Genomic DNA, 72,089 nt, shown 5'->3' on the forward strand with positions numbered 1-72,089 from the left:
ATCAGCAATATGACTACTATATCCAAGTGATTGACTTACCATTGGAACAACCACCAGCAAGTACTAAATAATCATCAGGATGGCAACATGGGCACCAATTATATCATCAGTATCACCAATCCTCATCACCATCTGTCATTCTCCATCGTCAAGCCAACCAAATGCTTCCAATGTCAGAACTATTCACTAGCTTGGCCAAGGAGGAGCATGTACAAGAATTGGGAAGACATACTATACCATCCATTGAAGACCAATTCCATGGAATTGCCATAGAGGTTAGGGCACTTCGGGCACAAATAGATGAGAAAGAGGATGAAGAAGTGTGCATGAACCAAGTTCTCCAAGCTCAAGAGAAGGCAATGCGGGATGTGACCTCCAACCTCCAATTTGATGAGCAAGCTAAACTTGGAACACTTCCCCTATGCTCCAAAGACAAGCTCAAGATGACTCCACGCAGCATGAGCATTCTCATAGCCATCAATGTGGTGGATAAAAGAATCACTCAATCCAAGAGCAATTATGGCTACTGCCTTTTCGTCCTTAGGGAGCCATAAAGCTTCTCCTTCCCTAGTGGTTGGTTTCTTTTCTTTTCCATTAGCCACATTCCATATCCCCTTCTTCATAAGAATAAATTTAGTTTTAGTCTGCCAAATATAAAAACCTCTCCGTCAAACTTATCTATCTTGGTTTTGGAGGTCATACGGAAGGTCTTACCACTGATATGGCAGTGTCTAGTCCCTTACAAAGATAAATCATTCTCTTGACCAATGGTTACAAATGTCTCAATCATTCAAGACAATCAAAGTCAAGAGAGTTAAACCAATTCTTTCCAAAGTCAAATAGCATGCTGGGAACAAAAGCCCTCAAGAAATTTCTCAGTTTGACTTGGTTAACTCTATCAAACACAGTCAAACATCCCAAAAATAGTCAACCATGAAACAATGAACTTGTAGGCCAAAATTGAAGCGATTAGAAGCAATTTAGAGAGGGCATTTGGAACTGATTCAAAGCTCATAACCCAAGCAAGAAGCCACGAAAAGTAATTGCACCAATTCTTCAAGAATCACATGGCATTGTATGAGGAAGATCAACTGTCTTTTGGTTGATTGCGAGCAGATTACTGGACCAAATGGGACCAAACTTCATCAACATGCTCCTTGTAGCGTCTCCCAATAGTAGCTAGAGCCATTTTGTGAATGGTGGTTCCTCCAGGGAGAATTATGCAAATATTCAGTGGCTGGAAAGTGTGTTGGCATGAGAAAAATACGCAACCATTGTCTGATTCCTCCTAGCCACGCATTTGCCCCAACACAAGGATAGTTCAGCTCAGAGGATAGGGGAAATGGCTTAGATAATGGAGAGAACAAGATAAAGCAAAGTTTGTGGGAAGAAAATGAAGAAAAGCTCCATTTGGGGAAGATGATGACATGGCACTCAAAGAGGGCTCAAGGAGGGCGGATGTGGCTTTGATACCACATGATGGAACAGCAGCAAAGAATCAAAAAATGAAGCAAATAGAGTTGTTTATTCAAGAGTGGAGAGGCCCTGATATGGGCAACTGATACAATGCATGTGCCCCAAAGGAGAGCATCTCCAGATCCACAAATCACTCCACTGATTTCTCAATCAGCCCCATGAATCTCTCAATCACCATTCCCTCACTCCTCTCCCTCTTCACCCTCTCCCTCCTTGCACCCTTTCCCTTACCCCTCTCAATAGAGTTACCCCCTTGCACCTCTCAGCAACTCCTCTATTAGGTTAGCTATCCCACCCCCTACTGGATATGACGAAAGCAAATGAAAGCAACAGTGGCGATGGGGTACATGCAAGCTATAGGCTAGCTATGATGGACACAGTGTCCCTTTTGGCTTGCTCGCAATTAGGTGGTCAATTAGTTTGATTAGGTTGTTAGATTAGGCTTAGTTAGATTGTGTTAGACAAATTGGTTTAGGTGCTAGGCTAAGATAGGCTAATCAAGTATTGTTGTTGCTACCATAAGGGAGGGCAAACCAATGTCATTTAATGTGAATTTTCATATTGTAGATTGAATTGGTTTTTTTACATGTGATTTTTATATGCAAAAACCAAAACCTATTGACTTTGGTAGTATGCTTATCGGAGTTTTAGATCGTATGTTAAAGATTTTAAAGAAACTTGACCCATCATGTCAATATACTCATTAGAGGAAGGGAGAGAGAGAGTGGCAAGGGCAAGCAAGAGCAGAAGGAGAGGACGAGGAAGGCAATGGGCAAGGATAGCTGCGAGCAAAGGGGCACGAGAGGAGAAGGGAATGAGAAGGGGGAGGGCGACAAGGTAGAGGGTGGCAAGGAGCAAGGGAGGGCAGCGAGGCAAGCATAGGCGAGAAGCGAGAGGGGAGTGAGGTGAGGCAAGGGGTAGGCGGCAAGCAAAAGGAAGGGGAGAGATTACTTTTTAAGGGGGCTTAGGTTAAATTTTCAAACTTTTTTGGGGGGATTTTACTTATGTTAATTTTTCAATTCATGGGAAAGGGACATAACATAATTGGAGTTTACAACAAGATGTAACATATAGGCATAAAAATGGATTGGCACAAATTATAATGAAGTCAAAGACCACACTTTCTATAAAACCACACTTTCTATCATGCCCTTGATGACATCTTTAGGAATTTTAACTACAGTTGTGTTGACTTACAATAGCCTTTCAAGGTAATGTACAAACCAGGTGCCAAACTATGCTTCAAGGAGCGCTCTTTTTTACTAATGAAATTGAGTTCAAGCCTTAAGACTAGTTCATCATCAACATTTCAATGTAGGGTAACACTTGATTCTCCCAAAGGGACCCCAATGTCCAAAAGTCTAGTCGCTTGGGCACATGCACAGACAAATTTCAACCAAACGATGAAGAGAAGAAGAATGTACATCAAGAAATCCTTCCCAACACAGTGTTCAAGTCCATCCCACTTCCCCCCAACAAAAATTGAAAATCAAAGTCTGGTTTGAGAAACATCAACAGAAAAAAATGAGCAAAAGGCAAGTAATGAACAAAAGGAGTAGAATTAAGAGATGTTTGGGCAGGTAAAAAGACAGCAGGCCAGCAGGCTCTCAATAACTATATCTAGGTGTAGAAAACATTTTTCTGCTTCGCAGAGCATCCTTTCTGCTCCGCTTCACCATCTCTTTCACAATACGTTTTGACTCTAACCACTCTTGCTCTGAATTTGCTGACCTCATAAATGTACAAACTTTGTCACTGCCATCCACAACAGAGGATGTTAGTTGTAATTCTGTTGTTTGGACCGGTTCCAATTCAGAATCATGCCTCCGTGCATCTCCTCCTTGCTGTTTTTGTCTTATGCTCTCAGGAATCCTATCCTGACCACCATGAACCTTCATAGGATTCCCTTCTGCAGACTCTGTCAACTGGTGACTTTCTGATCTTGGAATTGAGCTTCTAAAATGGACCACTTTATTCTCTCTTTTACTCTCATCTGTATCAGACCATTTTGAGGACGTATTGGCATGTTCATGCTTGGGCTCGCTTACCAGTGAACCAATCTGCTGGAGGAAAGGTGCTGAAGGATACTCGTCCATTGATGACAAATCATCCATTTCTTTTGCACTGGCTGGTGATGAGCCAAGCCTTTGGCCCAGTATGTTGCCCAAACTAAAAGAAAGACGGCCTGTTTCTCCTACCAAAGATTTCCAAGAGGCCTTCTGGACCCAGACTGTGCCAGTTGAAATGTCGAAGTCGTTTTTAACAAGTTTGTCACTAGCAACATTCACTCCGACCTTTCCCTCTCCAGTTTCCTTCATTTCAGGACTTTTTTCTGAGCCTCCCTTTTCTCCAGTGGAAAATTCCATATTATCTTCCAAACTAAACCTCACCTTCTTTTTTGCATCAATACACCCAGTTTCTTGTACCGGCTTACAAGCAGTCCCCTCCATTTCTTTCTCAGTATAATTCTTGTTGGCCAAGACATCAACTGCCTTCATTGCTGCATTTTCTGCGTCTTCCATAGGCACATCTTTCAGTTCTGTAACATCACTTCTTTCTGGATTAAGACAAGCAATACGTTTACTTGACTTCCTTGCTTTTGTCTTCGTTACAGGCCCCTTCAAACTGATTTCCTCTGGTCTCAATTCGCCTGGTGTTTTCATCCTGTTGTATATGTAAGCTGGACACAGAATCCAATATATACATAAGCAAACATTTTAAATGGAATCAGAACCCAAATTTTGCAATAAATGACCTTCATAAATGGCTTACAACATGATTTTTAGAAGCGTTACTGTTAAAAGTTTTGGATTTGTGTGAGACATGAGTGACGTCTAATAGTTTCAAGCTTAGAATTTGGATTTGTGTGAGTCATGTAAGAAAGAACAACATTCAAATTATGATAGAAACTATCCAAAAATATACATTTGTAGGAAACAAAACAAATCTACTTGCACAGAAGGTTGAGGTTTAATGGACGGTATCAGGATTCTGTGGAGCAATCAATGTCCGAACGACAAGAACTGAGCATGAAGTTTGGCAAAGCAGGGGACTGGCTCCACATTAGGACAACGAGGATCCATCCTGCTGATCATGGATGCCCAGATGTTCATGATATTAGGTGGGCTGATTGGGAACATTGCTCACCACTCTTGCCACTCAATCTTCTCTGATCAAGGCTTGAACCCCCCCCCACACACACACACATCTCCCTTCCATGCGATCATGGGCCAACATCCATCCATCAAGCATTAGTAATCGTCAATTGTTTGTATGCATACAATGCACCCCCCCCCCCGCCCCCCCCGCCTCCCACAAACACACACACACACATTCCATGCGATCATGGGCCAACATCCATCCATCAAGCATTAGTAATCATCAACTGGGCATCCCAATGAATTTCCTCTTCGTCCACAAGAGCATTACCACTAGCATCCTAACCTGATGCTCCACAAGAAAAGATGTAGGCCTACGACCTCGCATGCCACAAGTGGGCTGAATGTCAATTTATTGCATACCATGAACATCATGATCAGTAGCACCACTCAGATTAAAAGGAAAATCAGCTCCCTTCGTGGCTCCAGTATCGAGAGCCTCATCCGAATCATGTGTTCTTGCCATCTCATCATGAGAGGCATCCAAGGAATATGTGGCCTAAACCAAATCCTCCTCATCAGAGAGTTCAATGATCATGCTAAGCTTGCTGAACCAGAGTTCCTCATCTTACACACATCCCGATGCTCAGGGGTCCATTTCTCCCCACACTTAAAGCACAAGTTGGCTTTCTTCCTACTATCCATTATGGCCCTGGTATACTGCTGAATTGCTGATTTTTCATTTCCAACAGTAGGCTTGGTTCCTGGCTTGGCATATGATGGCCTGTATGACTTAGCATAGGACATCTTACTCCCTAAAACAGTAGGAAACCATGGAAAGGATGCTTCTGCATATTTCCTATCATTCCAATCACCCAACTTAGGCTTCTTCTCAGAATCATGTGCAGTACTATGCATGCTGCCCATTACATTCTTATACTTGCTGGAATATTTTGGCTCGAATACTTCTGCAAGCTAGGCTGCCTGCTCAATAATTTGAGGGTTATGTGCCTTCACATCTACAACCAGGGAAGGACTCAATCCATGAATGAAACGCAGTAACTTTCCTTTCTCAAATACGTCCTGTACAAATAAGGAAAGCCTCCAGAAGCGCTGCAAATAAGCTTGGACCGTACCAGTTTGCGACAATGCATAGAATTCATCCAAGTACTGATCCAAGATCAGTGGGGATACGAAGGTAGTAACCATCAATTCTTTAAAACCCCTCCATGTGGTTGGTCTTTGAGGTGAATCTGTCACATGCACCCCTGCACTTGGGTGCAGTGTGATACACTCGCTACATCGACAAGTGCGTAATAGTTCCCTAATAGGGGATTTTGTCGCATGATGTGACCCCTTTGTGAGCCCTTGTCCGAGGACAGTCAAGCACAAGCTACGTAAGTCAATCTCTAGGGTTTAGTTAGGTCTAGGTCATAGCCTAGGTTAGAGGCCCAAGAGGGGCCCCCATAGGCTGACCAAGAAGACCCAAGGCAAGCAGGAAAGGCAGCCTGCAAAGGCTGCCCCAGAAAGTCCCCTTGCAAATGAGCCAAGGGGCGGCCATTTATAGGCGGGAACCAAGCCAACCAGCTTGTAAATCAGCCGACTCAGTCGGCTGTTTACAGCCTGCTGGTTGGCCCAGCCAGCCCTATAAAAGGAGCCCTTGGCTGCCCTCTTTCCTCATTCAGAAGCCCTCCAACCTTCAGCACTTCCTCTAGCCTACCTTCAGCCCTCGGAGCAGCCTCTGTGCCTTCCATCTTATGGCCCTCATCAGCCTCAGTTCCTTGGACATCAATCAGCCATCTGTAGTACATGCAGCCCTTCAGCGGGGTGTTGGACCAGCAAATTGAGTAAGGTTTGGGTAACTGTTTCAGCAGCTCTTTACAGTTCTATTTACAGTTTTGCACAGCTCACTTCTCAGCTCTATATTTCAGTCATCTCTCAGCTCTATTTAGAATCTATTATTCCTAGCTTTCACTCTCTCATTCACACAGTAACCCTGCATCCCGGTGGACAGCACATGCCTCTTCCTTGCATTGCAAAAGTGCCCTACATTGTCATTGTGGACAGTATCAAGGTTTCGGTATTGGTCAGCGTTGTCTCTCAGGTCTTTAGGTCTGCAATACATGTGCATAGTGTACTCTTCAAAAGGGTGTTACCGTGCTCTCTTGAGGAGTGTTATTTGTATTTCTCAGTTCTCTGAGTATAAAGCAAATTCTCCCTTGATTGGGGGAAGGGGACCCTCAGTGGGCACAGGGACCCAATCGGTTGACTCTATTCTCTCTCTACCCTTCTCTCTTTTCTCTCTCTATGGTGCATAACACTAATTCCTCGCTAAAGGTTTAAAGAAGTCTTGCTGTAATTACACGATCAGATTCCCGTTGCATGTTACAGAATCCTTCATATAGCACCACCACGTGTGAGCATAGTCTTGCAAAAAGCATACTGGCAAAGTTGATGCGCTCCTCATTAGTCTTGGGGTAGAAGCGGAAATACTCTTTAAGCTTCGTGATCCACTCCTCCAACTCATTGGGAGTACGAGTGTCCCCTTTAAACTTATGGACTGAGAGCTTATCCTTCACGTCCTTGGCTGCATAATTCTTGTTGTACCCACCAGAATATTGGGCAATCCTCACGCTTAAAGCTCACACACTGAGAAAAAGGCATCTCATCACACACATCCTCAAGCAAAGCCCTGTAAGAGCGTAAGGCACTCACTGGTGCAGTACTGAACGGATGCATACCTATAGATCGGCCCAGTATAGATGGCTCAACCTGTGTAGAAGTAAAAAATTGCGAGCCGAAAGGTAGCCTAGCATCCATCAAGGCAGTGCTCTACGGCACAGAAAAGGCATCACCCAAATCAATATAATCCCCATGCTGTGGTGCATGCAAGGGTCCAGGAAACGGGATCTAGATATACTCACCGGTGCAGTACTGAATGGATGCATACCTATAGGTCAGCCCAGTATAGATGGCTCAGCCTGCATAGAAGCAAAAAAATGTGAGCCGAAAGGTAGCCTGGCATCCATCAAGGCAGTGCTCTGCGGGACAAAAAAGGCATCACCCAAATCAATATAATCCCCATGTTGTGGTGCATGCAAGGGTCCAAAAAACGGGTGCTCATATGCACAGCGAGCAGCCGCATCACTATCATGCAATGTGTCATGAGTGTTGGGGTAAAGGCACTGGCCACCCTTGTAACAGTATTAATCTAGTACTACTAAGTACACTAAGTACACATTGTACTTAGGTACTTAGTGACCCTAGTCTTATCCATATATATATACTTGTGTGTACTTGGGGAGGTACCACTCATTCTTTTATCCCCACCCACTGGTGTGTGACTACTGTGAGTGTGTCTCTCTACTCCCTACTCTATCTCTCCCTCACACTCTCCATCAACTGGTATCAGAGCCAACGGGCTCTCTCCCTCTGCTTCCCCTCCCTTTCTCTACCTAGCCTACCCCTACCGTACGGACAAGTCCGTACGGCCGTACATCGTCCGTACAGCCGTACGGACGGATCGCATCAACACAGCCAACGGCTGCAAGGCGGCAGTTCGGGCAGCGATAGCCAGAGCGGCGGCACGCAGCCAAGGGCTGCTGAACGGCGGAGCGCGAGCGTGGAGCGGCGGCGCGCAGCCAAGGGCTGCTGAACGGCGAGGAACGAGGCGGCTCAGCCCACGTGTGGCTGCACGACGCAGCCAAAGGCTTGCAGTAGCGCCTTTGCGCTTGCTTGCAAGCCAAGCTGCGAGCCACAATTAGGGCTTGGCTGCACATCGCAGCCAAGGGCTGCATTTGCGCAGGCCAGAACTTCAGGGATTTGGCATTATTGACAGCCTGTGAGAGCTGTGTGACTGAGTTGGGCTTCCAGTAACAGCTCCGGGTTGTGTGCAGGCCTTTTGTGTCTGGGAATTGATGCTTGGACAGCCCGAAGAGGGTGATTATGCTGTGAAGGTTCCTGTGGATTTGCAGAGCAGCTTGCCAAAGTTTCTGTGCTAGAAGTGTGTATGCTTGACACTTGGGCAGAGGTTTATGCTTTTGTCAGTGTGTACCCGCACATGCCTTGTGAGCAGTAGCAGTTGATGCCATTTACTGTGTTAATGCACGGACTGTGCAGCCAATTCAAGGGGCTTTTGATGCTATTATGCTTGGGACAAATGCTTTAGTTTGTTGCTGCAAGTACATCCACATTTGGTACAGATTTGGTCGATTTTGACCAAGTTTGACTTTAGTCAAATTTGGGGCTTTTGTAGCCTGACCAGAAATCTGTCAAGTGGGAGCACTCTACATGCATCAGGCTATCTCGTACAGCACTACTATGCTTTAAAAGTGCAAATTTGACTTACAGTTTTTTTTTGGTCAAAGATCAATCTTTTAATTGGGGTCAAATCTCTGATTTTCTTCATGCTTTCAAAGGGCTTTTGAGCAATCTCACTTCCAAACTGTGAATTCAGTTGGGGGAGAAGTTTCTGGAGCATATGGAGGTCTAAAATCAGAGATCTTCATCCACAATCTGAGATTCACTGTTTTTTGACAGTCCGGGACTGTCAACCAGCAAGTTTGACCAGATTTTACTGTCAAAAAGGTCAAAAAGTACTGCTATTTTTTCAAAATAGTTCTGGGATTTTTCTGGAGCACTTTGAAAGAGCTGTACCACACTTTCGCCAGCAAAACAGACAGGAACAGATTGCTGTACTGTTTCTGCAGCAAGTGGGAGAAAAACTTTCAGTTGGTTTTATGCCACTGAAACAGTACCAAGTTCATTTTCTGATCGTACTTCCGCTGCGGGGGAATTTTCTTGGAGTAACTAGTGCTTAATTGCACGACTACAGGGAGTCAAACTCTATTTTATTTACCATGAGTTCCAGCAGCGACGTGTCGTCCTTGTTCCAGATAAAGAAGCTCGAAGGAGCTAAAAACTACGACATATGGAGGACACAGTGCTACAATGTGTTGATGCAGAAGGACCAGTACAAACCTATAAAGGAGAAGGGTGTTAAGCCTTCCAACATTACTGATGAGCAGTGGGAGAAGATGGACGGCTTGGCCAGGTCGACCATTATGCTTACAGTTATTGATTCACTGGTTGTAGGCATCAGGGATGAACCTACTGCGTGGGAGATGTGGCAACGTCTTGAGGATACTTATGCCAAGAAAAGTGCCACGGGAAAAGCTTACTGGCTAAAAAAGCTTGTTGGTCTTCAAATGAAGGAAGGGACAGCTATGTCCACTCATATTATTGAGTTTAACAGCATATTCAGCCAGGTGATCAACCAGGGGTTGAAGCTCGATGATGAGCTGAAAGCTACACTCATCCTATGTTCTCTACCTGAGTCATGGGACACATTCAGGACTTCTACCAGCAACTCAAAAACCATTCTGGTATTTGCAGATGTGGAGAGTGCTCTTCTACAGGAAGAGATGAACAGAAAGAACAATGCTATTGGGAAGTCAAATGCTTTGAATGCACGCAGCAGGTCCAAAACACGTGGTAAAGACAAAGAAAGAGAAAGGAGCAAGTCCCGCTCTAAGAGTGATCTTGTATGCAACTATTGTGGCAAGAAGGGACATATTGAGAAAAAGTGTTTTCAAAAGAAGAATGACCAGAGAGCCAAAGAAGGCAAGGCTCAAGGCAAGTCTAAGGGCAAAGAAAAAGAAGAGCTGAATATTACTTATGTTAGTGACAGTGACAGTGGACATGAGATATGTTTCACCTCTTCACTGGAGGCTCATACACTTCATGCTGGTGATGGATCAGATATGTTTTCCTGGATTATAGATTCAGGTGCTTCCTTTCATGTGACATCCTACAGAGATCTGTTTGTCAGATATGCAGGAGGGCAGAAGGGAGTTGTCTTTCTTGGTGATAACCATGCATGTTCTATCATTGGTATAGGTGATGTCAGGCTTGTTCTTGAAAATGGCCAGCAGTTAATGCTTAAAGGGGTCAGGCATGTTCCTGAAGTGAAGAAGAACTTGATTTCCACAGGGTTGTTGGATGATGATGGTTATCTTACCACCTTTGGTAATCAGAAATGGAAAATCAGTAAAGGGGCAATGGCTATTGCCAGGGGTCCTAAGGTTGATACTTTGTACTCACTTCATGCTGGACATTGTCCGCATTCTGATGTAAATGCCACCGAGCTGCCAAAGATTTCATTGTGGCATAGCCGGCTTGGTCATATGAGTATTAAGGGAATGGAGCAATTGGCTCATTTTGGTTACTTGCCGAGTCTAAAATATTCAGATTTGCAGAAATGTGAATTTTGTCTCTACGGTCGTCAAGTACAAATACCTCATAAGAGAAGGTCAAATCAGAAATTACAGCTCTTGGAGCTAGTACATACAGATGTGTGTGAGATGCCTACACTCTCTTTAGGAGGTTCAAAGTACATACTGTCATTCATAGATGACGCCACCCGCAAAGTGTGGGTTTACACTCTCAGAAAGAAGAGTGATACGTTCAAGGCTTTCACTAAGTTTGTTGCACTAGTTGAAAATGAGACAGGCAAAAAACTGAAAGCCTTACGATCTGACAATGGTGGAGAGTACTTGTCCAAAGAATTTCAAGAATTCTGTGAGGCAAAGGGTATCCAAAGGGTTTTGTCTGCACCATATGATCCTCCACAAAATGGTACAGCTGAAAAAATGTTCAGGACCATTCAAGAAAAAGTCAGATCCATGTTGTCACATGCTGCATTGCCCCACACATTTTGGGCTGAAGCTGTAAAGACAGCTGTGCACCTTATTAACAGGTCACCAAACAAGAGACTATGTGGTGGTGTGCCTGAACAAGCATGGACGGGCAAGCCTCCGTCTTACAAACACCTACGGGTCTTTGGTTGTGTCGCGTATGTGCATGTACGCAGGGAGGACAGAACTAAACTGGATCCAAAGTCTCTTAAATGCATATTCCTAGGTTATGGTGACAAAGGTGAGATTATACGCAGCAATGATGTCGTGTTTGATGAAACCATCATGTTCAAGGAACCTGTTGTACAGCAGGAACCTTTAAAAGTAACTATTGATGATGACAGGCATCATGGGCAACACAGACAGGCTGTAAATCAGCCACAACAGCAGCATAATCAGCCATTAAATGATGCTGCAGCAGATCCTAATGGACAGCCAGTTATGGCAGAAAACATCCCAATGGATGAGACACAGTTAGGTGATCTTCCTGACATGCAAGTGCAGCCAGGAAACATGGAACAGCCACCTTATCTGGGTGATGAACAGGCTGGACAGCCAGCTCAAGATGATGGTCTTTGGGTTAGAAGGTCAACCAGACAGACGCGGCAGCCAGAAAGATTTGTTCCAGGCATTGATTATTTGATGCTCACTGATTGTGGAGAGCCTTCATGCTACAAAGAGGCTAGGCAGAGGGCAGACAAGGTTCAATGGGATCTTGCTATGAAGTCTGAAATGAACAGTCTTCACAAGAATGGCACTTGGGAATTGGTACCCTTGCCTACTGGTAAGAAGGTACTGCCATGCAAATGGGTTTATAGACTTAAAGTCACACCTGGTGAAAAGCCAAGGCATAAAGCCAGACTGGTTGCCAAAGGGTTCAAGCAGGAATATGGTGTTGACTTTGACGAGATATTCTCTCCTGTTGTTAAGATGACAACACTCAGAACTGTATTAGCATTGGTTGCACATGCAGATATGGACTTGGTCCAAATGGATGTCAAAACAGCATTTCTTCATGGTGATTTACATGAAGAGATTTTTATGCAGCAGCCAGAGGGTTTTACAGTGAAGGGCAAAGAGAAGCTTGTATGCAGACTGAAGAAAAGTCTTTATGGTCTAAAGCAGGCACCCAGGGAATGGTATCATAAGTTTGATACATTCATGCGAACCCAGGGTTACAGGAGAAGTGACATTGATCACTGCTTATATACCAAGAAAGCTTCAGATGGCAGTTTACTTATCCTCATTTTGTATGTGGATGACATGTTAATTGCTGGAAAATCTCATAAGGAAATGAATGCCTTGAAAAAGAGATTGCACCAGACCTTTGATATGAAGGATCTTGGTGATGCCAACCATATATTGGGTATGCGCATACTTCGGGATAGGAAAAAGCGGTTGCTATACTTGTCTCAGAAGGAATACATTGGCAAGGTCTTGCAGAGATTTCACATGGAGGGAGGGAAGAGTATTGGTACTCCATTACCTCCTTATGTGAAAATCAGTGCTTTGGACAGCCCTCAGACAGATGCTGAGAGAGCTGAGATGTCAAAGATCCCGTATGCATCAGCGTGTGGCAGTCTCATGTATGCTATGGTTGCAACCAGGCCCGACATTGCGTTTGCAGTGGGAGTGGTTAGCAGATACATGGCTAAACCTGGCAAGAAGCATTGGAATGCAGTGAAAGGTGTCATGAGATACCTAAAGGGTACACAGGACTTGTGTATATGTTTCGGCAGTCAAGATGCAAAAGTGCAGGGTTATACAGACTCTGATTATGCCGGTCACCCTGATACCCGAAAGTCTACTACCGGCTATGTTTTCACTTTCACTGGAGGTGCAGTGTCGTGGGTATCTAGAATGCAGCAATGCGTTGCTTTGTCTACTACAGAAGCTGAATATATTGCAGCCACTGAGGCGTGCAAGGAAGCTATATGGCTATCTCGGCTAGTGGCAGATTTGGGCTACTCTAGTGATACTCCATTGTTGCATTGTGACAGTCAGAGTGCCATACAGTTGGCACGAAATCCTGTTTTTCATGCAAAGACGAAGCACATCGACGTGAAGTATCATTTTATCAGGGAGGTGCTTGAGAACAAGCAACTTCAGCTTGTGAAAGTTCACACTGATGACAATCCAGCAGATCTGTTGACAAAAGGATTGGCTGCTGAGCGGTTTGCACACTGCAGACGGCTTATGGGTATTGGATAAGCAGACCAACTGGTCCTGTACATAATGATGTATATTGCTGTTTTTTTCTTTTACTCTCTCTTATGGGCACACTGCCTTTAAGTGGGAGGTTGTTGGGGTAAAGGCACTGGCCACCCTTGTAACAGTATTAATCTAGTACTACTAAGTACACTAAGTACACATTGTACTTAGGTACTTAGTGACCCTAGTCTTATCCATATATATATACTTGTGTGTACTTGGGGAGGTACCACTCATTCTTTTATCCCCACCCACTGGTGTGTGACTACTGTGAGTGTGTCTCTCTACTCCCTACTCTATCTCTCCCTCACACTCTCCATCAATGAGGGGCACGCTTGGGTGCCATGGTGATTGTCACGGGAGAAAGAAGCTCGAAGCAGGAAAGGAAATGAAGCGGACTCAAAGAAGTAGACAGCAAAACCAAGCTGTAATGAGCACCTAATATAGTGTGTAGAACCACGAAAAAGGCCGATGGTGAAGCTCGAGAGAAAGATCAATGAAGAGACTTCAGAACGGAGGCAAAATGACTCCAAACGGGGCTGTGAAAGGCCCCTAAAAAGAGGCTGAAATTTTGAGTTTTTACCCTTTTTTTTTGTTTTAAGAGGGGGTTGGGGGGGTTCCTAACACACCTAGGACAATTATGACACCCCTAGCCTAAGACTCTTAGGGCACTCATTTAGGCTAACCGAACCCTCTAACTAAACCCAGGCTATCTAACCATACCACTAACCTAACTACACCTAAACCTAACCTTAACCACATATTAACCCTGTTTAAAATCTAACCTAGGAATTAATAGAGCTTTAGGCTAAGGTGTTTGCAAGCAACGTGGGAGTGGCCAAGAGGGCGGCGGTCGCACGAGAGCGACGGAGAGCGCCGGTTGCACGGCGATGTGAGGCTGGGCAAAGCTCGAGCGCAGGTGGTGGCGTCGAGGTCTCACAGGCATCACAGGACCTCCACAGGCATCACGGGTGCAAAGGGGTAGGGGCTAACAACGATGGGCGATGGCAGGCTTAACGGTGACACGAGACCGGCGCGATGGCCGACTCATTGGGATAGAATTAGCACGGGGAAGGGGATAGAATTGGCACGGGGAAGAGAGAGAAAGAGGGAGAAGGAGTGAGAAGTGAGGAAAGGGGAAGAGGGAGAGGAGGAAAGAGAGAGAAGGGTGAGGAGAAGTGAAACATTAAGAACTGATTTCTGCCTTCTTTTCGTGGAATCACGAGCACTGGCACTTGGTTTCTCCTCCCAGCCAACCTCGTTGGTAGCAAGCTCACGGATAGATGATTACGTAAAAGCTCATGCTTGCATATTCTCAACGAGCCCCAAAACTCCCTAGATGAATCTAGTATGCCACATGTCATAATTGTAGGGTCCTTAATGCATTATTTACCCCTCTCTTGGGATATCTTTTAAAACATTTCCCTCTAGGCACATTTAATGCATTAAAGTCCCTTAGCCTTAGATTCACCTAGTCTAGTGCCATGTCACCCTCACCAAGGACCTTGACCTTTATTCCTTTTTTATCATTTACATGAAGCCCAAACAAATATAATACAAGCATTGATCCTTTAAAGGAAAATGCCGACTGACCCTTCTGAGGTCATGTTACCTCGACTTGAGCGTAACAAGAAGAGAGAGATAGAGAGAGGTTGGGAGAGAGAGTGAAGGCAGCATGTAGGAGGAAGGAGGTTGGGGATATGATTAGATGTCACATCAAAAAAGTGTACAATAAGTGGTGGATGGGAACTTATATAGTCCTTCCACATTTCCCACCTAAAAGGCATCTAAAGGGCCTCTAAATTGTCCCTTTTCCCCCTTCATTACAAGGTCATACCAAAGGATCAAATCTAATCTGAAAGGATCAAGTGACCTTTCACTAACATGAAGGACAACCCCACACAAGTGGCCCAAGTGACTCACATAGGGACACATCCACACCCACACACTCTAGGCCTAGTGTTCCCACACCTTGGCTACGATTTTGTCCAACAAATCCCCCTTCAAAGCAAAGATGGTGAGACCCAACATCAAAAAGAGAAGACCAAACTCAAACGAAACAATAAGAATATACAATCATTTTTGGGGGACTACCTAGGACAAAGTACCCTTTTTAACTCAAGCATACACGTGACAAGTCACAAAGCCCAAGATTCATCATAAAGATCATCATCCTTATTAAGTTTGACTTGGGCAGTAGCAGCATGAAGCTCTTTTATCTCGGTATGTCCTCTACTTCATCTTTAGTTGCAAGATTAGCATGATTCTTCTCTTCCTCTTTTCCCATCTTCTTGAAGCAATTGGCCTCAATATGTCTAAACTTTTTACATTATCTGTATTGGATTCTTTTACCTTTCTTCCATTTAGTTTGGCTTACCAAAGAGGAGCTAAAGTCTAAGCTGCTGGCACTTAGATCTTCCTTGTTTCTTCTATTCTTTTCAAGGAGCAACGCAACAAGATCTTCATAAGTGGTGACTGCCACACGCAGTATTTCTAAAATATGCTCAAAAGGAGAAATATCATGCATACTTGTAATTAACACAACTACCTTGTCTGCATCAACGGCTCACATTTGAGACTAGCCAATTGTTGAACTAGTGATCCAAACTTAGCCAAATGGTCAATCAGTTCTTGACCATCATCCATCTTGAGATCATAAAACTTTCGTTTCAAATGACAAAAACACTTTCGAATTGGTGATTTTATTGCCACAAATACCTTAAAGTCTTTCCCAAATCTGCTTGGTTGTGGACTTGAAGTCGATGTGGTGCACTAGAGAATTAGCAAGTCCGAGCCCAATAATGGCTATGACCTTCTGATTGCAATTTTTTCGATCTGGGCTGGAAGATTCATCTTCTTCTCCAGATCTAACCTCCTAGAGCCTTCTGACATAAGAATTAGCTGCATCTTTGTCACCATGTAGGGAACCCACTTCCAGAGAATTTTTCCACCAAAGATAATGCAATTTGTTGAGAAGATAGTACCATAACGCTAAGAAGCAAAAAGAAAAGATCAAGTAGAGAGTGGCGATACTTGCAACAGAAGTAGACGTGCAAGTCGTTGAATTTGGTCAGCCAGATTCACAAGGTCCAAATAGGCTGCAACAATATGCTCAGGAATCAGCAAAGCGAATGGCCGACCTGCATTAACATGGTGTCATGTTCCTCAAGCGCCTCTCGTCTTTTTCATAAAAACAAAAGTAGCTCCGATTTGAACATCATTTGGTGTCAAGGTTCAGCGCAGTTGCAGCAAATCCATGGAGAGAGAAAAAGGGAGCGCCAATAGCACTGCATTATGGTGGCACAATGATAGACTATAGGTCGGGAGGAAGAAAGGAAGTGTGGAGCTAAACATGGCAACGCTAACGGAGCTTTGACGTGGAGCCTTTTAAGACCAAAACCTCAATACCAAGGTTTCATTTAAAAAAATTGTGCATCGTCGTCGTTGTTGCACGCAATTCTAGAACCTATTGCTCTTTGTTACTTGGTGTTTTAATTTTTCGATCTACTAAGAAGCCTTCGGTCTCCTTCTGTCCTCACACCATCAAGAGAGCCAAGTGGAAGAAAAAAAGGATGCACAGGCTCAAACATGAGTGTAGAAAGATGAAGTAGCGTTCGTCGCATGCCTGGGTTCTCCACTCTCCATCTCACTGACTTTCGATCTTTTGTCACTCAATCCCGCATGCCCACAGGATCCTGGGATCTAAGAGGCATTGTAGGTTGATCAGTCAAGACCCTGTTCACAATTCGTGTCTTCAGAATCAACAACACTTGGGTTGGCTCTACGCTGCTAGCACACTAGGCAAACGACAAAAATAGTTCTGATTGATAACGATTCTCACGTAGTAGAGGGAAGCATAATAGTTCTCACGAATTCAAAGGCATGGCTAAGCATAATCGCAAGACCAAGGCGTAAACGGTTGTGAGAAGCGAAGATTTTTGAAGGCAACAGATTGAAAATAAATCTTCTCCAAGTCTGGTGACGTCAAAGGCTAAAAACTAGTGCAGATCTTTGTAGATAATAGCGTGTACTCAAACAGAAGGAAGCTATAGCCTATGGAGGAAAACATGGCTCTGATACCATTTGTTAGAAAATGATAAAAGAGAAGCAAGTCACATGGCAAAGCCAGATGTGGCAAAGTATTCGTTCCTTGGATTGATTGATGGAAGGTACAGCTGCCATTTTGTAGGCTGGCTAGCCTTATCTTCTAAAACCCATACACCTCATAGTCGAGGTCATACCACAGGATCAAATCTAACCTAAAAGGGTCAAGTAACCTTTAACTCACAAGAAGGGAAACCCCACACGAGTGGCCCAAGTGACTCACATAGGGACACATTCACGCCCACACATCTAGGCCTATTGTTCCCACACCTGAGCTACAACTTTTCCCAACAAGGACTGTAAATTAGAGAGACCATGAAATGTTTATTTACTTAAATGTACAAAACGTGTAAACTAAGGCTTGGTTGGCGTTTGGCATTTTGCAATGAGTAAAATGGCCAAAGATTGGTTGTTGGGGTTCTTGGTATGGGCTGAAGAGGACTTGATATCCCGGAGTTTCCTTTGTGAAGGTTAGTGTCCATAGCAATTGTATTAGGGTCACATGCCGAGGGGCAAATGTGTCACACATGCATTGTGTGGATCTCATAGGACCTAAATGGACACAATGGGAGATACCAAGGATGTTTAGGTCTAGGGGACGCTTTGAGACGTGTGTTCATGACGTGAACATGATACGTTTATGAGAGGCAAGTAGGTTGGGTGGAGATACCTCCGGCTAAGCCTATGATAGCCTTATATGGACAGATGAGTGTGTGTCCGCATGGATTAGTGTTTGAGGACCTCATAGACCTGTTCCCAAGATCTCTCCCTGATGGAGCATCACCGACATTGGGTTGATGAGAGGATGTGTCAAAGAAAGAGGTCATCTTCCCACATGTGAGCCCCCAAATGAGGATACAAGGGAGAGAGACACCTCTAATAGGGAAGGGCCTACATGGCAGCCTGTCACAGCATCCCTTGGCCTCTCAAATCTGCCCACATGGCATCCTTTTTGCCCACGTGGCAGCCCTATCAGGCATGGCTGAGGACGGGTATATAAGGCTGGGACCTGCCCTTAGGTGGCTTGGCCACTAGCATTAAGTTGACCAGGCAAAAAGGGCACCAGAGCACATAACAGCATAATACAGGAAATAGTGGATCAGCAGTAAACAGGCAGACTAACCCCTCCACCTCTATAAAAGAGAGGCCGTAGGCAAACACTCGCATCCAGCAACAACCACTGAAGCCTTAGAGCAGGCAAACAGCAAAGAAGGGAGTCTACAGCAGATCTAGGAGCATCTGCACTCCATTTTGGCACATTGTCTTGACTCTTGAGCAACCCTTTGCTGCAGGTGTGGGGTATATGACTCGACTCTTTTGTGTTTCGTCCACCATTGTGGAGCTTTATATATGCATCGTTTTGCTGCCTACAGTGTTGTATACACTTCAATATCTGTGAGTGCATCTATGATTTACTTCTGTGCACAATGTTGTGGGTGTATGTGTGAGTAGCATGATCTCTGGCAATATTTCCGCTGCAGGGGCTTGGCTGTAGCAAACAATCCTCCATAATCTACTATCAACTACATCATTCACTTTTGTCTTTGCGAACTCCATAAATACTTATTTCTACTGTCTGAACTTGAGACATAATCTAAGAACCACACTTTACGTCCCCACCACATCCACATACCATTTTGATGATGTTTCTCGTCTGGCTCCAATGGCTCTGCTGTCCGTTTCCCTTGGTTGGCAGCGGAACACTGGCAGCACTGGCAACTGCACACTTGTAGAAGGGAGCAGGGAAGTGCATCTACACGCTCAAAGCTGCGCTTGTGCTTTCCTAGACCCTTCTCTGGAACTTTCTTCAACTGAACAATTTGGAAAGCATAATATGCATAAACCCCAGGTTAAACATTTTACTCATTCTGAGCATCAAAACAAGCAGATAACAAGTGATGAAGAGCATAATAGTACCTTGTTAAGAACAGCATCAATGTACCAGGAATTAGACCTCTTCATTACATTAATGCTGAATCTATAACGTAAATGAGACATGAGAGCTACAAACTCTTACCAACTCCTTCCTCAAGGACATAGAAACAGTCTCAAGTATTCAGTGCATCTTGTTTAAGAAAAGAATTGCTTGCTGTAATTGATATTCTTAGAAGGTGCAAGCACTATCTTTAGGAAATTAGTTTCTTGTGAAGTCATCAACAAATGTTTAAGAGACCTAATTGAAGGATTAACATAATTCCTAAAAACTATTCTAGCCTAGAATAGCCAATCAAATACTACAATTAGAAAATAAGATATTAGAAATCGTTTTTCAGCTTTTTATAGCTTTGTCAGCCTTTTTTTTTTGCTTTCCGCTTTCACTTTAGGTCCATAAGAAGTTTGGGATCAGTTCTTAGCACTCTAATCGCTCTCTCTAGCAAATTTTGCACCCTCTCCCTCCTGCACTCCTTGCAAATTTGCCCTCTTCCTAACCAACTTCCTTGCTGTCCGCTTGCTCTCTGGCAACTTCACTTCACTCTTCACTGCTCCATGATCTCCTTCTACTGTCCAACTTAACGATTTGCTGAAATTCTCCTTCAACCTGCTGTTTTCCCACTTCCCATACCCGAGACAAGCCTCAAAAGATTGAGAGACAGGCTGGCGCCAATTCAATTTCATAGATCTTTTGCTGAGATTGGCAAGTTTTGGGCCAATAGTTACTTTTTATACAGTTTTATTTGTTAAGTTCTCTCATGTTTCATTCATCAAGGAGATAATTGTATAGATGTTGGACTACTTACTCATGTCCTAGGATTTCAAGGTTGCCCTAGGTTCTGTCCGAGGGTCTCCATTACTATTGTTATTGAAGCTGAGCATCATTGTAATAAAGAAATATACCTAGGATTAGCCCAAGTAGCACATGTACACCCCATCGGGTGCATGTGTAGATGTTCATCTCAAATAATAGCTATTTGAAATTCTAAGTTTATTGAGTGATGTAACTTGAAATTGCGCTTCCACATAAGCACGACTCTGATAGCTTCTTGCTGCGAAGCATAAAACAATAGTCACTGTGAAACAACCTCATGTCATAACAACCTGTCCGATCATTCTCCGTGAATGCATGCAAATCCAGAGAACACTGATCACCATATAACAGTCCCAAATGCTACATGTGCCTTCAAGTAACGGAATACCCGCTTCACTACCTGCCAATTGTGTGTTAGGCTTGTGCATGTATTTGCTTAACTGGGAAATGGCATACTGCAAATTAGGCCGGGTATGACATAAGCAAATAAGGCATCCCACAGCCTGCTAATAAAGAATGGCATCAAATGGAGCACTCCCACTTTCGAAGGAGAAATGGAAGCCAGGTTCCAAACTTAACGACTGGAGAAAACATGTAGCCAACAATGAAAAGGTAGAAGGGTAAAATATTGCACCAAAGAGTGAGCTAATGGAGAAACATATGGAGACCAAAGTGGAACTCAAGGTGAGAGACATCTGGGGAAAGGAAAACTGCTAGTAAAAAAAGAGCTCACCACCCCTGATGTGGGAGCTCATGAATAAGCTCATTGAGCCTGATGAGAAGATGGGAGCAGCCTCCAATCAAGTTTGAGGGCAATGAATGCCATGCTTACAGAGATGTATCCGGCACTCGTAAAGAAAACATGAAAGGAAGAGAAATGTAAAGAGGAACCCTCGACTCACAAAGCTTCAAATGATTATGGCCAATTCAAGCCCACCCTCCCCAACAAATACATTGGACAGAGAGACACCGTGCTTGTGGAAAAATGAATCCGCAACAAGAAGGATCGCTTTATGATGGCAAGGGTCTGATAGAAAATGAAATCCCACCAGAGGGTATCCCGCATTAGAAGTGTTACGCTCTAGCCGAGGTAGCATGACCTCGGAAGAATCAGTCGACATTTCCCTTATAGGATCTATCTTTGTAATATATGTGTTTGCGCTTTATGTAAATGATCGGGAGGGATTAATGTCAAGGTCCTAGGTGAGGGCTGATAGCACCAGACTAGATAGATCAGAGACCAAGGGCCTAGTGCAAAGATTGTGCCTAGGGGCAAGGAATTAAATGCATCCCAAGAGAGGGGTGAAATGTTGCATTAGGAAGGCCCTATATGGATGACATGTGGCATCTAGATCTATCTAGGGAATTGGGGTCTGTCAAGGCTAGTGAGAGAAGAGTGGAGAAGGGGGTTTTTTTTTTTTTTTGACGTGATTTTCTGGACAGCTCTCTCTCTCTTGCTTGGAAGTCTTGGCAGAGTTTGGCTGGGAGGTAAAGTAAGGTGCTACTCCCGTGATATCTGTAGTGAGATCAGAGATGAGTGAAGAAATGCTGTAACAGTTGGTATCAGAGCCCAAGTCGTGTAGGGGAAAGGCATGGAGCGTAAGACCTGTGGGCAGCGCAAGTCGATGAGCTGATAGCGTGGGGTTGACCTGACGGAGCGCAGGAACGTGGGGGCCTACGAATCGACAAACGAACAGGCTTGAGCCTGGGGTCCCGTAGGTTGGTGGAATCGCTGGTGATTCGGCGATGCCCACAAGCAAGGACTATGGCGATCTCGCAGCGGCCCGTGAGCAGTGACGGGCTGATGGTAGTCTGGTCGATCGTCCAGACTATAGATGAGGTGACGCGTCGATCGCGACGTCGCTGTGCAGCGCACTTTTGACGAAGGCAGTTCGAGGGGTTAGCTGGAGGGTAGATCGTTAGCGCAGGTACTAGTCCAGGAGTGGGAGATCGTCATCGACTGGAACGGAAGCAGGGCTCCCGTAACCCTGACGGAACAGGGACCCCTGAAGGCACGGCGCCGATCAGTAACTCAGAGATTACAAAGGTTGGACAGACACGTATCATTCACAAGCAGGCAGTACGTGGAGGGTTGATCCGTGACAGAGTTTAGACCTGAGTCCCTTATACAGGTTTCGATCAGAGAGCAGGTTTCGTGGACATCTGGATTTGTGACTATCTCGCGGGCCTAACTGGTGAACGAGTTCATAGACCAGGGAGCTCTCTGTCACTTGTGTCAATTCGGTGTTTCCTTCTTTTGAGTCAATTTGCTGATGCTCCGCTTGCATAGAGTTTACGGTCTACGATGTTATAGGGACATATGATGCCTGTGTGCTTCAGTTAGAATTTGAATGCAGGAATTTCCCTAGTACAGGGAAAAGCGCCATATGTGATACATGCCTGTATTAAATGCGTGATCAGTGTGAATGTGGGATTGCAGGAATTCTCTAGTATAGGGAATTGTGTTCAGAGTGTCAGTACCCTGAATTGTGTCAGTTTGTGATTACAGTGTTCTAAGGGTGTTTATAAATTTTATTTTATTTTTTTTTAAAACCCCAAAACAAAACACCTATTGAACTAAATGGAAGCAGAAGAAGGGGCTTCCAGGAGGGACCCTGGTGAATCGGGAGTCCGGCCGACCCAGCAGGGATCGCGCCCAGTAGCTCACACTTTATCTGGCAGGATTGCATTGCTGGAAGATGCCTTGCAACAGTTGTTAGCGCAGCAATTACAAGCCAACGCAGGGCAATCGGAACTTAGGAGAGTGCTACAGAGTATGTCTGCCAGACCTTCTCGAGAAGAGAAGGGAAAGGCTCCAATGGAACCGGAGTCTAGTGTTCATACGGTCGAGCCTAGGAAGGCTAAAGTGCCAAATATTGCTAATTACAGACCGGAAAAGTATTCTGGTCGGATGAACGACGTAGCTCCGATGTCATTGAGACCTGGCTACACAAATGGGACGAGGCGTTCGCCATTTGTGAGATCAGAAATGACATCAAAAAGATCCGCGAGGCCACCCATATGTTTAGTGAGGCTGCGGATCGGTGGTGGATTAAACAACAAAAAGATGGCATAGCATCCACTACCTGGGAGGGGTTTAAAAGAGAGTTCAGGAAACACTTCTTACCTCCTGACGAAGCATCCCGAGCTTGGGATCAATATGGGAACCTTCGTCAGAGAAATTTATCAGTGGCAGAATACACTGATAAGTTTCGAGAGAGTGTAATGAAGGTTGACGAACCCCTGCCTCAATCAATCCAAGTGAAAGATTTCATATTTGGATTGAATGATCGAATAAAAATGGAAGTTCGGGCTAAGTACGCGAACACGCTAGATGATGCAATAGCTATAGCCCTGAACTACGAGGATGCCAAGGGCAGCAAGCCAAGTGGGTTTGCACAGGTCGGAACCCAGTATGGGTATCCGAAGAAATCTGGGTTTAAGAAGAAGTGGACTAGTAGAGGGAGTGGTTCGCAGCCGAGTGGTCAAGCCAAGCAGGCGAGACCGGCTGAAACTCCTAAACCAAGTACCACCATTGGAGTGAAGAGAAAAGTAACTCCAATGGCAGCCCGGGCTTGGTCTAAGTCTCCCTTGAACCCGGAACAAAGGGAAAAAGCGAGGAGAGAAGGCTTATGCTTTGGTTGCCTTCAACCTCATCAGTGGAGAGATTGTCCACGTAATAAAGATCGTCGGATGGCTGAGATGGTGATCTCAGAGTGCGACGTGGAGATGCAGGGAAGTCCCAGAGCGGAAGAGATGCAGATTCAGCTAGCGGGATCTTCTCAGAGGTTAGTACCTTGTTTGTTCTGTGTGTCTGTTACTAAGTTAGTGACGAGTGCACCTGATAACATCCTATCTAAGCCCGCAGCAACGGGGTATACAGCCTTCAATGATACGGAGTTAATCAAAATGAAAGGGCAAGTGGCCAGTCATGATGTCATTGTGTTGTTTGACTCAGCGTCAACTCACAATGTGATTAACTCCAAGCTCGTGAAGAGGCTGAAATTAAAGACAAGTCCATCTGACTATGCGTATACAGTCAGGATGGCTGATGGAAGTTCAACTGAAGTATGGGACCAAAGGGTTACCCAGTTGGAGCTTCGGATTCAGGACTATACTGAGAAGCTTGATTTTGAAATAACCAAGCTTGCTCATGCGGATATAGCCCTGGGAATGGCATGGCATTCTAGAAAGAATCCAGCCATTGATTGGAAAAAGCACGTATATCAATTCAAGATGAATGATGTGCTTTATGTCTTGCGAGGTGAAAGAGATATACCTCAGGGACCGTTGGTTTCCGTGATGGAAATCAGAAAGGCTCAAGTAGAGTCTTTATACCTTTGCACAGCATCGGTAGAGTCGGTAGATGAGTCTTCGGCTAGCACTGATGTTACGCAAAGTGATGAGATGGCCAAGCTGGCTAATCTTATAACAGAGGAGTTCTCTGAATGTTTTAGGGATGAACTACCTTATGGGTTACCTCCAGAGCGGAAAGTTCAGCATAAGATTGAACTGATCCCGGGGGCAGAGCCTGTAAATAGACCTCCCTATAGAATGAGCTTTACTGAAGAAGCGGAGGTGCGTAGGCAACTAGAAGAATACCTCAAGTTGGGGCAGATTCAACCAAGTTTCTCACCTTTTGCTTCACCAGTGATATTAAAGAGGAAAAAGGATGATACGTTTCGCCTCTGTATAGATTACAGAGCATTGAATAATATCACTGTTAAGCACAGGTATCCGATGGCTCGGATTGATGATTTACTAGATGCATTACATGGAGCCGTGATTTTCAGCAAGATAGATCTTAAGTGCGGCTATCATCAGATCCGGATTAGAGCCGAGGATGTGCATAAAACTGCTTTTAGAAGCAGGTTTGGTCATTATGAGTTTTTGGTAATGCCCTTCGGACTTACCAATGCTCCAGCGACCTTCGTCATGCTTATGAATGATTTACTACGTCCGTATATCGGAAAGTTCGTAGTACATTTCATTGACGATATCTTGATATTCAGTAAAAGTGTTACTGAGCATTGTGAACACTTAAGGATAGTGTTCAGTACTTTGAGGAAAGCCAGTCTTTACGTGAATAAAAAGAAAACTATACTGTGTATGGTTAGGCTTGAGTACTTAGGGTTCATAATTACTCCACAGGGGGTAGAAATGGATCCGAAGAAAGTGGCTGCGATACTAACTTGGCCAATCCCTCAGAGTCTGACCGCATTAGTCTGACCGCATTGCGATCATTCTTGGGATTTGTCCAGTTTTATAGAAGGCATATCAAAGGATATTCCGGAATAGTATCGCCATTGACTGATCTGACCTCAGATAAAGTACCCTTTGTTTGGGGACAGAATCAACAGGAAAGTTTTAACACCATAAAACAAGCTGTGGTCTCAGGACCGGTGTTAAAAATAGTTGATCCCCAGAAACCGTTGTTCCTAGAAACCGATGCAAGTGGCATTGCGGTAGGAGCAGTTGTCCTTCAAGAGGGAAGGCCAGTAGCCTTCGAAAGCAAGAAGCTTTCTCCCTCTCAAAGGAATTGGCCAACTCATGAATTGGAGTTGTATGCTGTTATCCATGCTTTGAAAACATGGAGGCATTATCTATATGGTTCAGAGTTTTATGTGGATGTGGATCATGATACTCTGAAACATTTCTGTAAACAGCCTGACTTGAGGGGCCGCCAAGCTAGGTGGGCAGAGCTCATGCAGGAATTTAATCTAACGATTCGGTACCGAAGAGGAAAAGATAATAAGGTAGCTGATGTGTTGTCTCGCATTATGCACAACCTGAGTTTCACGGTATTAGAGAGTGCTCTAATGACCGAGATCAGAGAAACTCAGAAGGTGGACGAGTTTGTCCAAAGCTTATGGCCTAAAGCTCATGTGTTAAAACCCGGGGAAAATGAAAAGGATGACCTGGCATCCAGAAAAGGCCAAACTTATGCAAGATATGCCATAAGGGATGGTATGCTAGTTAGAAATGGCAAGGTTGTAGTACCTGGTCAGAATGATCTCAGGCAGAGAGTCATCCGACAATGCCATGATAGCCCGTGTGCGGGACACCCAGGTGTCGAGAAGACATATGATCTCGTGAAGCGAGATTTCTTTTGGCCAAAGATGAAAAAGCATATTCATGAATATGTGACACGGTGTTTCTCGTGTCAGGTAAGTAAGGCCGAGCGGGTGAAGTCACCCGGACTTTTACAGCCCTTGGAAATACCACTAAGCAAGTGGGAGAGCATTTCCATGGATTTTATTGTAGGGCTACCTGCAACACAAGGAGGGTATAATTCTATCCTTGTGGTGGTTGATCGTCTAACCAAGATGGCTCACTTCATTCCGACTAGAGAGTCTATTAGTGCCCCGCAAGTAGCGGAGTTGTTTATTAGACATATATTTCGTCTGCATGGATTGCCTAGATCCATAGTGTCAGACAGAGATGTCAGGTTTACCGGTCACTTTTGGACAGCGGTATTTGAGACACTAAGGACTGAGTTGGGAATGAGTAGTGGGGATCATCCTGAGACGGATGGTCAGACGGAGAGAGTCAACCAGACTTTAGAAGATATGCTGAGGGCATATGTGTCATTGAGGCAGCATACATGGGACAAGTGGTTGCCATTGTTGGAGTTTGCCTACAATGATAGGAAACATTCATCTACTGGGTTCAGTCCGTTTGAGCTGAACTATGGTTATAGGCCAGCCAATCCAACTATAGTTGAAGTACCTCAGAAAGTGCCTAGTGCCGCGAACTTTGTAGTTCAGATGCGGGAGATGCTAGCACTTGCGAGAGCTAACATCCGCCAGGCTATGGATAGAGCCAAGGTGTATGCGGATGAAAATCGGTCTATAAGAGTATTTGAAGAAGGAGAAAAAGTTTTTCTCAGAATTCCTTTGCACTCGAAGTCGCTGACTTCAGGAGAGTGTGCTAAGTTATCACCTCGATACTGTGGGCCGTGGTTAATTCTAAAGAGAATAGGCAGTGTAGCCTATAAATTAGAATTGCCACAGGGGTGTAAGGTGCACCCGGTTTTTCATGTTTCACGTTTAAAGAAATTTTTACATACTGGTGACTCACTAATCGAAGGTGTGGTTTTGTTTCAGGAGATAGAGGATATTGCAAGGCGCAAACCAACAAGAATCCTGGACCGAGGAACAATGCAAATACGAAATCGGAAGATACCCACGGTGTTGGTTGCATGGCATGGTCAGCCTCTATCCGAAGCTACCTGGGAATCCGTATATCAGTTGCGGAGAGTGTTCCCAGACTTTATCATCGAGGACGCTGATGTCTGAAGAGGGAAGGAATGTTACGCTCTAGCCGAGGTAGCATGACCTCGGAAGAATCAGTCGACATTTCCCTTATAGGATCTATCTTTGTAATATATGTGTTTGCGCTTTATGTAAATGATCGGGAGGGATTAATGTCAAGGTCCTAGGTGAGGGCTGATAGCACCAGACTAGATAGATCTGAGACCAAGGGCCTAGTGCAAAGATTGTGCCTAGGGGCAAGGAATTAAATGCATCCCAAGAGAGGGGTGAAATGTTGCATTAGGAAGGCCCTATATGGATGACATGTGGCATCTAGATCTATCTAGGGAATTGGGGTCTGTCAAGGCTAGTGAGAGAAGAGTGGAGAAGGGTTTTTTTTTTTTTTTTGACGTGATTTTCTGGACAGCTCTCTCTCTCTTGCTTGGAAGTCTTGGCAGAGTTTGGCTGGGAGGTAAAGTAAGGTGCTACTCCCGTGATATCTGTAGTGAGATCAGAGATGAGTGAAGAAATGCTGTAACAAGAAGACTGGTAGATAGCCCAGGAATTACATGTGGAAGTGTTTCACTATGGAATCAAGCTTCATCAACATGTGTAGTTCACATCCATTCATGTGTGTGCAGACTAGCAAATAGACTGTGCTCAGACAATATAGAAGAAACTCTTATATATTTCCATCCGTCCACAAAGTGGACAAGATACAATACAAAAAGGTTCTCCTACTATATGCCTCGCACCTTCAGATCTCTGAGCCCGTGTGCTCGACTGAGCGTATGTAGACTCTCTGTCCAAAGGATCTCTTCCACCTTGCTGTCCAGAAACTCAGCCTAGGTGGGAAGCTCTCCCAGCTCTTAGTCTGCAGCTCCTTGTGCTCCCTTCACCTCCTGAACATAGGCCCAAGGGAAGCTCAGTTGCTGCTCCTATCTGCTGGCTGTTTGCTGCTGCAAGTGATGTTGAATGGGGCTGCAAATTCCCCTTTATATAGGGCTCCGCCATGCTGGCCGACTTGGTCTGTCCCTATAGCTGACTTGATCAGGGCCCCCAACCAACTCAGCCTTCAGCCTTTAACTACCCCTCTGGGGGCTCATTTGCAGGCCTTTTGCTGGCCCTGCCTGGCCACATGGCTAGCTGCCACTGGCCCAGGCAGGCCTGCCCATAATCGTCCCTTATTTCCACGCCCCTACGGTCCCAATAACCTTGCTGAACTGGTTTCCCTGTGTATTTCTGTCCCCTCCATGTATGGAAAACATCGAACCAAATCTGCCCTCCATGGTGGATCTCCTCTGCCAAGTACTTCCATATTCTCTCTGCTGCCCACATGACAGCTCATGTGCTGCCCATGTGGCAGCCCCATGCCTATTACTACTCTATGGTCCACACCCCCGATGCACTCCTCATATGGGGGCTCACAAGTGGGGAGGTGACCAATTCTATTCCAACACCCCCTCTCACCGACCCACATTGGCCCAATCAAAATTTGTCAATGAAGATGCTCCAGTAGCTCCCGTGTCGTAGCCCTCTGGAATACTTTGGCGTCGTCATAGCCTTTCTCTAGCTTTTCAACCAATGGCTCCTGCGCCGCCAAGTCCGGTTCCACCATTTCGCACACTAGTCTAGTACAACAGGTCCATACTTAGTAACACCTACTAGCACGAGCCTGCCTTTGAACTCGAGCTCTCCAAGTACTAGCATCCTCCAACTGTCCTCATAGTGGGGGAACAGCCTGAAGTCCTCCAAGCACCAAGCTCTCAGGGTCTATTCAACCCATCCTTCGTCTAGCTAGGTCAACAACCAAACAACATACTCATATCCCAGGCATAAATCCAGATTGCTTGGACCCTGCAGCTCCAACTGTGGTTTTGTGTTTTTGCCCCCTCTAAGTCAAAGCCACCATCTGACCCTGAGTCCTCAAGTCTTGTCAAAGAATCCCCTCTGCTTCAGTAACTCTAGCCAAGCACCCCAATGACTCCAAGCACTCGTCATTCTCCATCGCCTTCACAAAGGATCCTCACTCCTCTTCTAACCGATCCTCAATGTCTGACATTCTGACAATCACTGTAAACCAGCTCCTCGAAAGTCATTGATGCCACCCTATGCCCTACAGTCATTGTAGTCACAAAATTACTATAGCTCCACGAGAGCATTCCTAGCAACAGCCTTGCCATCTTGGTCGTGCTCGTCCTTTGACCAACTACCGTCAGCTAATCCTGCACCACCTTCAACTTGGTGATGTGTTCCTATACTGATTCCCCTTCATCCATCCTCATGCCATACAGCTCTGTCTCTAGGTCCAAGATTCTCGCCTCATTGTCGAGCTCATGCATATTGTCGTCCACGCCTCGAAAGAAGTGTTTGCCATCTGAATACGAGGCAGCACCATATCCGCCGTCGTTCCCACAATGATAGCCAAGGCTTCCACATCCCGGATCTGCCATCTCTCACTAATACAGCATCTGCTGACGTTATCACCACTATTGAGGATGATGTGGCTGGAATAGTTATGGTGGCCTGAGGTATCAACTCTGTCCCCGTTGCAATCCCCCACGACGCCCTCACCACTAATTGGCTCCGAGCCTTCATTTTCCACAACGGGTAGTTGGTCCCGTCGAGCTTGCCTACCTCACCAAAACTTGGGATCTGGTGTCTATTGGCCATGATAATGAACTGAAAGAGGAAAAGAGTTTAGAGTATTGTACACCTGACTGAACCTTAGCCTCCCACTTGAGTACAATCCTTCAAACACCGAAGCTAATTCCTCCGAGCAATGAATCAAGGTCGTCCTTCAGCAAGGTCCTTGCCTTCAAGCTCCAAGCAGGTGCAAAAGTAGCAAGAGAGAACTAAACGGTGGGTGTTTTGAGTGTGGAGTAGCCCATTATGCTCGAGACTAGCCAAAGTGAATTGACCTTGTGAAAAGCTTTGAGAGTTGCAAATGTGTAACAAGAAGCGGGCTCCAAAGTGACAAGTCCGCAAATTACCATCATTTCCTAGAAAGTACCAGGTAGATACGCCGCATTTACCACAAGAAAGGCCAAGAATGGGTTCAAATCAAAGCAATGCTATGTCCGCACATGTGGACGAATGGGACTTGGACACAAACCAAGAACTATGCCAAGCTTATGAAGAGCATTGAACTCCAACAAAAAAGACTACCTTCAACGACACTGCTTCAAATAAAGTAGCTCACCGTGGATACAAGTCTTCTAATGCTCACAAATAGGAGGTAGAGAATTAAATATTTTGCAAGAATGTATCCATAGTGCTCTATAGAACATTTGGTCTCAACTTTGGATGGAATTGATATCTACACAATAAGGTGATCTTGACTTTTGATGAACACAATATCTACACAATGAGGTGTCAGGTTAATGAGTAGGCTAAAGTAACCTGCCACTTATCAAGGCGCTTAAATATGCCCGTTAAAAAAGTGTGGTATCAAAAGCCTTGCTCTCAAGAGGCCTAGGCTAGGAGTGTGCATGTGCTCTTCATCTAGGCATGTGATGTGAGGTGTGGTGTGCTCAATGGTAGGGTCCCTTCGGCAAAAGTCGATGTCCAATCCCTTCTAGACATGAAAATTTGGTATGGTTGCTCAATAGTGGGTATCGCGCGCAGTGACAGTTACAAGTTTTTAGTTCCAATCACCTTTGCCATTAAAATGTACTTCAACTCTATGAAGAGGGAGGGAATGTGAGGAATTGAGACAAGCCCACCATCTAGAGGCAATTGGTTGCAATCTAGTGCCTTGGTAAACCTCTCTTGAGATAAAAATCTTCCTATTTACAAGCAAGCGCTCTTCACACAGGGGGGTGGGCATGAGGGTACGAAAGGGAGGCAGGAGGACAAGAGGCCATGTGATTGTCGATATGCACACTACACACACACCCTTACTCTACGAACTCGAATGTTTGCAGCCATAACTTAGATAAATGGAATCTGACATGGACAAGACCTATGCCGTTGTGAAGGGCTCAAAAAGCTCACTGAGGGTTCACATCAATAACATCAGAAAATAAGCTACTGTAAGGATGGGACTGGCTCCTAGTTAGACTGCTAAGGATTGTCGATGTACTAGGGTTCATGCTCATTTGGCAACGTGTGTCTTCTAAGTATGGACTCAAAACCACCCTGTGTCTTGTCTTGGTACTTTTAATGAGAACCATATGAACGAGCTCCTGTCCATATGATTAATAAACAATACCACGGATGGATATTTTGGGTTGAATAGTAAAGGGACCTCAGATAGCTGTGACATTACTTAGGCGTTAAGCCTATTACAATACTTAAAAACAGACATTTATCCCACAAAATCCAAGAGGCAGCATAAAACAATCTTGAAGAATCCAAGAGGCAGCATAAAACAATCTTGAAGTAGGAGTTGTACTTCCATCCACAGCATTTTAATTTTATATCAAAATAACAGTTTTATCGCAATCTCAATCGCAGGAGACATTGCTCAATCCTAATAGTTTATTGTCGTCTCAGCCTTTCGTTTCTTTCAATTTTTCTAAATCCATACGTGACCCGCCCCTAAATTTATAAGGAAAGCAAAATGCAGATGAATTAAACTAGCGATTGATGATCACCTTTCTTAATCTTGGAAAGTAAACGTTGAATACTTTAGGACTTTCCAACTCTGGAAAAGTCTTAGTCAAGCTGCTAGAATCTAATCTAGGAGTGCGCATCTCAGACTGCTCTATGGCACGATCTCGATCTGCCCATTCTTGATGTAATTTGTGCAGATAATGCTCCCTCGCCTTCTCCAATTTAAGACGCCCTCCTTTCCATGAGCAACCATTGTACTGCAAAGCCAATAGCATATACATTCAATCTGTACGTCGTAGAAACACACTCAAAGTTGTTGGTTTTTCTTCCCGATTCGCTAACGAAGCCCACTTTCTTTATATGATTCAAACTTACCAGATCTTCAAGGTTGAGGTTAAAACGTCATGCAACACCTAACATTTCAATCATATTTAAATTTCACACCTCGTTCACTCTTAAGCTCCCCTCCTACTTTTCCACTGACTCTCTAGAAGCAGCACAAAGAGTTTGCTCTTAAGACAAGATGCGCCAACACTTTGTAAACTTTACCTTGTGACTAGGCATGCTTTCCAAATCAGTTGCTGTCTCGTTCTCTCTCACGAGAAGTTCAAAAAAATGCAAAAGGCCTTACCAGGCTAAAGAAGCGTCGAAGATCCTGGGACGAAGCTGCTTCGAAGTTCATGTATGCAAAGTTACGACCCTTGGAGCGCACCATGTCCACGGAGGAAACTCGACCGACAGCTGAAAAGGTGCTTTCTAAGTCACTGGTGGTCACGGATGGCCCAAGGCCACTGACGTGAAGCCGGATGAAGCAAGGTCCATGACCATCGAGGGGAAGACCGTTGAGCTCCATTTCTGAGGAACCCATGAGAAATCTTCTTGTGTACTCGCTTATCCAGATTGGGCTCTCACGAACGGAAAATTCTATCTAGCTGAACAACAAAGCTTCATGGCTGAGCTCACGAGCACAAAGTGCAAATGAAAAGCTCCAAACCAAACAATGGCATTGTCCAACGCTTGGGCCTATTGGCACTTTGAGGGCTTCCATAGTGGTAAGTTCGTTCACACGCAAGCTCCTTGTCGAGGAAAAAAAAACTTTTTATTTTTTAAATTATGGGTACACTTGCAATTGTGATAATCAAAGTTGCAAGCGACGAGGGTATGGCAGACCAAATCATAGTTGCAGATGGACCAAGAGATGAAGACAGAGCTGCTGTAAGTTTTGTTGTTTGTTGATTGCTTTTGTCTTCTCTCCATTCAAACAATTTATTGATCTTACCATAACAAAAATTGGCCTGCAGTTGTCTTTTGTAAAGGAACGCAAATCTACTCTTACCCAACTTGTACAAGAATTCAATGAAGAAGGTGTTGTTATGTACATCTTAAAGAATGTGTCATTCTTAAAGGCCAAAGGAACGATTTGTGTCTTTGATTTCACAATCTTGGCGGAGGTGCCTGAGGGACCAACCAAAGACGACCTTAAGTAAGCATTTGTTAGCCAAGTTGCACGTCTTGGCTATGGAACGCAGGTACTAAAAAGTAATCATCTTCTACTTCTCTTTAGACTTTGTTGACTTTCGTTTTCTTTTGAATCCAGGTATTTGGCTTTCTACACTTCACCAACATCAATGCAGACTTGCTCGAGTTCATTTGCGAGACCTGTGGAGGCATTCGTGTTAGTCGAGATCTTCTTTGACCATATTGCTTTACTTGTAAAGGTCCTCAGACAATTGCACAAATACCTTCATTGAGTGGAGATATTGTGCAACATGGTGGAGAACAAGTTCCAATTCATATTCGAGGCCCATATGTTGACATTGTAATTTCTCTAGGTGTTACATTCATGCAACTATATGAAGAAGATCTCATGCTAGCTCGAAACAAGGTGAGGACTACTAAACCTAGTGGGAGCTTTACTATCAACAATTATGGCTTTGTAATTGCATTTCAAGCAAATGTTTAGAGTTGATTACATTTTATGATTGTCCTACCTTTTGTCTCAATATAATTCCATGATTTGAACTTGCAACATTTACTTTTTCTATTGTTGGAATCTATTGTAGCAACACACTATGAATTTACTCAAACATCTTCAACAAAGACAACTAAGGTTGGATGAAGACTTTAAGTGCAAATATCCAATGAACAAAAACATACTTGTAGTTGTCCTACATTTTTTTCCTTCTCTTAATTATGAACAATTACTAAGCACCATGTGTGACAATATTCTATCTACATCAAAACAAATTAAAACACCTTGGCATATGTTAACCATAAACCATGCTGATGCAATGTTGAAAAAACATAACATAGAAAACTTAGTGCAAAATACCTCAAGTTCTCGTGCACTCACAATAGATATTCTTCAACGATTCAATTCAATCTTTGGAACATCATTCACTTTTCTATCCTATGATGGGATGAAGTTGTGTAATAAAATGATTGTAGGCAAAGCAAAGAAAATTCTTACAAAAACCATACGCTTGGATGAGTCGAATGATGTTTCTACTATTATTCCTCTAATTCATTTGAACCAAAAACGTGTATACAATGCTTCAAAAAGTAAAGATGAGCAAGTATTAGAAAAACTTGTTTTACAAAATCCAACTCAATCAGCAAAAGACATTGCATTGTTATTTAATACTAATGTTTTGGAAAAAACTTATGAAATGCAAGCTACTCTAAACAAAATATACAAGATGAGGAGGATAATTTTTTCAAGTACTACTATTCCAACAACAATAGCAAGCAACATCAATTCCAGCATTGCATGGTAAAACTTCTAAATGCAAACGTAAGAGAAATGAAATGAGCCATCAACAACAATATGCACAAAAGATTTTAGACACTCCAAGTTATCCATGTGTTTGTTGTGGTTCATTGAAATTCAAATCCAAATTACGAAAACCCAAAGAAGAAATGTTTATATTTCTTCACACCAATGGTGTAAACATAAGCAAATCTCACTCATCAAGTAAGTCCCTTTGCTATATTTGCTATAAAGACATCAACAATAACAAACTACCATTGCTATCTTCTAGAAACATGAAGATGGTAGATCACACAACATATATAGCAAATCGTAATGACATAGAAGCACGCTTGCTATCTATTAGAATCCATTCGCCCAAATTCGAGAATTGACGTATGAGGGACAATTTGGTCTACATGGTAGCGTTGTTAATGTATTTGTGGATGTCGATAGAGCACAACAAGTATTGCCAAGATTCTTGAATGAAAATGATATAGTCGCTGAAGCAATCAAAAGAAAACTTGCATTCAAACACAACTACTTAAGTGGAATTGTTTGTCCCACATTCACTATGCTGGCACTAAAAGAAATTTTGGGTTCACCCTTATACAAGCAATACAATGTGTCCATAAATTCGCTTTGGGAAGAACACATTAAAATCTTCCAAAGAGAACACTCGCAAAACCAAACCATAGAAGAAGATTTCAATGAAATAAATGAAGAGGATCTTCATTGTGATACTTTAGTTCATGGCATATACACAAGTCAACAAGTTGTAGACTTTGAAAATCAAACCATTCCAATTGCTCCTTCTAAAGGATATATTTTCAAAGACAAATATTGTGAAGAACTTACCTAACTTCACATGTCTACAAAAAACAAACAGCATAGGGATTGCTACATGTTATAAACAAGAAATGAAATTGTCAAAGGAAAAATACATTCAAAACAAAGGTTGTGAATGCTTGCTAACAATATTCACGAACGAAAACATGGGCAATTTTGCAATCATCAATATATACAATTCACCTTCCACATCCACTTCTACATTAATATATTCCCTACAAAATGTTATAAGCACAATACAGCCTAACACACCAACAACAATCATAGGAGACTTCAACATTAACTACAACAACTTCAACAATAAAACCAAACAACTCCATACATTCATGAAAGAAATCAACATGACACAATTAATCCAAGAGCCAACAACAATACATGGCTCAATTATAGATCACATATGGACCAACAATCCACAACATACTATTTCAGGAACTAACTTCACCTACTGGTTTGACCACTCCCTAATTTACACAAACATAGATTCATCTACAAGGCCGGCCTTATGAATGTAATTCAGCTTGTTTTACTTTTGCATGTCACTCAAGCAATGACTCTATGATTGCTTCTCTGTTAAGTAGATAGACTATGTTGTCTACTTGTCTTATACTGAGATTTTTTGATTTTGTATTGGCTGATATTTTGCTTGGAAACAGTCTTTTTGTAGTATAAAGCTACGTGGATTTCACTATATTAAAAAAAAGTGTGTGTGTGTGTCCCGTATGTGTGTGCGTGTGCGCACGCACGTGCATGCATGCGTGTGTGTGTGCGTGTGTGAGCTACGATGGTTGGGGGACAGGGGCCAATAGGGGGAAGTAGGGAGGTAGGGGGCAAAAAAGGGAACCATTTGCATCCTTCTCGGTCTTCTTTTCTTTTCTTTTCTATCAAAGGAGAGTCTCCGCTCTTTGGCAGTGTGGCACCTACTTAATATTGAGGACCCCCCTCAAAATATTAATGATAATTTCTTTTCTTTTCTTTTTTGAGCAAAGCAAAAGTTACTTATATTATATTCATATGATTTGTACAATGATATCCTTGCTAAAGAAAATTCTCTCCTCTAAGGAGGAAGATCTAATTTGAAGACAAAACTTCCACGGATCAGTGAGATAGAAACCAAAATTTCAGATCCTCTGATCTGGTCTATAATCATTGGGTAGCCTACTCTGACACGTTTGTTGGAAGGAAAGGTCTCTTGCATAACCTAAACAAAGAGTAAAAAACTCAGTAGAAAGAAGTCAACCTTCTGGCTCATCTTTGACTGGAAAAGAGGAGGGATAATATGAGTCTGCAGGTCTTGGCTAGAGTTGGAGCAGCTTCCAACAGATCTGATGTGTTCTTCTAGTTCCACATGTAGCTGAGGAATCTAATCATTAAAATTATGAATATCTTGGTCCAACAGGTATTTAGTCCGATCCACAAAATATAAGAGTTTGTTAGCAAGCAAAGTTACATTTTTTCCATATCGTGCGTGTACTCTAATGATGACCCACAGGGCATAGGGTATCTTCAAGGCATCTCCAAGTAAAAGAGACTTCCAATTGATAGGTGCCCCTAGCAAGAGCTGGATCACCTTCCAGACCTTCCTAGCTCTAGGGCAAGTAATGAACAAGTGAACAATATCTTCTTTTATCCCAGGGCAAGCTTTGCAAGTTCCATCTCCCTTGCCAATACTCGGGCTCCTACAGTTGGTCCAAATAGCTTTATGAAGGATCAACCACAAGAGTGTGGATAGTTTTTTTAGAATCTTTTTTGCCCAGATAAAAGAGAATCTGCCTTCCCACTTCCTCTCATTATCAGTGAGCTTCCATCTAGTGTTACTCTTCTATACCTTCAGATGGAGTGGGTATGGGTTAAAAAGAGGAGTTACCCACCCATCTAAATTCTTAGGAATAGTTTAATACTTTGCCCCCTTTCCATGTAATATTACCCTCCTAGAGCTGAATTCTGTTCATAACTAGTTCTTGATCAACATTGGTTAACTTGAATTCCCATCTGATATCTAACCAAGACTTCCATTTAAAATTGTTCTTGTACCACAAGTCTCCCCAAGTGTGTAACCCTTTCCTTGACAAATGTCAGGTTCTAGAGAGGTCCTCATCATCACATAAGTACTGTTTTGTAAAAAATTATGACACCCAGATTGAATCCAAATCCATGAAACTTCCTTTGCCAGAAAGGACTAAGTAACTCTTGATATGTTCAAATGCGCCCACAATGTTTTCCAAAGTTGGCTTCCCTTAGTCATACATGGCTCTAGATTGCCAATAGCAAAAAGAAGAGGAATATTCTTCCACTTGGGGGGCCTGTTGGGTCTGACAAATTTAAAATTTCTAAGAAGTAAGTTAGCCCAATCACTGTCTGGGGAAGTAATGGCTTTTTCAATCCAAGTAGCAGCAAGTTTGTAAGCAGCTAATTGAAATTAACCACTCCCAATCCTCCTTCATTCCTTGGTCTGGTACAAAAAGACCATCTAACCTTTGATATTCTCCTTATTGTGTCACTTCCCCCCCATAAGAATGACGTGCAGATCTTGATAAACTTTTCTAACCCTGTTTTAGAAGGGCACTAGCAGGAGAGGTAGAAAATGGAGATGGGGTAGATATTGTGGTTTAGGACAACTCTTCTTCCTGCTAGATTAGCCTGCAAAGCTTTAAGTTTGTCTATTCTCTTCTTGAACCTGTCTAAAAACTATTCCCATCTATCCTTCTTTTTAACTTTGAAACCCATAGGAATGCCCCCAACAATCTCAAGATTTGTCCATGCTGAATTTTTTTGCACCCTAACTTGTCCAAAAGTATCTGTGAGCTTCCTGAGAGAAGGGCATATCCTATTTTTGTATGGTCTTACACCCTAATGCCAAGCAAAATTGATCCATACACTTCATTGCACCTTAAATGTCCACATTAGTGTTTCTAATGGTTAAAGTTGTGTCATCTGCAAATTGTTGATTTACTAGCTGCTTGCCTGAGGGGAGCTCAATTCCCCTAACTAAGTTAGTGGACACCTGGTCCTTTATCAGCCACCCCAAGGCATCAGCTCTGCAATAGCAAATAACAAAGGGGCCAAAGGGCACCCTTGTCTTATAGATCTTTTAAAAAAAAAGTTTTGGCTCATCTCTCGATTTACACAAACTTTGGCTGAGGCATTGGAGAGAAGAAAAGCACTTCCCGCATGCGATAAATGACCCACAAAAAAAAAAAATCCCAAAATGAAATGGGAAGTAGCCAACCAACTTCGGGGAGATACATAGCAACAAAAGAGGTGAACTTTTCCCCTAAACCCAAATTCCTGAGAGATTGCATGAGAAAATCCTAGTTCAACCTGTCATAAGCCTTGTCAAAATCAATTTTGATAAAGCATACATCTTGTTGGGTTTCCTCTACATGAGTGTGCAACCCTCCCAAAGATTTATAATTGCCTCTAATAAATGTCTACCCTTAATGAAGCCTTTTTGCTCTTATAGAATCCATTTGTCCATCTTGTTCCTCATCCTTAGGGGCAGGGCTTTGGCCAAAAATTTGTAAGAATAGCTTAACATAGTCAAAGGTCTCCAATTTTTTAAGATTGTTCTATCTCCATCTTTTGGGATGAGTTTGATAACCCCTCCATTTAGGTGCCGAGGAAGAAAGCCCTAATTAGAGCTTTCTTGCCATACTTCCATCAGGGCAAGACTAATAGTATCTCGGAAAGTCTTGTAAAACTATATGGTTGATTGAGAAAGCATTTGCAATAAGCATTATGGATATTCAAGTACATCTAGTTGTCCATATAGTGGATCAAGTGGTATATACAAGAGCTATGCATCATCTATGGAAGTTCTCCTCTTAGTGTTTCACAAAAGCATTGAAATGTTGTGTGAGGCAAAAAGCATGACCAGAGGGTAGCATGGTAGAAGATTGGTTGCTACAAGAGTGGTTGTCATAGAATTTCTTGATGCAAAGAAATCCCTCAGTACCTTGACTTTGGCATGATATGAATGCTCCGAGAGATAAAGGAAACATCACAAATGAAAACAACAAGCCAAGAGATATGAGTGTTGCATCGAAGGAAAAGAGGAACTTATTTTGCATCTACAACTATGAGGGAATGGAGAAAGGGTTTCAAAAATCCGAAGAGGCAAAAAGAAAATGAGAGGAAGATATAAGAGCATTTAGAAGAAGAAATAGAAGGGTTGTCAATTGAGAAGTAGCTAAAAATTGAATGGATTCAAGACACAATTACATAGGCTTATTAGAGGGAAGAGATTGTGAGCAGTAGGGAATGAGAAATTGCCAAGGGTTGTAATCTTGATGTAAGCAGAACTCTCCTCCATTAATGGTTCTCATGATGAGAAAAAAGATTTTGCATTGATTTCTTTGAAATACAAATTTTCCTTTTGATTTTATGCTCATTATATTTTTTTCGATACAAAGTGGTCACACGAGCATCATTTTTGTGTAGAGAAGTTTCATGTGAAGCATAACACATTTGATGGTGCAGTCATGGCAAAATTCTTCCCAAAGAGGAAAGTTAGTGCAAGGGACAATGGAAACTGAGCTGGATTATTGTGGAACCATACAAGCTATAATGAATGTGAGCTTTTGACAATGTTTATATTGGATTTGCAATGGTTCAAAGTTATGTATGTAGGGGTATGAACAACTATGAGAAAATACTCAAATGGTTTTTAGCAATTGACTCAACCAAATTTTGGGATGAGCTTATGAATAAATTTGTGCTACCTCATCAATATGAACAATTTTTCAAAAAGCTTGCACTCACATTCAATAGTTTGGAACATAAATATTGAAATTATTGGTGGACCTAATAATGATAGTTGATGCGTAGATATTTTGATTGTTGAGATGCATCTAATAAGGTATTCTCAGGTTTATTTCAACTAGATTAATTGAACACAAAATGGTGGTATGTGATTCAAGTTGCACCAAGGAATCGATGTGTCTTTGAAGTTGACATGAAGCCAAGCTTTTCCAATGCTCCTTCAGTGCCTCATGAGACAATGGTTGTACAACCTCCATAAGATATTGATAGACTAAGCTCTTTAAATCATTACTCATACCTAGATGTGGGAGATCTAGTCTTTGATGTGGAGGGCATACATAGAAGACTTAACACATGATGAACATGATGCTATTAATGTGTTATTAGATTATAATGTAGAATATTCATCTAACAATTTAGAAAATTGACTATGTGGCACAAATTTGTAATGCTATACATGTCATATATATTATTCATGGATTATATCGATGGATGAACATGACGTTGTCGATGTGTTATTAGAGTATAATGTAGAAGATTCATCTAAGAATTCAGAAAACTGACTATGCAACACAAATTTGTAATGCTACACATGTCATGTATCCTATTCTGAATTATATTATATTTAAATCTGGCTTCTTTTATAGCAATAGTTTTACACACAATTTCCAACATGGTAGTCAAAAAATTTGGATTTTCTCACCTCATTTCGACTCTTCAGAATCAGTCACTTACACTCAATATCAATTGGTAAACTCTAAACTTGGGTAATTTTAGTACACTACATGGTTCATCTCTACAAAATATGGCCTAATGAAGCTAAAAATTTCCCAAAGTTAAGTTGTGAGCTCCACTCAATACATCATGGGTAAATTTGCAACAAAATGGGCCACCTCCACACAATTATGGCCTAATAAAACCTAAAATTCACCAAAGTTGCAAGTGGTGACATCTACTCAATAATGATTTAGTAAACTCCATAAGTTTGTTCAACTATAACACTATGCAACTCAGCTCTACCTCCTTCCTCAATGTTTGATAGTGAAAATATGATAACATATGGAAAGCATCAGTTGAATTAAACATATATGTGATGTATAGATACAATATTTGATTGAATAGTATATTAGGGGGTGTAAAGATACACCATTGGTCTTGAACAAGGACTCTATGTTATCCTATGATTCTAAATCATGTTCCAAGTCATCAAATTTGAACATTGCAATTTTACCTAATGGGTCAAATGATATTTAACATGTGCATGGCTACTATCAAGGAGTGTGATACAACATCCAACATCATAGCCATGCTTCTTTTTAAGGCTTTGAGTCCTTGATTTCTAGCAATGAATAATGCTACTTATCCAACCCTCCTTTTTGGAATCCATTCACGTTCCTTTTGCAAGCAACCCTCATAGAGTTATTTCAATGTATATTTTTTTGGGAGATTTTTCAAAGGCCATAAAGCTATGAATGTTGTAGGAATCCACTTGTAATCCCTTGCTACTATAAAAGCACCCTTTGCCACCCAAATTGGGCCACCTTGGTTGTCCAACTTTGATTCTGGATCAAATACCCAAATTGTAACAAAAATAATATGGTACAAACTCTAGTAAGGTTTATCACCCTTCCTATCACATTACTTCAAGGTGAACGGCATTACTCATCTTCTTCTACATCTATCATCATGTTTCTATCTAATGTAGATCCTCGTGACTCATCTCGTTTTGGCCAAAAATTTTCAGAGTATTCAATGCTCATTAAATTTTCTTGTTTCGTTAAGATTTGAAAAATGAATCATTTGACTTGATTATCTCCGATTTATACTTGAATGCTTAGGATATTTTTGCATCATACTTTCAAGATGTTCGGTAAAGTCTTCCAAGCGTTTCATTTCATCTGTGTCAAGTGCTTTTTCATTTGTAAGAACAAATCTAGTTTCCTCTAATGGAGTCACTCATGGCAATAAACATAATGCTCACTCAATAACTGATCTCCATCCACTGAGTAGTGTTTCCATTGCATCACTCAAGCATCGTTATGCATGCTAAACAAAAGTAGTGTGGATTTTTGTTCCCTATTAATGCATTATCTCCTTGTTTTAAATGTGACTCTATGATTGGTCTCCAATCTACCATCTCTCTAAGGTAGCCACTTTTGATTCTTCCTTTTGAGAACCTTTCTAATTCAATATAACATATAATCCATAGTTAGAATGTCCCTTGACTGGAAGAGAGTGCTTCGAGCTATGCTCAGCCCACCCTCCGACCTAGCTAGGAATCCGGGAGCTCGATCCTAGCCTCCACTCGCTAGTAGGCCCTCGACCAGAGACTCTATCTAGTTCTGACAAAACAGAGAGTCTGGATGAAGTGATGCAAGACCCCTCGGGTCCAAGGGCATCGGAAGCTCCATTCACAACAAGTGTAGCCTCTCCCAACTCACCTGCACCTTCGGTTGCATCCATGATTAGAGGTACGTTCTCCAACATGTTTGGCTGCTTAGGTCGAACAGAGTCGGCAAACATGGAGAACCCCTTCGCCGACATGTCTGCAGGGAGGGAAGGTCAACAACATCCAGCTCCAAGCTAATGACCAAGTTCCTTGGAGAAGGAGACCTGGTCTCCCACGTGGAGCGGTTTGAATAGATTTGCGAGGCTTTTGGCACTCCCGGAGACCTAGATATGGCCAATGCATTTGGTCTTAGCCTGGATGGCAAAGTAGGCCAATGGTATAGGGCTCTCACCTTAGAAGAGAAGATCAACTAGGAGACATTGGGAAAGGTCTTTATTGTGGGGTTTGCCCCCAGCGACCATAAATGGAGCCCGATCAACCAATTATATGCTGTAAAGCATAACAATAAGGAATCCCTAAGGGATTACATTGCTAGGATCAAGCACATCAATGCCCGCTGCTGTGAACTGTATGAGCGGATGACTGATGAAGGACTATTGCCTCGCTTCCTTATCGGATTGGCAGACCCAAAGCTACATGACCACCTCATGGTGATGAACCCTACCTCCTTTGATTTATGCAGTAAGGTGGCCATCCACATATGTGACAACATGATGGACAAGGTGAATTTGGATAAGCCTTGGACCCCTCAGAAATAGCTCCATCAGTTAGGTCTTCGAGTGTAGAATCGATCAAGAAGGAATGGACCCAAGGGCTTGGATATGAGCAAGCTAGCCTCCAGTCTGTTAGATCAGCTAGGCCAGCAGTGGAGGATAGGAACCTCCAAGGAGGTGTCGAGCAACCCCCACTTGTTTCCATAGAGAGACAATGTCTGGTGTGGGGTATGTAATGGCAACCACACCTCTAATGAGTGCCTGTGCCTAAGGGCAAGGCTGGCACTCTAATGCGCACACTGCCATAGGTGGGGAAATCATGATACCTCCCAATGTCAATTTTCGAGGTCCCTTCCCCAACCCATGTATCAAATGAGACCCCCATTAGCCCTAACGGCCCCGCCTAACCCCCTAATCACTCAAGGTGGTCCCGTGGCTAGTTCTAGCTAATACAAAACTCAACCAGCTCCGTTACCACCACCCATATTGGCTCGGTAGCCCTCACTACCTCATATAGCCGCAGTCAATCAAGGGTTGGTTGAAGAAGTGCCCAATGACTAGGAGTCAATCAAGGGTTGGTTGAAGAAGTGCCCAATAATCATAGACCTCATGAGTACTACCCCTACAAGGAGGGAAGTGGCACCCTGATCCACTATCTGCCACTAGAGGATCAAAAGGTTCCCGTATTCTAGACCGCAAGGGCAAGAGACCTAAAGTCAAGTGCTTGGAGACCCCTGCTCCAATGTTACACCTGCCATGGTCCCCATAGAGCAAGTGAATGACCCTACCGAGGTACTTCAAAGCCTCCATTGTCCTATTTCAAATGCTAGGGCCCACACTTCTTGAAGGACTATCCATACAGGGATCACACCCTTGTTGCTCCAACCATGACCAACCCCACTCCCTTGTGTGCGGGGTGTGGAACCGAGCATGTATTCCAAGACTATCCCATAAGGAGACCAACCACCCCAATCATCCTGCCAAAGATTACTAGCCTTAATGTGCATAGCACCGCGCAGGGCCATGTGGCTGCAGTGCCCCTACAAGTCATCATGAGGATGCAAGCTAAGGCATTAGGCAAAGCAATGAGGAAGCTCACAAGGAAGGGTAAGGGATCCCCGTTTCTCAACCTTGAGATTCCCCCACATCCCCTAACCCAGTCCAAGAAGGCCATTCGAGGCTCCGACCAGTGCTCATCCAAGATGGTTCTAATGAGGAGATAGCTACTCTTGCCACCTCCTCTACTTCCTAACAATCTTCCACCCACGGTGACCTTGAAGTGCCCCCGATTCCAGAGGTAAACAATTGAGTGCGGGTGCGAAGCCTAGCACACCTATCCTGACCTAGTCCTAGAAAAGCAATACATAAAAGATGCCCGGAACTTGGTATGGGATTGCCAAGAGAAGCTCGAGCATCGACTAAAGGCTAGTACAGGGTCAAATACTATTCATCCAGCCCACTTGATGGGCCACCAAGGGGCGAAGTCGCTCAAGGTACCAAAGAGGGTGGAGGAAGAGGAACACCTCACCTTCGAGCAGTCAGAAACTCTAGATCTTGATGCAAAAGATGTTCCGGGAAGACCCAGTGTTGCATAACCTCTAGGAGGAAGGAGACCTATAGAGCTTCGAGGACATGTTGTCCATGGAGAGCCCTGCGATAGTGCTAGTGGGTTGGCTGCCTTCCTATTGACAGAGGTGAAAATGACAATCGCTTCCCTGGTAAGAGGAAATCCCATCCTAGAAAAATCCATCAACTTCAGCATCCTAGATTACAAGAGGGACCATTGAGGACAACAATTTTGATAACAATTTTCCTTCAAAGATCCCTGTGAGGTATTGCACATAGTTTAGCAGTGTTTGATGATAAGTAAATGTTTTTTTGAATTTGTAGATTTCAATCGTTAGATTTTGCATGCAATTGGGGTTTTTATTTTTGCTTGGTTTGATTTTTTTTTGAAACATGTCATGTTTGTATATTGTTTGATGATGTCAATGTTATATTATATTAGGTGGAAAGTGTATGAAATCATGCAAGTCCCTCAAAATTAAAAAAAGGTGGATATCCATTTTCAAATTGATGCAGAGAATTCATCATTTTTAAAGAGGAATGAATCAACATTTATTTCATTAATTTTGGACTTATCAATGTACAAATTCATTTTTACATATACTTTTGGACTAGTTTTTGGATAAAATTTAAGAAAAAAACCCACTCTTTAAAGCACAGATGAAAACATAAAAACAAGCAATTTTTTAGAGAACTTTAAAGGAGATGAAATCAAAATTATAAAATTTAACGTGACAAAGATAAGTTACACCAAAAGATAATATTCAGTAGTTGTAAACTCTTGTAATATTTATAATGGTGTTAACAAACATCTTCAAAAGTTACAATATTAAGCAAACTCTCACAATATTTATAATGGTGTTAACAAACACTAAAAGTTACAATAAGCCTCTCACTGGAAGGCATTAATATTTGCCATGGAAATCCTAGATTCAACCCATTCCTGTGCAATGTAGTTAAAACTATAGAAGAGAAGTAAAGAATTATAAAATTTCTCCTATATAGCACTTTCTTGATTCCGTATGGCTTGCATTTCATGGGTGGAAATCTCCCATAACAAGCCATGCACGAAGTAACCTCACTTAGAAAGTCTATTAGCTCTCTCCTATATGAAAGTAATCTATCTATTTCGCTAGTAGACGTACTTATTTTTTCTCTCTCCTCCTTCTCTAGGTGCTTCTGAAGAGTAAACTCCTCCTTTTCGTCCTGGGTTAATGGAGCTTGCTGTCTCTTTCTTTGCTCTCTGTTCACCTCGTTCTCGGCGATCCAATCTTTGTTGGTGCTAATGGCTTCCTTCATGGAGATTGATGACTTCAAAAAGATCCATGAAGCTTTAAGCTACGAGGACATGGAATGAGGAATCAGAGATAGTGAGGGAGTAAGGCAAGATGGAAGAAGAGTTCAGAGTAAGGCTGTGAGATGAGAGAAGAGTGGACAAATGGTAATGGGAATAGAGTTCCAGGCAAGATCCAAGAAGAGTTTGATAGTAAGGCTATGAGATGAGTGCAAGAATGATAATGGGAGTAGACTCGAGTTCCAGAGTAAGGCTGTGGGCAAGATGGAAGGAGTAACCTTGAGGAAGGAGGAAGGTAATGAGAGCAAAGTGGAAGAAGTGTTTGGCTATAAAGCTATGTGCGAGATGTAGAAGATGAATGACTAGAGAGGGATTTATAGAACTGCAGACTCATAATGTGAGATGAAAGATTTAGAATAAAGAATTGGGAGAGGTTGATATGTTGCTAAGATGATGGTTGGAGAACACTAGACTACTAGATTGTGTGAAGTAGCAGATGCAAGACCGTAATACGAGACATGTGAGACGATAGATTTTGAGTACATTGAAATCTATAAAATAAAGTGATGGAACACAGAATGATATAATTATTAGATTCTCATCATTTCAGGGGGGGGGAAATGAGCAAAGGGGGCTCCTTAGAGACCGCGATATCACTGTCTCCAGAAATCCCCCTTTTCTCATTTTTTTTCCTTTCATAGGGCATTTGTAACATCATCTTGCACCTTCAAATCTATAGAAAGTTGAGCCTTACATACACAAAAGAAGGAATAGATAGTGTCTTCCACAAGATTGAGATATCGTGGCATCCTAAGAGACACTTTCTTTAAATTTCTGGCTATCCAGACGAAGAGAAAACAAAGAAATACTCATGCAAATAATATGTGGAGGAGCTCAAGTCGAGCTACTATTATGAGGAGCTGCAACTGAACTACTACGACTTGAACTGTGGAGGTAGGTACTTAATACTAAAGTAACACTAACTTAGTACTTAAGACTAACTAATAAACTTGTGACTACTAACTTACTAACTAGTTACTCAGTAGTTAACTAATTAAAACTAATAAACTTTTCTACTAACTTACCTACAAGTTGCTAAGTAGTAAACTTACTAACTAGATGCTACTAACGATTTTTAACTATTCTAAAAACTAGTATGAGGGGGCTATGAGGAGGAGCATCAACTGAACTGCTGTGAGATGGGCTTTATGTAGTTACTAAATACTAAACTAAGACTAGCTTCATACTTAAAACTAACTAATAAACTTGTGACTTGTAACTTACTAACTAGTTACTAAGTAGTAAACAAAGTTGTAAACTACTACTACTAAGTAGCTAGATGCTACTAAGTACTTCTAGCTATTCTAAAAAAACCACCTTTAACTTGCAAACAATGACTAACAATTACTAGTGATGTGAATAAGAGTATAATTAACAAGATCGTCAATGATCTTTAGTGGCTGACTGGCAATCAAAACGGCAACTTATGGCATAACTGCAACATGGTTCATAGGGATAGCTACCCCATGGATAGTCAATTGTGTTCCTTCTAACCTTATCATGAGGAGTAAAGAGTGCCCATCCCCATCCCCATCCACTAAATCATTCCAAAAGAAATACAATCATAAAAGAAACTGCACAACAATCTTCTATAACACATTGAAAGTATTATGTGGCTCATATTAAGCCGCTCTATCAAAGCCTCGTTAGAGGTCACCACTATCTTTCCTTAGAAATGAGCGAGGAAGGGTTGTACAATATCAATGCATGATAAAGAGGCTGCAGGAAAGGTGAAGACCAAGATTCAATGCAATTGGCCATTCTCACACATGTACAAAAGATACAATGACGTACATGTGATTGGTTCTATCAAGTTCGTCTTATATGTTTTGTTCTTGATTTACAAGCACTAATTATGTTCGTGGATATGTCCTTGATGATTAATAGATCTCTGCCTATAAATGTTGGAGGCATGTCACTCACTTCATCATAATCATCCAAGAAAGAACACGATATCCAGAATTGTAAAATGTGCTGCTCGAACACTACTCAAAACATCGAATGTAGTCACTCAATGCTTTGACTTACCTGGGATTCTTGGTCATGAGATTGCCCATGTGTGGACAGATTTGTAGAGTGACTTGGAGTTTCTTCCCTTGTTGCTTGCTTTAGCTTGATGTAAGTGGCAACTCATCAAAGCTTCCAAATTTCATGGATGTATCCATTGTAATTATATCAATTCCTTCAATGAAATGAATGTCTTGCACATTATATTCCTCTTTTCAAAGATGATGAACTTGCAAAGTTTCACAACAAATTTAGTCTTACAAGTCTAACCTCTATGCTTACATTGGGGGCACTTTCTAGGTGAGTGCATGCTTACTAACATCAAAATTTTCCAACCAGGTGTTTTTAGTTCAAAAAATGTTTTAGAAAATTAATTAACAATGTAGTTGGAAGAGCAAATAATATTCTTGCCCTAGATGCATAGAGTTTTTTAAACTCTTTGTGACCATTTCAACGTAACATTGTGAACTTGGGTTATGAGCAAGCGTTTTCAATCTAGAGTACAATTATTTAAGTAAATGCTAAATCTCAAAATTCTATTTTTTATGACTTTAGCACAAGAAGCATGCTAAAAGCAAACAAATGCGAAACAATTATGTCGGGTATTGTAGAAATTGGTCATCTTTGCAAAAATAAAAGTGCACTCCTTGATCAATGATGCCTCAGAGAAGGCATGCTAAATTATATGAGATCTTAGACTTTTCCAAGCAGCAATTGAAGACAATTGTTGCCCATTCACTACCTTATTGATAAGGTTGACCATCCATGCAATATATATTGATATGGAGCCATGCCATATTCAAGTCAACCATGAACAGATTTTGTAATTGAATACAATAAATTATCATTGAATACACAAAGCTGCTGATGCTTTCTAATGCTGTTACATTATTTTCCACAGTACATCAATACACAAAGCTGCTGATGCTTTCTAATACTTTTACATTATTTTCCACAGTACATCTTGCGTAGCTTTTATTGCTTCTTTCTTAACAGCTACGATCCCAAGTTTTTCAATTTTTCTTTCTCTTGCATGCAATTAATAGATCGTTGTTCAGATGCGTTTCTTTCACAAAGGATTCTCCAAAAACCGTTCTATAGAACCAAGTTATAAGAGCATTACTACCTCTACAACTATCTTATGGTCTTGTGTCATCCCAAGCGATGGCACCACGTAAATCAGAACAATTTACTTAGGCTCACCATTGTGGAGACATACTAGGTACTAAATTGTTCTTGAATATAAGACTTTTGCTGTCTTTATTAAAAAAAGAAACTGTAAAACTTTCTAGCCAGTAGCAACGCTTGTTACAAAGAGTAGATCCAAATCATTAGCTGCTAAACCCAATCTTGGTGGACAAAAAGCTAGCATGATCGCCAATGCCATTAATACAGTATAACCCAGGTACAGGGCAATTGAAACAGGCCCATTGAGGCTTCGGAGATCCACCACCAAATAATTGACAGCATATAGAAAAACATAAAGGGCAGCAGAACCTGATGTAAAGAAGGATTTCCACCACCAACGCCAATCCTCCGAACGCAAATGCCGGTAGGTGAGAACTACAGAGACCTCAGCACAGACGATGACAAGTAGAACCAGCACTATGAAGAGGAACCCAAAAAGATAATAAAACCTGCCAAGCAACATGCTAGACATGATAAAAAAGAGCTCAATCAAAAGTGTTCCAAATGGTAATATGCCTGCCCCGAGCACCAACAGCCATGAAGGGAACTTCTGTGAAGGGATCTCTCTCGGAATTTCATTTGTGCATACAGGGTACTGGATATGCTCTGCGCTGGCCCCGAAAAAGCCTCCTAACATTGTCAAAGGGACACAAATACAAAGCCAAAGTGCGAAAAGGATGAAGAGGAGAGAGATGGAAACGGCAGCAGTGCTTTTACTGGCCCAAAGAAGAAGGTTCAGCACCACCAGGATACCAAAGGCAATGCCTGGAAAGAAGCAAGATACACGCCATGCTATTGATCTCCAGCCAGCAGACTCTCCCTTCATTGTTCTCCAAAGCCGTACTGCTACATATCCAGCAATAATTCCAAGAAAAAGGTACATCATAATCATCCAGTAAGCAGCATGCCACGTGAGGCAGGAGACATGAACCCAAATGCGGCAAATAACACAGTCACAACAGCCGTTCCAGTAATCTGCACTCCATTTCCAACCATAACGCACAATAGCTGTGAATTGGGTGGGGCTCCGAAAACATCTCCCATAACCAGCTTCCATCGAGGAAAATTTTCGGTCACTTGAGCCTGGGCCTTCTCGTCTACTTCCTCGTACCTGGTCAAGTCACGAGGCACAGTGCGAAGGCAGATCATAAAAACTACTACCGTAAGGAAGGTAATGACCATGAGTGAATTGATGATTGAGAACCAGTGGACTCGTGCACCTTCCATCTCGAGATATGCATCCCAGCGTGAAGGCCAGCGACTGTCACTCTTCACAAAATTTACGTCTTAAGAGAAGACGATGTCTTCACCTTCAACAAGAAACTGCGGTACACTCTCATAGCAATCGACATTTGGGGATATCTTGTCATACATCTTGAGTTTTGAAAGAGCATCTTTGTCACTGTGCCGCACACTGCAAGGACTAACTTCAAAGCCCACTACCTGAAACTCGGATGAGTTTATGCGACTGCCAACTGTTCCAGTGGGGATGACATCCAAACGATTCCCTCTGCCCATTAGGGCAGTTACCCCTGAGTCGTCATATTCATGGATGAAGACAGTAAAACTCAAATGGTTGATAATGCAGTGCTGCTTTAGTGGATCGTGAAAATAACCAACTGGAAAGCCAGTCCATCGAAAAACATAGTCTCCTCTCTTTGTGTACTTGATAGCAGGCAAGCTGTCCAGCATTACGTTCACTTGGTAAAGGTCGTTGATCCGCTGTTTCAAGATCTTAACGAGATCTTTACTAATGTTCGGGATAGAGCACAGATAAACCCTGGACTCATTGCTGTTCATGTGAAATTTGAACGGAGAGTTCTCGATCCGGTCATCCATAAGAAGCTGTCCCATGTTCAACGGAGAATATTGCTCACCTTCCGGGGGTATGCAGTAAGGAAGACTGTAGTAGCTAAGCGGTAGCTGTCAAGGAGTTTACCTTCACCATCAGATTTTCATTAAGGGAAAACGTCTGCATGTAGCTGCCGGGGAAATAGAAAGCATGGGAGGTTGGTACGTAGATAGACAAGATGGCCAGATTCGCGACAATGCAAACACACCAGCAACAGGCACGCAGCGACGCAGTTTTGGAGGCGCCCATTTCGAATGAAGAACGTGGAAGTCTTTTCTCTGCTGATCGAAGTGGCTCTGTATAATTACTCGAATGCTCTGCCCGTGCTCTTGTTGTAAAACTGTCCTCACCTCCAAGGCCTTCTTTCGCAGAACTGTAGTCTTAGATAATCACGCCTTGCCGGCGCCTCCACGACTGTGCAGAACCTTCTTTCACATAATATAGCTTTAGATAATCACGCCTTGCGGCTTCTACGACGACTATTGAGAACCTTCTTCTTCCACACACTGTGAGCCTTGAGGTTTTGTCGTCATTGCAATTTGCACCGTCTTAGTTGTTGCCTACCATAGCTTACACCAACTTTCCGACATGCAACTCGTACATGCAAATCTCAGGTCTTCTTCTCTGCTGATCCAAATAAATTACAGTCCATGAATTCAGCCGGCCTTGCCCTTGGTGTAAACGTCCCCACACCACTCGCTTCTTTAAGACAATTGTCTCGCCTAGCCTAATCCTAGCCTAATGGGTCTACTAAATTCAAAAAATCATTATCAACGCATTTCCTTGGAATTTGTTCCACCATGTTTGTAATTTTGTGTTTGAATTGCTTTGCATCCAACAATTGCAAGATGGAGGCCTTTGGAAAAGGCTTACGTGAGCTTCTCAATACAAGCCCTTATGTTTTGACCTCACAATACAATATGAAAAGGGGTCCCGTTGCTTGGCTCATCAAAAGGAGCATTGCTTGCGGCATTGTTTTGCCGCCCACTCTAACATTGCCAGCAAGAAAAAGATTTACTTCGACGGTGCGATCTTCAATGGCGGTAGTGAAAATGACGCTCCCTCTACAAAGACGAAAGGCTAGGGTGGAGAGATGCGCCGACGAGGCAGAGCGCAGAGAGGCGGATGGCGGGTGAGGGAAGGATTAGGTTAATGAAATTAAATATTAGATTAGGTTAGGGCTTAGTTAAATTAATTTAAGCTAAATAGGGACCCCAGTTAATGAACTAAAGAATCTGATGCACCAAGTCTACTTTTTGCTCCAATGGCCTCAGGTTCGTCAAAAGAATCTGATGCACCAAGTCCACTTTTCGCTCCAATGGCCCAACTTCATCTCCTTTCCCCCCTTACTCTCTCTCTCTCTATTCAATATTTGTAAAGGCATTTAATTTGCAAAATTCAAAAGTAGTTCACTGGATAAGACCATAGTTTTAGAACACCATGACAACGTTCTAGGGATACAAACTAGCTCATCTCATACTGATATCCATTTTTGTAATATCTAATTTCACTCACCGTACTCACATCATAGCAAGTTCTGTAAAATCTTATTTCATTGGACGTAAGGGATCACTATTAGTTGATAGTGATATCTATTTTTGTAATATCTAACAGTGATGTGATGTAAGGAATCACTATTAGTTGTTGATAGTGATCTAGATAATAAAGGGTCTCGCGTGGACTTTAATGAAATCATATCCTCTCTCTCTGTGTGGATTATTGCAATCCAATCCAGTATTAGATCGTTAGTTAGTTGTTAGTGAGTCGAGAGTGAATTTCACGAAAGACTTGACGTCTTACTTCCTACACTCCCCCGTAAGACAAAAAATCTTTACGAGTAACAAAGTGTGGATTAATACAACAATTCAAATTCAATTTCAGTAGGATGAAGAGGGTCAGCTCTACTTTCATCTTCATACGAGCTTTGGGCTTCTTCAACACACACATATGGTTTCTTTCTCGATCTTGATCAGTACCCTTGCTCCCCCTCACGAGAGATAAAGGTAGAAAGGATGTTGGAACATTATCTTTGTTCGATTTGTTGTCACGATCTGTGTTATCTTGCTTGTCCTTGTCATCTGCACGTTGATTTGCATGCTCTTGTTGATCGCCATCATCTTCTAGAGCAGATTTGTTTGCATGAGCGTGGCCTGTGTCATACCTTATTGCTGGGACATCGCATGTCTCACCCGGATGAAATGGGGCTTGGATCGACGTGCATAGATAAAGAGAGGTCTTCATCTAGACCCTCGAAAGAGGTCTCGGCCCGATGTGGGGATTACCTACATCGTCAAGTATTTTGCATCGAATAAATTGATGCACAAAACCTTCCAGATGTCGCAGGGTTGCAAATTTGTCTAGGTCTGCATAACGATGTCGTTCAGGAATTATATTTTGGTGGTCTTGTTGCTGCATTTGGATCACAGTCTTTTGTATCTGGATGTTGGGGATCACCGCTTTTGATTTCGGTCGACTCGAATTTGCCCGAAACTTCTCCTGTTTGTGGCTGGAGGTGGCCTTGACTTTTGTCGTGTGTGTGCCCATCATGGGGCTGTAGTCGTGGAACTTTTTTGCCACGAATTATGGGCAGATTGTTGCCAGTATCTTCTCCTCGCTTTGGCTGGAGACAAGTTTTGTTGTTGGGAGTCCCTGCGGTTGGGAACTTTGGTGGACCATTGTTTCCGCTGATTGAGGGTAGATTTTTGCCCTCATCATCTAATTCTCCTGTTTGTGGCAAGAGGTTGCCATCGCTTTGTTGTCCTTTTGAGGACTGCAGTGCTTTTGCTGCTGCATATTGATCTTGCCCTATCGTTGAGGGGTGACGCAGGTCCTTGTTGTCTGCATTATAAGTAGTAACCTGTAGTAAATTGAATCCTTCAAGTAAGTAGCAATCTGATGTAAACATCTATAGTGATGATGGGATCAGCTTCAAAGAGCTATCTCAAGGTACTTTCACTTTCACCTCGAAGAAGGCAGGGAAGCTACCGCTCCATGAATTATTTGCATCTTACAAACATGTTGTTATGCTCCTGCTAAAGTTAGAAAGAGCATCATTGTAATTAAGTATGACTTGGTTTAACTACATTTTAGACTAAGAATCCAGCCAATCAGAAGTTAGTAAAACATTCAAATTTAACTCAATTTCTTTGGATGAGAGAAGCATTTCTGTTGAGCCAATGAGAAACAAAATCCACAGCATTGCAAGCAATATCATTGAAGTATAGTTCATTTCTGGCTAGCCAAATAAACAACAAGGCATGATCTCTTATGATTGCCCACGCATAGGTCTTGAATGAGTCTTTTAGAAGAATGGCTCTCTATTTGATGGGTTTCCATTATCTAAATTTGTTTATGTTTCCACACCTTTCTAGCTTTTGGGCATGTCATGAACAAATGAAAAATATCCCCTTTGTGCCTAGGGCATCTTTTGCACATTCCATCTCTTTTGCCAATTTGTTCATGTACTCTTGTAGTTTGTCCACATTGCCTTGTGGAGAATTAACCGCGGAAGTGTTGACATTTTTAAAGGCATTTTCTTAGCTTCAATTTCACTTCTTAGAGTAGGGATAGGGAACAAGTGAGGAGAATCCATTGGCCAACGTGGTCTTGACTTAAGAGTTAGAATTCCCTCCTTATTGTATAGTTTCCATCTAAAATCAATTCTATGCCAAAGCTGCCCTAAAAAATACATACCTCTTTTAAAAAGCAATCTTTCCTTGAAGAGATCCACATAATTGAGTGAGCTTCCCTTAAATAAGAGTGATACCATATGGAGTCCAAGCATATAAAAGACCCCTCTCTAGTGAAAATGAGTCAAGCACCTTATTTTTGTTTTCATTTGAATTTTAGGATCCAAAAGTAGCTTAAACACTTTAGAAATTAGTTTTACCATCATTGGCATATTTGGTGTCAAATAGCACTTTCTTTCTTGCGCGACCAAACTCCTCTATAGCATGCAAACTTAATGCATATTGCCACCATGGTAACAAATAATGATATTCATACAATCCTATCTTTTGTAAGTGGTATAGGAATTTGTCAATACTATCTGCAAAACTATTTTTCTAAGCTTGCACCTTTACCTTTTTGTATAGTAGTCTATCGCGACTAAAATGTATTTAATTCTAGTGTACTTTACCATTGGTTTAAATGGTCCAACAAGATCCATCCCACACTTCTAAAATGGTTCTAACTTCTAATTGCGGTAATACTTAATTTTGCAGCATCTAATTTGCATTGGTTGGTCAGCCTTGCCTTTGATAGACAAATACTATTTTGCAAATTTGTGGGCATCTTTTATGATTACTGGCCACCAAAAATCTATTGGAATATCTTCCTTCTTGTAATTTCTTCTAAGAAGTGTCCACAAGAAACTCCTTGGTGGGCCTACTACAATACTTATTTTTGTTATGTTCCAAAACACATCACCAGGTTACTTAATCAATTCCTCATGCTTGCTAGCACCAAAAATGAATTGCTTTTTAAAGAGAGTTGTTGCCTTTCATTTGTGGTCATTGTTTCTAGAAATGCACTACTTATTAGGAAGTGTAGCATCTAGTCATGCCTTAGACTAGATGGAAGGCATTACAAAAATTTGGACTAAAAAAGGGGCCCTTTGGAGAATTACTAAAATATTAGAGGCTTGGATAAGGGAATATGGTATCCATGAAGGAGATTATGCCATGTGGACTTCTCTGTAACAGAGGCTCCCCAAATCTAGGAAAAATTTTAGTTTTTTTTCAAAATACCCAAAAAAACCTTATTGGTGGTTCACAATTAAAAATTATCTTTGACAGGCCTACCTTGACCATGTTAGGCCTCCTTGTTTTCCTCCCAGGACAAACTATCCCTTAGCTAAAACTATGCTCACGTTTTCCATTTGGTTTAACCATTTGGCCCAAACTTTGACTTCCTAATCAACTCTCCCCCTATTCTCTCTCTTCCAAAACGTTTCAAACATTCATTTATGCTACTTTCTAGCAGCTGGTTTCAAAATATCTTCTTTCCACTCTTGCTTAGTCATTCTCTCTCCTCTTTGCTCACGTTTTTCTTCCACATTCGAATATCTCTCAGAGAAACTTCTGTCAAAGCTGTGTTCATCCCTCTTCTCTTCCATTCATTCTCTACTTATTTCACTCTCTCTTAGAAACCAAAGTTGTGACCTAAATCTGCTTGGAAGGAGTGAGAAAACGGGTGTTCTCTCATTTTCGGTTCTTTTCTCACCTTTTTGGAGTATAGAGAGTCACCTCCTGAAGTTGTGACCTAGATCTACTTGGAAGGAGTGAGAAAAGCTGGTGTTCTATCATTTTCGACTCTTTTTCTACCTTTTTGGTATATAGAGTCAACTCCAGAAGAAGGAACACATACTTTCTAGGTAATGAAGTGATTTCTTCTTGAAAGTTTTGTTTGTATTAAGTCGATACGTTTTTGTATCACACTTTGTCTATATGTTTGTTACAAGAGATAGGGAAGAGGGAGAGATTGAGGTAGATGATATATAAAACTACAAGATGATTTTTGACATTTTTTTTCTTCACTAGTATATGAGGGATAGATAGAGGAAGAGAGAGAGAGAGAGAGAGAGAGAGAGAGATTATTTTGAACTGCTATGTTATTTTCTATTTGAGGGGATAAGTGAGGGAGAGAGAGAGACATAAAATAGTCATTTTTTTCTTCATTAGTATAGGAGGGATAGATATAGGAAGGGAAAGAGAGAGAGAGAGAGAGAGAGAGAGACAGAGAGAGAGAGAGAGAGATTATATTTGAAACTGTTGTGTTTTTTTATCTGTTTGAAGGGATGAGCGAGGGAGAGAGAGAGAGAAAATAGTCGTTTTCTTATTTGCGGGTATAGGACCTGCGGTAGATAGAGGAAGGGAAAAGAGAGACAGAGATTATATTTTGAACTGCTATGTTTTCTTTTGTTGAGGGGATGATTGAGGGAGAGAGACAAAGATTGTATTTCAAACTGCTAGGTTTTAGAAGTATTTGAGAAAGAAGGAAGAAAAAGAGATCCTAATCAAAGAGTTTTGGGAGGGAGAGAGAGAGTGATATGATATTGATAATGTTTTCTTTGTTTGTGGAGAAACAGAGCAGGAAGAGAGCATATCGTAACTAAGTATTTCAAAAAAAATGATGTTTGTTTGTGTGAGGGGTACCTTGGAAGACAAACTGAGAGAGAGAAGTATTTTATGTTTTTTGTTTAATAATATTATGCTTGTTTTTGTGAGAGGTTTAGTTAAAGGAGAGAGGGAAGGAGGGGGAGAGAGAGAGAGAGAGAGAGAGAGAGAGAGAGAGAGAGAGAGAGAGAAAGAGAGAGAGAGAGACTTGCAAAGAAAGAGAAAGAGAGGGATAGAGAAAGAGAGAATAGAAGACATAAATTTGGAGGGTCTTTGGAAGTAGAAAGAGCTAACTTTAATCATATGGTACAAGGGCAAAAACTATGGAAGTAGAAAATGATAGATACAGAAGTAGTTTACAGTCTATTGTATTGAAGAATGTTAAGGATGAGCACGGGGAATGGATTCCTCAGCTCTACAGGAAATATTCTTGGATCACAATGCCACCCACTAATCGTGGGTGCTACAAAGTGGGTCGAAAGGACGCAATGGACATCTCCAAACATTGAAAGGAAAGGATCTTCTCCTGGCAGCAGTAACACAGTGACACAGGTATATATTCAGCATGTCTTTACCCATGCAAACATATATGTGCATCCGAATGCAGGACTTCCATATCGTAGGCCCAATTGTAAGTTTTTCAAAGTGTACTAGTACTTCATTTTCTTTTTAGAGTATTTGCATTTATTTGTGGATGTTGACACTATTGTCTTATGCCTTGTATTTGTTTTATAGACTTATATCCATCTACTTACAAAGAGTGGGAGCCTACATCATGCGTAATAGGGGTGTTGCATGTCCTCCATGTTGAGATCAGAATTAAAAAAGGACGGGATCTTCTTCTATGACTCAATGTTCATTGTGCCAGATGAAGAAGGACAGTATGGTAGATTAGAATCTCTTCCCTTGCCCTCTTTTGATAGTCCAAAATGGCCGCTTCCAAGCATGGAGATAAGTGAATCATATAGAAATAGAATGTTTAAGAGATGTTTAATGATGTGAGAAATGCTATGAAGCCAACTACTGGTGGAAGAGATGCTAGGTTGAGCTGGTTTCTTCCATTTCCATGCTTTGTTGATTTCTTTGCAAGTTCTAGGCAATTAAGGAAAACAAAGATTACTTACACTTGCAAGAGCTTAGAAATGGATTGGCTATCTGAGCTATTTGACAATGGATGAACAACAAGAACATGTCATGGCGAAGATTTAATACAATGTCGATTGAACACTTCAAATGTGACATTTCGGTGAGCAAATCTTACAATTCTTGCTTGTATAAAAAATGATCAGGATACTATGTATTAATAGATCCCAAATTTTGCAGGTATTTCATTGGAAGGCAAAATCTCTGCATGACTTTCACATATAGAAGGTTTAGATGGAAGAACTTTCAATGGGAAGCAATGGATGATGATCTGCATGATGAGACTCACTGTCCTATTGTCGAGGTATCAATTTATTAGCAAGGACATCCTGATCTAATGTTGGAATTGGAAGAGGAGTGGACCATGCGATTTATCAGGGAAGAATTGCAGTTGGCAACAGCAAGCCCTCCCCAAGACTATTATTTTAGACTTGATAATCGCAAAGTTAGATATAGGGATGAGACAAGTATCCTTTGTAAGAATTGTTGCCCCCCCCATACTCTAGAGATAGTAGAGACATGATGGCAGGTATTTCATATGATATCCAATTTCTAGGATCCTTAGTGCTTCAACATGCACTTGGCAATGAGGCATTGTTACATGTATGAACAGAAATCATATATAATACAAAGTGTTGTTTCATTTATTGTTAAGGATTTTTTAATTAAGTCTGCACCTCTAGATTGATGCTCTCTATGGTCTATGAATGATAAAGCAATAAATATTTGTAGTTTTAAATTTGTGTGGGTATTTGTATATCTATATTGTGTAAGAGAGAGTGTGTGTGAGAGAGATAGATAGCAATTAGAGCGTGCAAGAGAGAGAGAGAGAGAGAGAGAGAGAGAGAGAGAGAGAGAGAGAGAGAAAGAGAGAGAGAGAAGTTAAGAGTACAATAAGTGACACAAATAATGAACATGGCCATGAGACAGAGTTAGATGTATGAATAGAGAGAGAGAGAGAGAGAGAGAGAGAGAGAGAGAGAGAGAGAGCAGTCAGGGACACAAAGGGAGGAAAAGAGACAGAGGGAGGGGGAGGGACACAAAGGGAGACAGAGAGAGAGTTAAGATTGCATTTATTCATTTGCACCTCTAAGTTGAGAAAGAGAAAAATACAAAAGTTAATTAAGGTCTTTGAGAGACTAAGAGATTGAAAAAAAACCCAGATATAACTAATCCAAAGGGTGGATCCGCTAACAAAATACAAAAAGTGTATACATAAAATCAATGTCCATGACAATGGAGGCAGGGACAGAAAGAGGGAGATGGAGAGTGGGATAGAGAGAGAGAGAGAGAGAGGTAGAGAATGGGAAGAGAGAGAGAGTTAAGATTGCATTTATTCATTTGCACCTCTAAGTTGAGAAAAAGAAAAATAAGAAAGTTAATTAAGGTCTTTGAGAGACTATGAGATTGAAAAAAAACCTAGATACAACTGATCCAAAGGGTGGAGTCGCTAACAAAATACAAAAAGTGTATATGTAAAATCAATGTCCATGACATAGATAGCTAAGGGCAACATGGCAACAAGATGATCATCGGGTGTTAGATAGAGAGAGAGAGAGCAAATAGGGACACAAAGGGAGGGAAAGATATAGAGAGACAAAGAGAGAGCAAGGGAGAGGAGGAGAGAGAGAGAGAGAGAGAGAGAGAGAGAGAGCAATGAGGGACACAAAGGAAGGGAAAGAAAGATATATTAACATCCTCGAAAGACCTTGTGGGTCTATGAGAGAGAGAGAGAGAGAGAGAGAGGGAGATAGCTAAGGGCAACGAGAGAGAGAGAGAGAGAGAGAGAGAGAGAGAGAGAGAGAGAGAGAGAGAGAGAGAGAGGAGAGGGGGAGACAGCGAGAGAGAGTAGAGGGAGATAGCTAAGGAGTGGAGAGAGAGAGAGAAAGAGAGAGAGAGAGAGTTTCCAAAGAAAAAACAATAAATATAAAAATATTGTAATTAAGAGCATTTTTAAGGGCAATGCCCATTTATAAAGTACACTTCTAAGGTCATTTTCACATTTTCAGTTTCCCACTCTTGAGTAACCTTGCATTCCATAGCCTCCTCTTTTGTCTTCCCGAGCATCCTCCTACACTCATGGCTTCCCCTAGAGAGGCTTTTGACCAGTGAATTTCATCCACTGATTCCCATGCCTCTGCAGATCAGGTTTATCCTATCCTTTGCAAGGCATTCCATCTTGAGTCACACTTGAGAGCTCTCCTTCCTGCTGATAATCCCTCTCTTCAATTTTTTGATAGACTTATCCATGGGCAATCTGTTGCAATTGCTAACTCCCCTCACCAATGGGTTTCATTGGATATTTTGAGCTCTTTTGACCATAGTGCTAACTTCAAGAAGACACTAGGTAGGGCCATGGATAATGTCCCTATCTCTCTCCATAGTACGCTATTCCCATCGGGGATGATTAATATTCCCCAATTCATTTGATCGAGAGAGATGCAGCCCTTACCATTCTCCTTGCGACTAGCAAGTTTGATGAGGATGTTGGCGAGCAGCCCGAGGGTCCTGCATCCACAAGTGGTGGAGCAGGTCCATCAACAAGTGGTGGAGGAGATGACCTAAACCTAGACCTGGAGCCTGAGGAACATACTATTAGCCTAGCTGAGGAGCAAGTTAAAAGCGAGGTCATCTTATCTTCATATTCGACTCTTGCACATCCATCCTCTACCTATAATCTAGATGAGGTAGCAACCAAGCCACACCTTGCTTCAGTTGATCCAATTAGGATTGAGGGTGAGGAATACCTTATTCTATTAGAAGTGATGGAAGAAACTGGAGAGGACGAGGTGCTATGTCAGCTCTCGAATGACACTTTTGATGATGTCATTGACTTTGATGCTCCAGTCAATCCAGTAATCAATGAGATTGCATGCTTTGATGACTCGAGCCTCACCGATCTGGAGGCAATCCAACTAACACATAAGGCAATCGAGGATGCTCCACCAGAGTACGACATGTCCGATGAGCAGTTCATGAATTTACAGAGGGAATTGTTTGGGGACAGAGATGAAGAAGCTGGCACCTCAAGCCAACATGAAGTTCCAGACCAACCACAAAAGGGAGTCCAGTTGGACACTGTAGACTAATGCAGACTAATGCACTGCGTGATGAGGCAGAAAAGGTATGTAGCTTTGCTAGCTTCATCATGAGATTCAAAATCATCAATATAATTCTAGGTTCCATTTTAGGAACAAAAATCATTGCTTTTTCTTCAACTGGTAGGGAATAAAAAATAGGGCATTAGGGGAGAATTGGGGTCTCAAAAGAGCCTCCAATTAGTGTTTCCTAATTTCAAGGGATTAGAGAGTGATTTGAGATGTACCAATGAGAGTGCTAGAAGGTGTGGGGCAATGGTATGTTGAGGTGGAGGGTGGGTAGGCCTACAGAGAGCCCCTATTGGTTGCTCCCCTTACACTAGGGACCACCCAAACTATCCCCCCCCCCTCTTAACCCATGTTTGACCCTCCTACCAGGTGCACCTCCCCCACATGAGCCCAAAACTGCCTTCAATGGGATGGTAGGGCCCTTTTGGTGAATTTTTCTTCTCCCCTCCCTCTTTCTAGGGCCTCTGCCCCCCACTATTTTGGTCCACTTTGCCAAATCACTCCATTTGAACCAAATCCCATGCATTTTCCCTTTTCCCCCTCTTTCTCTGCTCCCTCCTGCTCTGGCCTGCTTGCTGCAACTCCTCTCTCTCTCTCTCTCTCTCTCTCTCTCTCTCTCCTGTGCCTCTATTGGAGCTGCTTTATCCCTCTCCTTCTCCCTCTCCTATGCCTCTGTTGCTGCTCCTATGTCCCTCTCCTTCTCCCTCTTTTTTGCCTCTTTTCGAGCTGTTCTGTCCCTCTCCTTCTCACTCTCCTGTGCCTTTGTTTGCTGCTGCTCTGTCCCTCTCCTTCTCCCTCTTTTGTGCCTCTGTTGGAGCTGCATTGCTCTATGTAGGAGTCCCATTCTTTCTATTGCAATCTCTGCAAGCATGGTGAGGAGCAAGGCTACAAGACCACGCAATGCTGTGACCTCTTGTGTCTTCCACAACACCAAAAATGCATTGGATGAGTGGATCCATTGCACCTACAGCTTAAATGATTGGATAGTGATGAAAGGATCAACCAAAGGTCCACATAAGCTTCCCAAGAGCAAGAGAGCTGACATCTTGCATGGGTGGAAGGAGTGCATCTTGAAGTTCAAGTTTGGGAAGAAAGGATGGCTCGCAAAAGTGCAACATGTTTACATGGAAAAAGGTATGCGGCTTCCTCCATCATTCAATCAATCTAGGATACCATCACACTGTGAGCCTTTCTATCTATGTACCTTTTTCACCTGTAAGTGTAATGAGTCCATTTGGAAATTTTTTGTTTGGTTTCTAAGAGCTCTTATTCATGGTGGCAGATGTTTTCCTTTTGGACTTCGAGGAGTGGGAACCAGTTGAATCATTCATAGGCAAGTTCACTGCTGCGATTCATGAGGATTTAGGTAAGCAAATGCATGCCAGGGAGAAGTTGGCCTCCTTGCGAATGAAGAATGTGTATTGGTATAATGCAATATACATCACTCCAACGACATTATCAAGCTATGGCCGTCGGCAAACCATTGCACCACCACAACTTCAAGACATGGATTACAGTAATGTGGACTCGAGGACATTGCAATCGTGCAAGGACAAGATTGCAAAGGATGTGCGCATGGCCATGAAGTTTACATTTGGATCCAAATGGGCAAGGTTATCTTGGTTTATGCCTCTGCACATTTTTGCTTCTTTATTTCAGAATATACATATGCATAGAACAAAAACTATGTGGTCCTACAAGCGTGTAGATGAAAATGCTCTTGAAGATTTACTTGGGATGAATTGGGGAACCCGGTCAGGTGACCAAAAGGGTGATGTGTTTCAATGTCATGCATGTAAATACAATGTGGTTATTAGATACCATTTGTCATGCCAAATGTTGTATTTACCTTTTCAGTACAGGCGCTGGAAGAAAACAAATGGCCAGTGGCTTCCCCTAGACTCTAATGATGAAGACAATATGGGGGTAAGTTTGTCTATTGATGTTGAAGAGGGAGATGTCAAGAATGTGAATATCACATTGCAATGGACTCTAAAAGATGTGCGAGAACACCTATTAGTCATGGAGGACGGCATGTCAGAGTCCTTCTACTTTACCTTAAATGGTGGTAGGATCAACCACCATGTGGAGAAGTGCATGCATAGTGCCAATTTCATTCCTCCCGCAACTTTGAAGATTGCTAACAATGTGTTTAACTAGTGCAGCATTTAATTTTTTGTCTATCAAATTCTAGTTATTGCTTCAAAAGATGATGGACAATTAAATTAAAATGTTATTTCCTTTAATGTTTTCTCCTTTCAGTTCATGGTAAATGTTTTTCAAAAAATTTGAGGATTTTATGATTAATTTTAATTTATAGGGTTTTGATATATATTAAGGGGGAAGAGCCCTTTTTACATCACATTCTCACTTTCACGTTTAGAGAGCCATAGAAACTCCCGTCCTCAGAAGTTACTCCCTCCATCAATTGCTATTTGCCCTGGATTCAGCTAGAACTGCATTCCATGACTTCATCTCACGAACTGCATTTGCAGATCATGAGGAAGAGTTATTTTTAGTGTTTGATAGGACTTTAGATGTCCTAGGCACATATATGTGAGCCAAGGATGACTTCTCAGATCTCATCCTTTACATGCAAGACAATTTCTCAAATTTGGCTTATACACTTGACCACTCTTCAAAGAGATGGGTTCCCATAGATTACATAAAGTATGTCTTCGTAGAGGAACCCAAGTTTGTAAAGCACTTGGCCTGCTTTTGTGACAACCTTATAGAAGAAGGGTTTAGGAAAGTCGAAGTTCAAGACATCCTAGATGCGGGAATCACAGGAAATACAAGCACCAAATTCCTTTCATGGGAGATGACATTCATCTTCCTTCTACAAGAAGGAAATTTAGAGGAAGAAGCCTCATCGTCTAGCACCCCCTCTAGTAGAACTACTGATCCGGTTGTCCCTAGACTAGACTTGGACATCTACATGGAAGAGAGTCTTGATGATCCAATGGAGGAGATGGAAGTAGCTCAAGCATTGAGCCTACTTCAAGAGCCCCTAATAAAGCAAGAATCTGCATCGAAGACCACTGACCCAGACTCAGAATTATGGTCCTTGTCCCCCCTCATCATCGATGGAAAAGAGTACGTATTCCTCCATGACATAGAGATTCTTTTTGGACCACGAAAGGATGAGGCACTTGGAGTCCTATCAGGGTTCAATGTTGACATGAGTGTCAAAGATCCCAGGGATTTAGGTACCAAAGACTAGACAATAGAAGACTTTCTCTTGACAACGCTGCTTTCAATGAGGGATGCAGACATGTCTGTATATGATGCACAACCCTCTCATGCAAAAGCTTCCACCTCCAACACAGGTTGGGAGAAAGCGTCCACCTCCCAAATGGAACATCACACAGCACCTGGTTCCATCAACATTGCAAATGAGGAAGGGATAGAAGCCGATGATGCTATAGTGGTAAGTTCAAAAATATTTTTTATTTTAATGTTCTTTCAGTATAATTTGTTTTGTCGGCCTTCTAATGTTTGTTGAATTATTGCAGGACGCATTTGAGCTTGATGAATTCTCATCTCAATGGGGTAATGTTCGTAGTGCATTTGGGAGAGATCATTCTTTGGCCCATTACCTTGGCAAAGTCGCAGAGCATATCGTGGTCTTTCATAACAAATTTTCTCCTCACGGTCCTTTGGAGCTGCTAAAGTACAAGGCATTGTTGTGCACTATCGGATACTCCAACATTACTTGGAATGCTGACAAAGTCATTTTGGTACACTGCCTAGCTGCTATCAATGCCTTTGGATCGAACATTCATGGCAGGGCATTGACAGCAATGGCTATGTCTTTGGCAGTAGGAGAGGAGGATGTTAGCGCTATTGTGGCTACATTTATATCTGGGAATCCACTAGGGGATTCAAAGACCCCTATTCTTGATGTACTCAAACTAGCCAAGAAGAAAGATAGCCTGTGAGGCTTTTTGTATATATAAACATATATTTAAATGGATATTTCAATGGATACATGACTACATGTCTTTATAATTTGTTTTATCATTGCTCGTCATGAATTCCATTGCCCAAAACCCGCCACGGTGTGAATTTGGGCATTTTGGAAATTTCCCTTTTGCATGACAGTGAAATTCCTTTAGGATTTGACAGAATTCAAAACTTGCATTAAAATGATCACTTACTACAGTCATAGAAATGGAAAATACACAATAATGTGATAGTGTAGAGAATGTCGATATATTTTATCAAAAAAGATCGGCCCTTGGGCCTTAGATACAAGATAGTGCCTTCAAGGGCAGGGGGTGGTCTAAGTCCTAAAAGTGCGTTGCAAGAGAATCGAGGGCTTCAAAGTTGGGTCACTTCATAGCCGCTTTGCCGGAGCCATGTCCTTGTCCATGACCATGAGAGATAGCACCGGGATACAAGGACAACGTGTGATTCAACACAGGAGCTATGGGGGCGCTCTCTCTATGTCCGGGAGGTTATCGAACACATTTTGTTCGATTGGGGGAGGGCTCTCATGGGGAGGGGAAGGCCGAGGGGAAGGTTGAGGGGAAGGCTAAGGGGAAGGTTGAGGGGAAGGTTGAGGGGAAGGCTGAGAGGAAGGTTGAGGGTCAGGTTGAGGCTGAGGCTGAGGGGAAGGCTGAGGGGAAGGTTGAGGGTCAGGCTGAGGCTGAGGCTGAGGGGAAGGCTGAGGGGAAGGCTCATGCTCTTGGGGCTTGGGAGTGGGCTCACGAGACTTGGGAGGAGGAGAAGGCTCACGAGACTAGGGAGTGGGCTCATGGGACTTGGGAGGAGGAGAAGGCTCACGAGACTAGGGAGTGGGCTCACGGGACTTGGGGAGGGCTCATGAGAGTTGGGGGAGGACTCACAAGAGTCCTGGCAGACCTCACGAGAGTTGGGGGAGGGCTCACAGGAGTCGAGGGAGGTGCCACCGAACTCAGATAAGTTCGTGTGCGTAGATGCCATGGAGGTAGTGGAGCTAGAGGAGGAAGGGTGGAGGCGGCGTCTAGTGGTTCTAGGAGTGTTCTTTACTCTTGCCATTGAATAATGAGAGTTAGGGTTTTTTTAATGTTTCATATAGGCCCATCATGTTTTGACATCCCTTTTAATAATCTTTAGGGTTTCATCGTGCCCTCGCCCTAAACCCCCCCACCCTCATTGCCCTCCCCCCCCATTGCCCTCCCCCTACTTGCCCTGCCCACACCCGCCGTCGCCCTCCCCCATACCCCCCCTCCCCCCACCCTTGCTACCACTCCACCCCTCCCCTTGCCTCACCCCACGCCCCTCCCTTCTCTCCCCCCTCCTTCACCATGTCCCCACTTTCCCCAACGTCGTGTGAGTACAAAAATTGTGGTCAAAATAAGCAAGGTATTAAAGAGTGAGCACACAAATTGTGGTCAAAATAAGCAATATATTTATTTCATATTTGTATACAATTGCACCATAGCTTCTGTTGGTGGTTAGATCCATCTGCTCCCTTCTCTCACTCTAGCTTGCAACCAACGTGCGACTCGTCGACTCCCTATGGATGCTTTCCAAACACTATGCCTTCTATTCTTTGATACAATTTGAACTGCTTTTGCAAGTTCTGATGCCTTTGCCTTTTCAGACTTCAAAGTCCTTCCTAATAAACATCATCTAAAAAACCAGTCGAACATCTCATGCAATACATTGCTATGAGTGACACCACCACCATGCCTTGAGTTCTTGAAGTAGGCTACCTTGGCTCTATAGTGCGACTTCTCCATGCCTTGTGTATTCCAAATGGACAAAGGACCCCAATTTTTTACAAACCATGGTCCGTGTGCATAGAGAATATGCTGCAAACATGATGAGAATCATTTCAGCAACAAAAACTGTTTATAAAGCAAGTGCTAAATATTACGATGGTGCCAAGATTACCATGTAATGCATAATGTGCGACTCCCCCCATGCTTTCACCATTATATAATTGCATAAACTCTTTTATAGCCATCCTGACCCTTTCATAATACATCTCATTGATTTGAACCTGGCGAAGCAATTTTATCAATGCATCTACCTTTGTCCATACTTTAGCTCTTAAAGTTGCTACTTGAGGATGAGAAGCCTTATTGGCCATGCATTCACACAATGCTTTCCAATATTCCCAACCCAAACTACTTTGAGACAATGTATGTTTGTCTTTGTTGAGATTGTGGTTCGATAGGAATCTCCTTGCCTTTCCTCCACCCATGGACACTTTTGCAGGAAGATTCTGTGTTGCCCCAGACATTTTCTTATCCTCCTTAAGTTTGACATGTCCTCCATGGAATCCCATCTCTGACAGCAACTTCTCAGCTTCTGCAATGCACCGTGTGGATACTTCTTGTGGAATTAAATTCCAAGCATAAACAAGATGCATATACAACTTATCAAGTACGCGTAGTTCTACATGTGAAGTACATATGTGTACTCTCTCAAGTGGGATGGGCAAGATGGGATCCCACTTTGGATCCTTCTTGTCGTGATTGGGAGCTTGCATTTGGCTGCAAGATAGAATGCCATTCTCCCATTGTAAGCCAGCCTTTTGCTTACGTTTCGAACACATGCAATAAAGGCATGTGTTCATTGCATTTGCCCCTGTATCACAACCATGCAAGCAATTGAGGGTTTTTAAATCACCAGCAAGATGCCATTCAACTTGAAAGGTTCCATGGCCATCGACTGTCAATGTTTGCCCTTCCTCTTGTCTTCGGATCGTCGATGGGATTCTTGTTCTATCTAGAACCCACTTCAATGTCTCATGGCACTCTTTCGAAGTCTCAAATGCTGCAAGCTACCATATATCTTTCTCTAATTGCACTGAGAAATCTTGCTCTACTTCTTTGTTCCCTTGAACAAAGGCTAAGGCTTTATTCATAATGCAGATGCTGACTCTCTCTAACTTGTGTTCTTTCACCAATTGAGCTTCATCCATTTTGATGACAAATATGAGCTTTCCATTGCAAAATCTGTACAACAAAAGAGAGAAATTGTTAGGATAAACATGATATAGGAAATGAACTAAGTAAAGTGCAATGCTATAATGGATTTCCTCTTACCATCTTCTCTCATGCCATATAATTTGACCATTGCTTGTCGCGGTTTCTCAACATCTAAGTAGACATTGTTGAAAGCATTCATCTCAAAGGTTTGCAAGCCAGATTTCTTTTTACTCTTCCAAGTCATTGTGCCCCTTACGCAATGGTACCCTCCAAGCATTTCTCTTGCACATTGGTTTGTTTTTTACTGTGCACGTCTCACAGACCAAGGTGTGGGTAGGGGCATTGTAGGCTTCTTATCCTTTCCCAAAATAGTAGACTTGTAAATTTTGAAAACAAATGTGTAAGTTTCATGACTTACACTCACAGTATCACAAGCTACAAGCATCTCCTTTGTATCCACAATATCCTTGAAGTCCTTCATCACCTCTTCAGCAACTTGCACATGTAGGCGCTTGTGTCTTGGGTCCCTTAGTATCCCAATGACATCACTTGACTTCAATAATCTAGCTAGAGCATATGAACTGTCAATATCATCCCCTTTCGTTCTTCCCATCACATCTTCCATGAAGTTCCTAAAGAAGAACATAATAAAAACTTAGTCACAGACAGTGTAGCACAAAAGAGTAATCTCATTGGAACATTTCATAACCAACCTTGTAGCCCAAACTCTCCTCTTTCTAGAACCACCAGTGGGTGCCAATGCATCCATGTTATGTAAGTACCTTCTTTTCCTCTCTTTCAATCCCAAAGGTGTTTCTTTCATCTTTTGCATTTATTCTTCTGCCTTCTCTCGTTCCTTCTCTACGGCTCATCAAACTTGATTGTATATAGATCTTTCCAAGCCTTTTTTGGACTTAGCTAGCTTTTACAAAGTGACTCTTCTAATTTATGTCGCTCCAAGTCCAATACATTTCACTCCAAGTCCAATGCTTTGGCTTTATCATGAAGATCCAAGTTCTTCCTTTAAAGATCCTGCATAGAGTTATGCATTGCATAATGGTGCTATTTCCTAAATGTGCTAGCATCTCTGCTTGGGCTTTGTGCATCTCGCTTGCTTGCGTAGCCATTGACTGAGCATTGTTTAACTGATTGCAATAACCAAGCAACCCCGCATGTCCATTTCCAACAAACCGAACTAGCTCATGCATTGTATGGAAAGAAGGGCTCTTTTGGTTGGCAAGATCTAAAGGATACAAGGATCCTTCTACCCAAAGGTCGAGATGCTTCTTTCCTTTGCGAATTGCGAACAAAGACTGTGGATTTTGGAAGCTCCCCTCAATCCTGGACTACGTGTGCTTGCATATTCAGCCTCCAACTCTAAGTGAACCTGGTACTTGTTGGAGACGTCCTCGAATGGTGCCATGACTAAAGGAGTGTAGAGAAGGAGAAGGTGTGGAGATGCAGGCTTGAAGAAGCAACATGCAGGAAAAGGGAGGGCGAGGAGGAGGAGGGATGGGGGAGGGAGGACCAGCAGTTAAAGAGGAGGAAAGGGGGGTAAACCATTAGGTGTGGAGGGTGAGAAGGAGTAGGCATGGAGGAGGAGGGAGGGAGGGAGGAGTAGGAGGGAGGGGGGAGGAGGAGCAGCAGTGGAGGAGGAGGGAGGGGGAGGGGAGGAGGAACAGGTGTGGAGGAGGGAGGGAGGGGGAGGGCAAGAGGAGTAGGCGTGGAGGAGGGAGGGAGGGAGGGGGAGGAGGAGGAAGGGGGAGGAGGGAGTGAGGAGGGGGAGGGGGAGGGGAGGAGAGGGGAGGGGGAGGAGGGAGGGAGGGAGGGGGAGGAGGAGGCAGGGGGAGGAGGGAGTGAGGAAGGGGAGTGAGTGAGGGGGAGGGAGGAGGGGGGGGGAGGAAGGGAGAGGAGAGAAAGAGGGAGGGAATTCAAAATTCAAATTTTGAATTCTGAATTTTTTGGTTCCCACCTAGGAGTAAGAGTTGTGTAAGAGGTGTAAGAGGTGGGGTCACTTTTGGGCTTAACCCACCTAGGTGAGGGGGGGTTAGGACTTTTTGGGACCTACCTTGGCCCTTTCATTAGGACTAATCCATTCCTTATGAGGCCCTTTTGAGACCCCAATTCTCCCCTAATGGTTTAGAGTAGAAAACCAAAGCAAATTTTATGATTTTAAACCCAAGACATCCTACCACTGCCACTTGCCACTACCATTTGCCCCTAAATTTCTGGAAACAATAAGGGTTATGGTTTTGTAATTTCGGAAAAATAATTTTAGTTCTAATGAAATTTGGGAGGCCACTGACACCCTAGCAACCATGTGCATCATTTTCAAGCCAAAAACCCCCTGGAAACCCTAAATCCGACATCATGCGACCAGAGCCCTTTTTTTGCATGTCAGTGGCCTCCCAAATTTGATTTAGGGAATGAAAAATAAGGTTGTACCCAACCAAATGTTATGATTTTAAACCGAGGACATCCTACCACCGTCACTTGCCCTGCCACTTGCCCCTCCCACTCCATTTGTGCAAACAATTAGGGTTATGGTTTTTTCACATATAAAAATCATATCTTTAAGAAATCTAATTTGGGAGGCCACTGGGACCCTAGCAACCATGCCCAAAAAACCCTTGTAGAAACTGGGCTTTGGTTGCATGGTGTCGGATTTTGGGCTTGCAGGGGTTTTTTTTGGCATAAAATTGATGGGCATGGTTGCTAAGATCCCAGTGGCATCCCAAATCAGATTTCTTAAAGATATGATTTTTATCTGTGAAAAAACCCTTATTCTTATTAATTCTTAAAAAATGATAAATTTTATTAATTTATATAATCTTTGGGTTTTGATGTAATATGTTGGTTGCAAGATATTTTATGGGTTGATGAGTATACCAGATGCAAGGGTGGAACCAGAGGGTCTTCTGAGGGGGGGATGGCATCGATTGGCCACTACATCAAGAGTGGCTCAACACATTTTGGTGTTCCATCGACAATTATCACCAGATGGAAAGATGAACATCATGAAGTTTAGGATCCTCAGTCTGATGTTGAAGATAAGGCCCATACGTCCTCCTGCCGATCGTGTTGTTCTGATTAGGCATATTGTAACTTTATTTTTATTCTTGAACACACGATCTGGTCCGCTTCATAGTATTATAGCTATTGCAAGGCTAGCTAGCATTACAGATCCCCATGCTATAGAGAATGAAATTGTGCAGCCCTCTCTGCTTCAACAAGCAAAAAAGGGATATGAGCCAAGCAGGAAGAAGCATAG

At 42.5% G+C, this 72,089-nt stretch overlaps 1 protein-coding gene and 1 pseudogene across 2 annotated transcripts; both read right to left on the bottom strand.

Annotated features, from left to right (window-relative positions):
• Positions 1–2,837: 2,837 nt before the first annotated feature.
• Positions 2,838–33,194, bottom strand: ROS3 (RNA-binding (RRM/RBD/RNP motifs) family protein). 2 transcript variants are annotated; one of them, XM_087381019.1, is made up of 4 exons: positions 32,772–33,194; positions 32,182–32,397; positions 19,218–19,395; positions 2,838–4,156 (listed from the first exon to the last, which is right to left on the bottom strand). In XM_087381019.1, exons 1-4 carry the CDS (start codon positions 33,006–33,008, stop codon positions 3,084–3,086), a joined length of 1,704 nt encoding a protein of 567 aa, XP_087237145.1. In that variant the 5' UTR covers positions 33,009–33,194; the 3' UTR covers positions 2,838–3,083. The 2 variants fall into 2 exon arrangements, with proteins under 2 accessions (XP_087237145.1, XP_087237146.1); XM_087381020.1 differs by lacking the exon at positions 32,182–32,397.
• A 16,580-nt stretch (positions 33,195–49,774) lies between these two features.
• LOC147896807 (transmembrane 9 superfamily member 12 pseudogene) lies at positions 49,775–51,775 on the bottom strand (annotated as a pseudogene).
• Positions 51,776–72,089: the final 20,314 nt, after the last annotated feature.

Source organism: Dipteris shenzhenensis, chromosome 11 (genome assembly GCF_047967505.1).
Source record: "Dipteris shenzhenensis isolate YYH24624 ecotype China chromosome 11, Dip_SZ_1.0, whole genome shotgun sequence".
Classification (NCBI taxonomy): Eukaryota; Viridiplantae; Streptophyta; class Polypodiopsida; order Gleicheniales; family Dipteridaceae; genus Dipteris; species Dipteris shenzhenensis.

Bases quoted from the DNA above. Each gene is read 5' to 3' on its own strand.
- ROS3 (XM_087381019.1), bottom strand. From the start codon at position 33,008: ATGGGTTCCTCAGAAATGGAGCTCAACGGTCTTCCCCTCGATGGTCAT. The intron at 32,398-32,771 runs GTAAGGCCTTTT...TTGGCTTTGCAG, and splicing joins TTCGACGCTTCTTTAGCCTG to TACAATGGTTGCTCATGGAA. The intron at 19,396-32,181 runs GTGATCATCAAT...CAAATTGTTCAG, and splicing joins ACTTTCCAAGATTAAGAAAG to TTGAAGAAAGTTCCAGAGAA.